We start from the raw sequence: 70,498 nt of genomic DNA, 5'->3' as shown, positions 1-70,498 counted from the left end.
GGGAAGGGACTGGATCACTCAAGGTCCCTTGGCCCTGTTTTCTCTGATGCTGCACCTACGCTCCATGTAGTATAGACTGAGCAGGCTTTAAAGAAGCTCAGAGATGGAGCAATGTAGCCACAGTGCCATATAGCTGTGCGTTGGGTAATTCACCCTGCTAGGCAGTACAGAGCACCCGGCTGGGGAGGGGGTTGTGCGTTTGGGACTAAAATAGACTGGCAAAATTACCACATCCAACAGGTAGCCCCTGTGGTTTGTTGATCGTGTGATGATGCCACTATATAACAGTGACTCTTCTACCAAAGCATACGTAAATGTGCTGAAACCTCAAGGAGACAGAAAGAAAGATGTTACAGTGTTATAGAAGGTCTGATAAATGGATCTTCATGGACAATTTGCTCTGCCCATCTTTAAAGAGTTGCATACGCAGACCGGAAAGTGTGCAAAATTCTGAACGAGGGACTTAATTTAAGGCAGATCAGGGAGGAGCTGGCTTCTGACCTGGCTGTTGGAGTCAAAAAAAGAATTCAGTGCAGCATTTCTTAATTTTGTATGTAAACAGTCTCACGCATCCAAAATGTCAGTAGGCAGCCTGGATGTGATCTATATCGTGACGGAGACTGTTATTGGGATATTTGCAGTGGTGGGCAATGCCTTGGTGATCTGGGCAGTGAAGCTGAACCCAGCTCTTCAGAAGACCGCCTTCTTTTACACCATTTCGCTGGCACTCATTGACGTTGCTGTGGGGATCCTTGTCATGCCACTGGCTGTCATGGTGAGCCCGGGAGTCGTCACCCATTTCTACTCCTGCCTGTTCATGTGCTGCCCGATGACGATCTGTTCTCATACCTCGATCCTGTCTCTCCTGGCCATCACAGTCAACAGGAACCCAGGAGTGAAGCTGCTTACTAGATGAGTCTGGGCGAAGGTTCCGTCTCATTATCTGTTCCCCATTTCTCTCCTCCCTTATGTTTTCCTTCTCCCTTGTTTGCAGCATCATAGGGCTTCCTGGGCATCATCGCTTCTCTGAGAGAAACTCACACAAAGGCAGAGGTTCCCAAAGTGTAGGCAACGGAGCATCAGCAGTCTGGGCACTCCTGGAAATTCAGCAATGCATGAAAATCTTAGGCTACAGAGAGTAGGGAAGGGTTGCTCATAAATGTGTATATGCTTGACGTCTGAATAAGGTGGTGGTCTTTAGGTTTTCCCCTGGGAGGCAACCATACTACTCTACCGATGCAGGTCAAAATGAACCGATATTTCTGAGGAAAGGATTTGACCCTGCAGCTGTGGGTTCTCATTTAAAAGGGATTGGTGACCATTTGGAGGTTGCCCTGTAGTTTCAAAATACATTTTAAATGTCAGAAGCTGCTAAGGACCAACTGCACAGAACTGTGCTTACCTCAAATGAGGCCAACCAGAAATGAGTGCATAAAAGCCCAAGTTGCTGAATATTGTAGTTCTTTTTTCTGAAGAATTGCATCTAACATGGCTGATGCTTCCTCCTCACCCAGCTACAGGGCAGCAATCACAAGGAAAAGGATTTCTGTGATTCTGGGACTGCTGGCTCATGTCCGTGCTGGTGGGGCTGCTCCCCGTGCTGGGGTGGAACCAGCACATGGGCAGCTCCAGCTACATCGAGTGTTGCTATTTGGCTGGGATGAGAATGGATTATGTGGTGTATTTCAGCTTCTTCGCCTGGATCCTCCTTCCCTTGCTCATCGTGTGTGCCCTCTACACCAAGATTTTCTACATCATGTGGATAAAACTAAGCCCGAGCTCAGCAAGTCCTCCAGGAGGAGGAACAGTTTGTGGGAAGGAATACAAAATGGCCAAATATCTGGCCCTCATCCTCTTCTTGTTTGCAGTGTTTCGGCTGCCTCTGGGCATCCTAAACTGCATTTCGTACTTCTGTCCCTCCTGCGCCATCCCGCAGCCTCTGATGTACCTGGGCATCCTGCTGTCTCATGCCAACTCAGCCATGAACCTCATCATCTATGGCTTCAAAACACAGAAGTTCAAAGAAACATACGCTTTCATTCTGAGGACTTACATCCTGCTCCAGAAGTCGGAGTTGGTTATTTCTAGCACAGAGCACGCAGCGGAGCAGCGGGAGTGAGCACCATCTGAGCTGTGCCCCGCTCGTCAGTCTGTCCGGGCTGGATACAACAACTGAAACACCGTGGGAGCAACAAGAGTGGGGTGAAAATGGCACAGATGCTGAGACACATTTCTCAGCTCATGCATTCTGGTGCGCCAGTTGTGTGTATATGTCTGTGCTCGGCTAATTAAGCTCTGGCCAGTGCAATGCTGAGTTCAGGTTCCTAGCTGACTCCCAAAACGAAGAAACGCCGTTGCATTGCCAAGGCAAAAGGTGTGAGATGTTTGGAACAGAGCGGTAGCTCGATGGGGAAGTGCTGGGTGCGGGGGAGAGATGAGCGTTGCCGTGCTCACGGGTGTTGGGCTCCGGTCACCGACAGCAGCGCTGGGCTCCGGTCACCGACAGCAGCGCTGGGCCGTGCCCCGCTGCCGGGCGGGGGCTTTGGCAGAGCCCCGGTGCCGGCCGGCAGCCGCCGGGAGGTGGCAGCGGTTCCCCGCGGGTCCGGGTCCCCGCGGGTGCCCTGACGCGAAGCGGGCTCTTCCCCACCCTCCCGGGGTACCCGTTTCCCAAGCCCCGGCCCTTTCTCTTGGGCTGGCCCAAATGTTTCTGCGGCTGCAGGGCGAGCTGGGGCAGGAGCCACCTCTGCAGAAGCTCGGGGTGACCGCGAAGGGCAGCGCACGGCTCTCGCACGCAGCCCACGAGCGTAGCTGGCTCTAGCAGGTTGACAGGAGAGCTGACGTTAGCCCTTGGCACTGCTTTCGCCCTGCTAACGGCCCTTCCTTTAAGAGCCTTGGTCTTTTCAGCTCTATTTAAGGAAACGGTTCCTCAAATTGATGGAGCTACGAAGAAATGCTCTGGCACGTTGCCACGGAACAAACCCCTCTAGAAATGCTAAGGTACTATAGGATGTAACAAGAAGCCGGACCCTGGCTGCCAGATTTCTGCTTGCACAAAGAGCAGCACAGCAAAAGGCAGTCAAGAGGACCCAGGCCTGGGCGAGGGGCTCAGAGGCCAGCTGCTGGCAGGAGGGTGCTTCACGGTCCGAAAATAGAGTATTTGGACTCTAAAAAGAGGACTCTGACCCGGGTCAATGGGGCAGCAGCACCCGCTTGTGGAAAGGTGCTTTGGAACGTAAGGAAAATGAGCAGCCTTTGCGCAAAGTTTTGTTTGCACCAGCCCATAAAATTTAATAGCATTAGATTGTCCCGTAGCTCTTTCTAAGAACGCAGACGCTTTCCCATGGAGACACTGTCTCTGTCTAAAAGATGCCCACAACGCTGCTGGTCTTACCAGGGCACAGGCCGTTGGGTTTCTTTTTGTCTGTCCTTTTTAGCAGCTGTGGACTGGAGATGTGTTCAGAAAAATGCCTGTCTTCAGTAAAGCCGTGGCCATGTGCCTGCGTAGGTGTGTGACCTGGGGCTGGAAACCTGCCGCTGAGCAGAGGGAAGGGGTCTCGCTTCGTACGCAGACTGCGCAGTGCACCCAGCCCACGTCTCCTGGGCTGTAGGTGAAGTGAGGAATGCTTCCTCAGCGCATTGCATGACCCTCAGGCCAGATCACGCAAGAGGCTCCTGCAGCCGTTACTGCGAGAGGAGGGGCCATCGCCTTCCCGACAGGTACCTAACTAATCTCTGCTTCCATTGCCCCAGCTCCCCGTGCTTCTGAGGAGAAATAAAAGACCCAAAGGAAAAAAGCCCTTTGGGCCTCCATCCCTGCTGATGCAGCTGAGGGTGATGCCATCGAACCCCGCTGAGCTGCACCTGCCCTGAGTGGGGCCAAATCGGGGCGTTTCTGCCCCGCACCCCCTGTTCCCACCGGGTTCCTGCCGGGGAGGGCACAAGGTGCACTTATTTTCTTCAGATGCTTCCTCCACCAGGCAGCATCTGTTTCCTGTCCTAAATATGAAAGAACCAGGTTGCCGGGCTGCTGCAACTCCTCTGTCACCAAATGAGGACAAGCCTGTGCCCTTCCGCCTGTGCCCTTCCGCCGTCTCTGCCCTGCGTGAGCACGGCTTCTCCCCCAGCCCAGGGACGCCCTGGGGGGCCATGGGTGCTGCATCCCTCCTCGCGGCCCCACATCCTCCTTCCCTGGGCACTCGGCTCCTCTCCCACTGCCCTCCTTCAGCCCCAGCATCAGGAAACACTGGGCTGGAAGTTTTTACGGCTTGCAAAGTGATTCAACGCTCCCAGCACAGAGGAGCCAAATGGGGCCAGAGCATGGGATCAGGGAGTGTTTTGGCATGGAAACCAGCTCTGCCTTCCCTTCTCGCTACTAACTTACAGGCATCCAACCCCAGATCCCGACTGAAGGGCTCCCTCCTTTACTTCTCTACCAAATTGCTCTCCTGTAAGCGTGTGTTGTGCTCCTGCCGAGAGGCTTAGGGAAACATATGGCTGAGCTCAGGCAGCAGAGCTCTCTACATCGGTGCTAACAATCCTCCGCTTTTCTCTGCTGATGGCTGTACTCTCTGTGTGTGCGCATGTGTGTATATATATGTATATAAAAATATATACTGCTGTAATATATAATCCTTCTGCTAGTTGTGTTGGTGCGGTTGGAGTATTTCGATGCCTTTGCTGCCATGTACAGTAATATTTTTTCATAAAAGCAGTTGCGATTTGAAGCAGGCTGCCTTGTGCAGGCCGATAAAGCTGGCAGCAGGAGGGACTGTGAGTAAGAAGGATTAGGCTTGGCTGCACGGGGGTCCAGGATTCATTTTTCCATTCCTCCGTGGTATCAGGTGGGCATCAGCCAGCAAGCAAAGGCAGAGAGTCTGTCAGACACCTCAGCAGTCTGCTCTGGACAAGTGGGAGGATGATGCTGAGGTGGGTGATACAGTCTTCATCAGCCCATGGGTTCATGGCCATCACTGGGAACTTCAGCACCCGCCTGACCTCTGGTCACCCAGGTCTCTCTGGTCACCCAGGGCAGGTCTGTCTGTCCCCACAGCCGCGTTGCTGTCGAGAGCTCCCGGCTGTAGCTCGGAGCAGCGGCCAGAAGTGCTGGTGTGACCCAGCCCGAGGGGGAGGAAAGGACCAGACCCCTCTTTGTTTCCCACTACCTTTTACTCCCAGTCCTGCTGCGTGGCACCCAGCCGGCTCTCCCATCCCCTGCTCCTGCCTGCCCAGGCTGCAGCCTGGGCTTTTGGAGCTGGGGCCACCCCTGGCGCGCTCGCAGCCCAAGAGAAACTCAGCCGTGGGTTTGCTGCCACACAAAACTACCTGCCTGTGAGCGGGTTGCAGCTGGAATAAGTTTGTGAGCCAGCAATTTAAGGCTTTGGTTTAGATTAGGATTCAAAGGTGTATTTTTAGATCATGTTATTTAGCTGACGCGGCGGTGCCCGCAGAGCTCTGTGGAGAAGGCGGCTCGAGGAGGAGCCCGTGCTCGGGGCAGGTCGGGCTGCAAGGGCGGCTCCCATGCGGCAGAGTCCAAGGATGTTGTAGTTCGATGGGGTTAAACTGCGTTTCGGATCCTGGTCCCCGAGCACTTGATGGATTTGCCGTTTAAAGGCTGTAGTCAGCTCGCTCGTTTCTTGGATGGCTCCAGCGAAAGGCTTCCAGCTACTCCCCAAGGATCCTCCTACATCCTGGTGAGATAAGGATCAGGAAGGGAACGGTCTATCTGCAATCTCAGCTGCAGCTTTGAGCACAGATTCCCTTTTCACATTGCGGGTGGAGGGGAGGAGAAGAGATTTTTCTAGAAAAAAAATTATTTCTAAGTGACACACAGATGCAGGAAAAAAAAATCCCACAAAAATGATCTTATCATGTGAGTCAACAACAGCAACAGCCGCCTTTAGTTCTGGCAGGGCTGTAAAATGCTTGCAGGGAGAAAAAGGCAGCCTCCTTGCAGGCAGCCCTGCCCGCACACCCTGCGCGGGGCTCCCGGCCGATCCCCCCGGAGCCTGTGCTCGCGTGGTGCCGGTGTGCCCCGGACGCAGCCGGGCCTCGTCGCTTTGAGGCATCAACGCTCTCATTCCTCTTCCCTTACTTTCTGGCAGCTTCTGCTCTTGTGCCAGGAGTTGTGGAGGAGGGTTTTTCTGGGACTTCAAAATTTAATGTTTACCTTAAAGAAAAAAAAAAGCAGCAGCTCATAAACCAAGAGGTGGTGAGTGGCGAGTGTTGTCCTGGCTCTTCCCTGCCTTGAAAGGAAGTGAAAGCAAAGCAGAGAGAGGATGTGAATGTGAAGCAGTGACATCTGGTTTAACAGAGGGTGATTGTGGTCTGGTGAATAACGAGCCAGAATGAGAGTCTGGAGCCTGGCGTTGGTGACCAATGTCATGTCACTGCTCTGTGCCTCAGTTTCCTGATCCATGGAAAGAGGAGGGTCAATCTGGTCTTGACAGAGCGCTCTGTCAGCTGGGAAGAGCTGGGCAGGAGCAGGGTCCTTTTGGTTTCCTTCTGAAACTTCCCATTTGGGCGTCGTTTCCCTTGCCCCCTTGGATATGGGGGCACGGTGATGTTAAAAAAACGCTGTCAGTATTTCTCACAGATGGGAAAACCTGAAGAAAACTCTCCCCCCAGTACGCATACAGCTTTGCTGAAAGGCAAAGTTCACTGTCCCTACAATCCAGATTTTGTTCCAAAGATGATTTCAGCCACTGTCAAAAGCAAATTGTCAGTGGAGAATCAGATCTGGAAAGCTCTTCTTCCCTTCCACATCCTGTTCCCTGAGCTTGAACTATGCTGGAAATGGGAGGATTTCTCCCGGTGGCTGACCCGCAGTGCTTTGAACAGCCAGAAAAGGGTGCAAATGTGTATCTGCTGCTGACTGCTCTCCAGTGCAACAGCAGTGCGGTCTCAGTCTTGGCTGGTCCTGAACGTTATTTAAAGCAGAGCAGTAAAGCTAGAGAGTGTGCAAAACGCCGGACTCAGCACAGCGGTGGCTGGAGCCGGCAGATGGTGCTGCGACATGTGCCGGTGCCCACGGCAGACGGTGTCCAGCCGTGGATGGCTGTGCGGCAGCGTGGGAGCCCCCCGGCCTCTGCTCCTGCTGACCCCCGGCCCTCTGCATTGCTGCTCTGCAGCCCAGCACCACCAGCACGCGTGAGCCCATAGCACGCGTACCCCACAGCACGCGTACCCCACAGCACGCGTAGCCCACAGCACGTGTACCCCACAGCACGCGTAGCCCACAGCACGTGCAGCTGCAGCCCTCCGGAGCAGCCTTAGCCCAGGGTCTGACAGTGGGAGAGATCAGGGCGGTAATGAACAGCGTTAATGCCACGAGGACCACGGCTGCGCTGGGATAACCTGCATCACTGGTGTTCACTCGGTATTTTAATTCCTGGGAGACAGCAATCTGTGGCTTTGCCTGATTTCTCAAGGAGCATGCGTGGCGACCTGGGCACCTCCTGCAGAGACAGCCCGTCCCTCCTCCCCGCTGTTCGACACTGCGAGTGGGAGTGGAGTGACCAGCATTGCTCCCGGGGCTTCACAGGGCACCGCAGTGGGGATGAGCGGCACGCCGACAACCTGCCGATCGCAGGAAACACGTCCCCAGACTCTCACTGGGTGAGCAGGGAGGCTGCCGTGAGATGTTTCCTGCCAAGTGGGTTTGCACGTCTCCTGAGCAGGCTGCCAGCCTTTGCCCCGCTGTCGGAAGAGCTTCGCTCCTTTTAAGTCCAGGGGGCTGGTAAAGCTCTTCCATGGCAGCCGTCTCCATGTATGGGGATGGCATCCCTTCCCCGGGAGGGTGCTCGCCGCAGCCGGCACGGGGCTGGGCTGGCCGGACACTCTCACTGCCCTGCACCTGGGCAGGGGAGATGCCGCTCCAGAAGTGAAACCTGTGCTCAGAAAACAGCAAGAACTGGTGCGATACTTACGCTCCCTGTGTGTGGTTTTGCTCAGCTGGGTTATGTGGCTTTGGATTTTAAACCTCCCGAAACCTGGGAGTGAGTGTATCTGTTTGCTCTTCTTGCTCAGCTTGTTCGGGAGCCCAGCGCCTGTGTAGGAGGGAGCCCGGGCTGTCAAACCAGTACGGCTCGGTGGCTTTGCCTGCCAGACACAGGGACACAGCGGCTGCAGCTTTGAAACGGCTCCTGGGTGTCAGCCCCTGGAACTCCCTAAAGTACAAACAGGGCAAGAGTGCAGGGATAGGGACTTGGATGAATGCTATTTTTGTGTGTTTCAAAATTAATTGCATTATAGTTGGAGCTTTTTAAGGTTTTCTTTGGGTGTGGCTATGGAGTGGGTGAAGCCGCAGTCGGGCAGAGCAACTGGCACAGGACCCCATTTGATGCCAAATCTGCTCACCCGCACAGCAATGATCCTTTGCAGCCCGTGGGAGCAGCGATTCCCCCTGGTTATCCAGCTCTCCCTGCCCAAGGCTGTTCCTTTCTCTCAAAGTTCCCAGGGCCGTGAGTGAACCGTATCACGCTGTGTTCTTCTCGCTGACCCATTAGTTACAGGCCAAAAGGATTTGGGGGCCACTGCGAACAGCTGACCTCCATTTGAGCAGTAGCCAGAACCCTTCCACAGTCTTGGCCCTCCTCTCCCTTCCCATTAACACCAGATGACTTTTGGCACTGCGACACATCGCACAGCAGCGGGTCCTTGTCCCACCGTGTCACGTCATGCCGGAGAAGCCGGGCAGGAAGCGCAGCGCTGCCTTTGCTGTTGTGTTGCGATGTTGTCCCAGCGGCCGAGGCCACGTCGTGGGAGCTGCCGCAGCGCACCTGCCCCTGGGTTGGACACCCCCAGCCTCCAGCTATGGCGCGGCAGGGTGCGCGTATGCACGTGTGCAATGCCGGTCCTGCGCTGCCGGAGAGGCTGCGGACACTCACCGCATCCTCCCGAACCTGCAGGGTTCTCTCCTTTCTCAGCCGGCACCTCTCCCAGGCCCGGCAAAGCCCGGGTAATGCCAGCACCAAAGCGTTCACCGCCGTGGCATGAGCTTCACCTTGCTCTGTGTGGGGCAGGTTTGCAGGAGAGCTGCTCCACCGGCACCCAGCACACCCCGACAAACCTGGCAGAAGGAGAGGAAAACTGCGACTGGGGTGAGATATCCTGATGCTTGTGGCCATCCCGGGTCCCCGTACCGACGCAGCAGAGAGCTGAACAAACCCCATCGTTGCCTCGTGCAGCAGTGACGATTCAGCAAAGCGAAGGACCAGGCTGGCCACCCCGTTCCCTGCGGATAGTGCCATCACAACGCTGCTGTCTCCCGCCTCCCAGCCAAGGGCCGTCCCTGCCCAGTCTCCTGTAAATCAGAATTTCTCCATATTCATCTGAGCCTACCTGGCAGGGTGACAGCCTGTTTATTTTGCAGAACAAACAGGACTGAAACAGTTTCTTCTGCTGTTTCAAGTGGCTTTGCAACACTTGGGAAATGCAGCTTTTTGGAATATTTCGTTCCCAGAGGTGCTTCTCTGATTTGTTGCACAGCAATATAGAGACATCACCCATCAAGTGATAGCAGTTTTGAGCATTCACCTCCCATGTAACGTGAGAGGAAATTACCTCTCCGTTTCTTTTTAAAAGCCTTCCTGCGTGGCTGTTATCAGGCACCTGGCAGGCGGCCGCAAACACAGGATCCCGACGGAGCTCGGTGCCTGCCGCACACCCGCCACTGCCGAGGACTCTTCTGCACAGCACAGAACTTTCCATCCTCACTCTTCATTAGAGATTGTTTTAAAATCCCATAAAAATAGCGTAAAATAAATCACAGGGAGATGAAAGGGAGGTCTGAGCTGGCAGGAGATTCTTTAAAGAGGCACTATTTATACAAATTGTCTAGCTGACGTGAGAGAAACTGTTTTGACAATTTATAAACTCTTCTGCTGATAATTTTGCATCTAAGTGTGGCAAGGCTAGGGGAAGCAGAACGGCGTGAAACGCCAGAGCCAAGTGCCTGAGCTCTCTTCCCAGCTCTTATTTTTGACCACCAGCAAATTATTTAACTGCAGCGGACTGCAACTTACGGTAGCCTCTTTCTCTTAAAAGAGAGGGAGGAAAGTGCCGCTCCTGTGCCGGTGAGCAGCCGCTGGAGGAGATGAGCTGCCCGGCGTGGGTGGCACTCAAGGACGTTATTGCCCTTCCCGGCCCCGGGCCAGGGGGTGGGTGAGGACTCGGGGTGGAAACGCCATTAGCAGCTTCTCCATATCGGTTTGTCTCCAACAAGGGCTGAACAGACCCTGCTCGAAATGTGTGGCTCTAACATCAATCACAAATATAGGTGCTAAAAATGAGGTCTTACTTTTGACTGTTTAGCTGCATCTCAGCCTGCAAATGTCCCAGGCCAGATGAATATTACCGAGGTGTACGCAGAGACTGCAGCTGGGCTCTAAAAAGCCCTCCGGAAACAGGCTGTATTTATGGTACTTAAACAGAGGTCTGTAAAGCATTTGCTCACTTTCAAACAACAGACGCCTGCCTTTCTTTTTCCCGAGTGAAAATCCAAAATTTAGACAAATGATTGAAGATGCAGCCTCTTCAATCCACCATGAAGCTGAAGGCATGGCCATTTGTTGTCATTTAAAAGCCCATTAACACGTTCTGAATAGCACTGCTGGCTCCTTTGCCCTGGCTACCTTTCAAGTTAGACAATTATTTTCAGCCTCTCCAAACTCTCTGCGTACTTGACCGGAGTTCACCCTCCCTTCCGCCCTCGCCTGCACCCGGCGGTGCCGTGGGCTGGATGGGGACGGTCGCCTTCATCCCGGGCGGCTGTGGAGCAAAACCATCACGCTGCAGCTTGTGAAGAAAAAGACGCTCATCATATGCAGAATGTTATTTTTATTATTACTAGTAATAAAGCCAATAATGCCTGGTTTCTGGAAAGACTTGTATAAGGCAGTGGGGCCTTATGGCTACGCAAGCGGGTACAGCAGCAGCAGCGTGAGAAGCGTGCAGAGCTCGGGCTCTCTCTGGGCAGGGACACAAGCTCCCGGGGGGCTCGTGCCGCACTTGCCACCTCTGCCTCCTCCGAGCCACATGGCATGTGGGTCCGGATGCTGCTGAAGACCCAAAGGGGCAGTGATGAGCGGCTGGGGGGTTTAATCAAGTCCCATTACCCCTTTCTGGGCTCTCTCCATCCCCTCTGTTGCCCCGGCCGTTCCCCTTCCCCGAGTCCCTGCCATGCAGCTGCAGGGAGCCCGGTGGCATGTTGCCCACCTCAGGAACTGGGGATTCCTGGGTCAGAACCAGCAGGAATTCGGTTGCCCCACAGGTGGAGGCTGTGGGCTCTGGGTGTGCCTGGCTCCATCCTTCGCCTTCCCCCGGGTCTGGCTTCTCACCTGTCGTGTTTTGTGGAAATCTGCCGGGGGCGAGTACTCCGGGATGGGGAATATCTTGTGTAATTGGTTGATGAAACATGACTCGCTCTCTGACTGGCATTCATGGGCTAATTCATCATCCTCAGTGTAACTACTCAGCGGGGGGGAGAGCTTATATTTCCCCTGGACATCTTTTAAGTGCTTTTTTCCTGCCTTTAGTTCTCTAATCAAACCAAGGTCTTATTTATAGTATGGCCATTTATGTCTGGGTAAGCCCAGAGTGGCCCCAATGGCTTAAAAGGATTTACTCTAGATTTACATGGGTGTAATGAACAGAGGGATTTGGTCCTGTGGCTGCGTAATCCTCTCGGAGGTGGAAGCAGAGGCTTTCCCCCGAGGAACAGTAATTCACATGAAAATGAACAAATGAAACCCCACAGGCCCTTTGTGAAGGCGTAAGGAGCCGATGGCTCCAAAACAAGAGGGACGCAGCGGCCCTGTTGCTCGGGGCATCCGCGGGGCCGGTGCTCCCCAGGCACCCCAAGCCCCCGCGCTGCCCCCACGCAGGCTCCGCAGCAGCAGCGCCCGCGCGCTGGTCCCTCCGGCTCGGGCTCTGCTGGGAAACGCGGTCTTATTCTGCACTACATCCCGTCAGCGCGGCTCGGGGCACAGGGGGCACGAGGCTGCAGTGCCCACCTCACGCAGCCGCGCAGCAGCAGCTTCCCGGGACAGACAACGACGGACAGTCACAAACGAAGGTGCCGGGGAGGAAGGAAAGCCTTTTGGTCTTTATTTGATCAGAGATGCTACTGAAAACAAACTGTTTTCCAGGGAAGTGGTCCTGGGAGGGTACAAAGTGCCCGGAGCTCCCCGGGAGCTCGGCTCCGTGCCGGACCAGCCTCCGCAAACAGGAAGATGAGCTGGAGGCAGCGGGGCTGGGGAGGCTGTCAGGGTCCAGGCTTACCAGGGAGGCTCTGTAGGAAGGAAGCATTGTTTATACCTTTTTATTTTTAATTTATGTATATTTGGATCCAGCCCTTTCCATGATGTATGGCAGAAATCAAGGCCTCTTTTGTTCTACAATTAACTCAAAGATGTTATTTGGTTCCTTAGGAAAAAAAATGGGATTTATTTTTCTTCACTATTTGCAGCGAAACACACACAGGTCTCTCACTGGAGTAGAAAACTCAGCTTTTCTAATGACACTCATTGCCAAGCTTGCTGCCCTGATTTTTGGGGAAATAAATTGTTCTTAAACACTTGCCCCAATACACAGTTTGGGAGTCTCCTAATCTCATATCTGGAGTTTGCCTGTAAGATAGGTTAGTGCTGGAGGAATCGCAACAAACCTACTCTACAGTGGAAGGGAATTTAAACTGAGCATATTGCTGGCTAAATAATAATGCATTTGTTACTGGCCTGAGAATAAGATTTAGTACCTATTTTGTGCAGCTTTACAGCACCTCAGAGCCCCGGAAGGAGTCGCGAGGTGATGGGATGGCTGTATTTATGGGAGATTGGATGGCCCAACCATTACAATTTTTTGCTGGAGAAGAAATATTGGAAATGCATGTCTGGAAGCACGGTGAGATACAGCATTAGCGTTTCCATCTGCTCAGCTCCTCGCTGTTTCTGCTCTGCTTCAAATGTGTGGGGCGGGGGGGATGAAACCGCTGAGCTGGATTTTGATCATTTGCCAGACAAGAAATGCAAATCGCGCTCGCTCAAGGTTTCCGTGCGGGGATGGAGCAGCGGCCCACGAGCCTGGCCGGGACCACGCCAGCAGGAGCGGGACCCGTGTGAGCAGGGCACCGGGAGGGCACCTGAGCTAAGAGCTGGGTTGGACGCAGACGTAGAGATAGATTGATATATATGTAAAACTGCTGCTATTAGGCAGCAGGATGGAGTCCAGGCAGCGTGGGGCTTGCACCGCCCCGGCCCCAGCTGCGAGCACCTGCCGCCTCCAGGAGGGACGGCTGCCGCATCGCTCGAGCTGCTCCTCGTCCCCAAAACTCAGTCCTCGGCTGAGCGGGGAGAAAAGCTGCGCCTGGAGCAGACAGACCCATTGCCAAGCGCTGCCCCTCTATGAAGCTGTTTGCTGCACACCGGTGAGTGTTTGATTTCCTTATCTTGTGGAAGTTTAATTTGCGGAGGAAATCCTGTTCCCCCTTGCCTGCCTGGCATCGGCGTGGCCTCATGCCGTGCTCCGCAGTCATTAAGGCAGGAAGGATCTTCAGGGCAGCCTCGTTACCGCCGGCCTGACGAGCACGCGGCCAAGGGTCCGCAGCAGATAACGCCGCACGAGGATAAATTGCAGCGTTTCAGGTCCCTTGGATACCCAAGGCAAACATTGTAATCAGCCCTCAAAATAGCAAGGCCACTGACAAATGGGCGATTTATGGCCACCTTGAGCTGCAGCCTGAAAGGCTCTTTGCCATCCCGGGAAGCAGAGGCTCAGAGATGTCATTCAGGGGCCTTTGCTGGAAAAGTACCCACTCTGGACCCAGCTTTGTAAGGCCGGGGAGCTCGCTGCCCTGGCCGGCACCCCGTGGGTCCTGCCCAGCCGTGCTGTGGCACATCTTTGAGGGAGCGGCTCAGTTCTGTGTTTTAAAGGGTGGAGGAGCCACAGCTCTCACTAGCATCACCCAAAAGCTGCTGGTCTGCCCTGTCAAAGGGCTGCATCTCGCTTTTGCTGGGACTCCTGGCTCCAGCTCCCATGTGCCGTGTGATGTTCTGCCATCCAAAACCGCCTTGTCCGCTCGGTGCCATTTTCCGGGGTGCATATTTCGAAGCTGCAATTATCTCATTTTTAACGCCCCTTAGAGCAGTTCTAGTCTTTTCGAGTCTCAACCCAAGAGAAGATTTTCAAGGCAGATGGAAGTCTGCTGGCTCTTCTCTCCCATGTTTTCACACCCAGTTTGAAGTGTGGACCAGGACCCAGCGTCGTGGTCAGTGCTGGGCTCCAGTGGCCCTTGCAGACCCGCAGCCAGCTCCTGATTCCTGCCCCCCAGGAAGGATAAAGCAGCACCGGCCGCATGCATTAGTGCACAAGGTGTATCAGTTAGCACCAGGCAAGCAGCCGAGGGCATCGCTAGGAGGAGGTGATGCCGGTGTCTGCAAGCAGAGCCCACCTCGGCCCCTCTGTTTCCTCAAGATGGGGGGCTGGAGGGTGCCCGCTGCCCCTCCACGCCACCCAGCCGGGATGGCACGGGAGCTCAGCTCGGAGCAGGCGAGGATGGTGATGAGCAGCCACTGCTCCGCGAGACGTGGGAGAGATGAGTCTGAGGGAGCGGCACTCGCCTTGCTTCGGGGTCATGAAGTTTGCTGCTGGCACCGCTTACTCGCTCACAGCCCAAGAAAAACATCCCTCCCAGCCCTCCGGGCAGAGCACGGATCCGCCAGCGCAGACGCAACGTGGCCACGGCTCTGCATCGCCATCCCGCCATGCTGCCTTTGGGAAGGAGTGCTGGACCTGCTCCATCCCCGTGTGCCAGCTCGCCAAGGCAGCTCTACGTGCCGTGGGCTTGCCCATGGCCAGGCGAGTGGGAAGCTCCTCTCCTCCTCCTCCTCGCTGGCACAGAGGCTGTGCTCACCAGCTTACCACAGGCTGTGTCACCAGTGCCGCGGGAGTATTGGCTCGGTTTGGAGGAGAAACAGCTCGGAATCAGAGGCTCCAGGCCCCAACCCGCCTGTTGTCCTCCATAACTGATGTCCTTGCCACCAACAGTGCTCAGCCAAAAGCATCACAGGTTTGACAGGGTGACGGCGGTGGGCAGGCAGCACGGAGACTTGCTCTGTAGGGATTTGCAGGTCACAGCATAAGTCACCGTGCACAAAGGAGATGTGGTGACACTGGAAGAACCACACCGAGAACATTTCTTAGCAATTGCAAGATATTAGTCATTCTCATTCTGCGTCAAACCTCAATGGAAAAACCCCGTGTGCGGGCTGCCAGGACACCTGCAGTTGGGAAGACTCCTGGTGAAGCAGCAGGAGTGACCAAGCCCCAGCAGAGCCAGCGTCGAAGAGCTGCTGCTGTCCTGCTGCCATCGAAGCGGTTGCAGTGGTGTGCCTGGGAGATCCCAGCTGGAGCGACAGGGAGGCCACGGAGGACGCGTCCCCAGCTCCCGGCCAGCCCAGCAGGCAGGCAGGCAGGCAGGCAGGCAGGCTCTATGCTCAGGGGCAGCGTGGAGGGGCTGGAGCCTGCACTGAGCCACCCCGCCGCTCGCTGCCGAGGGATGGAGGGCACAGAGCGGTGCAGACCAGCAAAGGAGCTGCTTGGGAGCCCTGGCTCCCTCCCAGGGACGTGCCCCGGCAGCAACGCGCAGCGGTGACAGGAGCCATCAGTGAGAACCCGTCAGTCTGGTATGCGGCACCTCACCGCAACATACAGCGCAGGCCGTAAAACAAGTGATTAAATGGTCTGATATCTTTGCGGTTTCTGTAACTCTGGAAACACAAGTGGAGTTTTCCGTTATTAAGGTAACTCTAAGAGCTGGCCCCAGTCACCATGAGCTCGGTACACATTCTGGTGTATCGAATGGGACAGCAGTTCTTGGGAGACTTCCTGGCTGTTTTGAGTAAATGTGAGATCTCCTGGCAGATAAATACCCTCATCCCCGGGATGCTTGTTCCTTGAAAAAACAGCCTTGGGAGCACAGCTTCGTTCCAGCCCTCCCCACCAAGCAGGTACAATGCTGGTGACTTGCTCCTCGCTGGCACTGCCTGCCAGCTGGAGCGGGGCTCAGTCCGATGCCCACCCGTCTGCTTCAGTGGGAAGCCAAGAAACCAGGTGACCCAAAACCCAGCTGTTTGCCCCCAGACTGCTCGGGTCATTGCTGGGCTGCATGCTGTGGGGTCAGTGGGTTCAGGTTTTTTTCCAATACCTGGCATTGCCTGGCATAAATGCCGATACAACTTCAGTCCATGAGACCTTCATCTTCACCACTGTCAGTCCTACACCTGTACCATCATCACATTCACGTGCAAGGGTTTGTCACATCCAAGTGGGCACGCCTTTGGAAAGCAAGAGGTTTTGGTGGCAAATAGAGAAGGAAACCAAAGCACTGTGTATGAGAACAAATGGCTGCCTTTGTTTTGAAGGCTTGTGAGTTGAAGGAAAAGATCTCGAAGCTTGTGCATGTTAATGCGGGGAGAGGAGCCGTCGCTTCGTGCAGTTGGTCACAAAGCAGTGCCAGCCGTAAGCTTGTCCCAAGGTAAAGCTTCTCTTCTCAGAGACAGCCGTTAAAAGTGCTGCTTCAGTGGGAGTTCAGAGTCATTACATGTTTCCTTGTAATATGGAAATTATTACCACACAGTGCTTTTAGGAAATGCTCCCTTTCCCACCTTCTGGGTTCAGTTATTAGTTTTGCAAACCCAAGCACGGGTGACCAGCGAAGGGAGCGGGGAAGGTTGCAGCTGCGCCCCTGGGCTGGCTGTGCTTTGCAAGGAGCGCTCGGGGCAGGGGGGACAGCACTTGCCACGCAGGGGGACAAAGGGGCCCCTGCAGCCGGTGCCCCCGAGGCTGCCCCCGCTTGCTGGGCTCTGCATGCATCCGCATCATAGCTCGCTGTATCGAGCCAGCACTTCATGCCCAGACACTCTCATTAACGCTGAAACCAGCAGGCAAAAAATCTGGAGCACTAAGAGCACGTTTCTGCTGGTGCTGCATCCTAGGAGGGAGCTGCTGCAGCCCCGTGCGCTGCAATCTGTGCAGGCAGATAGCGACGGAGTCCACTCGCGCTGACACAGACAGCGCGGGCTGGCCTGCTTCTCCGTGCAAACCCATCTGTTGTGTTTCTCACATCATATGCAACTGTTTTATCTTTGCTCATTTCTCTTGCTAAACACTGGCTGGGATATGAGCTATTTTAAAATGCATCTGCTGTTATTTATACAAACACTTTCTTTTCAAAGGGCAACAGAGGAAAGTGTTGAAAGCCAAAGCACCCCCAAATGTTTCTAGGATGTAATTGGGCTTCTTTTCTGCTGGCGATGCAGACGTGCATGCTGCTCGCTAGCGACAGACACGGTGGCTCATCTTTTGAAGAGTTTACCACTTTCCATGATCTTCAGCTGCAGAAAGGCAGGTCAGCGTGTGCTGCCGCAGGTGTCCGGGCACCACAGGGGGACCCTGCCAGCGCTCGCGAGCCGGCGGCAGCACTGGTTTGCCTGCCCAGGGGCTGCACGGGGAGAAACCTCATGAGGGTTAGAGAAACACGAACAAGACATCCAGCCCTTACTCAGGCAAAGTTTCCAGTCAACTGAGTCATAACTGGAATGGAAATGACTCATGATCTGGTGAGGAGGCAACAGCTGATTTCAGAGATGAATTCACGGTGGCGTCGCCGGTTGGATGGTGGCTGTGACGCGCTGCTTCTGCCCAAAAGGGCGAAGGACTACAGTACTTGGGAGGGGAACACTCTGTTCAGCACAGGCTGTGAGGAGACACAGGTGCCTCGTGCGCCCTCGTATTCCGCATTTGCTTTGCTGTTAACATAAAGTAACAGCCTTCCTGTAGGAAAATACCTCCTCTTTCCCGAGCAAGAAGCATAAAGCCAGTATTATTAGCTTGTGTTCAGGAAGCAATCAGAAAATGAAGAGTGCTATCATAAGGCTAAGTGTTATTGTAATCATAATTATAGTGGAACAACTAATAAAAAGAGCTGAGAAACAGCCTCTCCTGAAACAGCTGTTTTCAGACGAGCTCCCGCTAACACCTGAAAGCAGAAGGAGTAAGAGATTGCTGGAGCGTGCTGGAGGGTCTCCAAGGCTCTGGGATGATTAAGTCCACTTAGGACAGCAGAGCAGCACTAATGGGAAACACACAGCTCTTATCCAGGTACAGGTGAGTTCATTTTTCACTCACTGATGTCTTTATAAACCCCGTCCTGCAGCCCTGTGCCTGCCTTGGCTGGCTGTGCTGCTGGGTGAGGGTAACTGGTGAGGGTAACTGGTGAGGGTAACTGGTGAGGGTAACTGGTGAGGGTAACTGGTGAGGGTAACTGGTGAGGGTAACTGGTGAGGGTAACTGGTGAGGGTGGCAGAAGGACTGTCTGAGGGCTTGTGGTTCCTGCCATGTCTCATCCCTGGATGCTGGCAATCACCAGGACTGACCCTAGGAGGGACCAGCTAGCAACTGGGAGAAATCAGGAACAGGTAATGAAGAAATCTCATAGATCTCAAGGGGTTTCCAGCAGCTTGTAGACAAGTGGCTGGATTGCTACTTTTACCTACTAATCAAAAATTACCCCCTGGCTATAATACAATCATTGTGTGACCATATTTAAATGAAATAAGCATTTAAAACCCATGAAAGGAAACATGGGAGCAAGCACTTGTGAATTTGACTTTCTCCCATTTCAGTATATATGACATTTAATCTCAAGGCCTCATTGTGTGTGGTTACCAGCATACCAACAAAGTCAAAGGAATGTCTCTGACTTCCTCTAGTACTCAAAACATTAAAATTTAATTTTTACTTTATTTTTTCTTTTTCCCCATGCTTCCTGCCCCTTCCCTATACTGCCTGAATTTTACAAAATGCAAGGAGAAGAATGGAAGCTGCATCTGTCCTAGAAACGGGTGAAAGCAGCTGGTGGCTGCCTGCGGAGGATGAGGTTTGGTACCGGGGTGACACACCGAGGCACCCCTAGCCACGTGGGGAGAGCGAGTGCTTGGCTCTGAAGTGCTGCGCAGGAGGAAGTTGGGTGATAGCAGAAAATATGCGGTTGCAGCTGCCTTTGAGCAGTGAGCACAGTTTGTCAGCTGAAAGAATAATGCTTGTTATTGCTCAGTTTGAGCCCTGCTGTCCCAGCCTTTTGTGCTTGAGGCTGTGCCTCTCCTGGCTGTTGCTGTGAGGGGGTCTGGGAGCTTTGGTCTCTTCTCCTTTGGCTTTGTCTCATGCAAATCCAGCAGCTTTGATCAAGTCACTTTGCAAATTGTGCACGGGATAAGTAAGGGCAGAGTCAGGCTCCAGGCTGTGCTGTGTTACGTGGGTCTCTGCGTGGAGATGCTAGCCAGAGCTGCCAGGCATGCTGCTTGGAGGATTTGTCAAGTATCCTACAAATGCGTGTCATGATGTGCTCCGTTCTCATCAGCTACCGTTATGTGAGTGAACCCTGGAGCGTACTGCGTGGCCTCATGTGGCCCTTGTCTGGGGTAACTTTCCTTTTCATGGATGAGTAAAATATTTTGTTGTTGTTTTTCCCTTCCACTGGCCAGCACAAGCGAGAGGCAGGTGGCTTTCTGCTTGGCAGCAGGGTGGGACTGCTCTGGTGTTTCCCCTTTGCAGATAAAGCATGTTTACAAGTGGGCTGGGAGAAGGAATGAAACATCAGGAGCTGGAGAAAGTCCCAGGGTAAAGGCAATACATCCTCCAGTTTCCTTGACAGAGAAGAGCTGAGTTTGCAACTGAAAGCGGCATGTGTGTAGAGCTTGTGGGGAGGACTATTTCCTTCTGGGCCTCCAGGCTGCTGCCATAAAAATTATACAGACCTCCCCAGCACCCTCTGACTCACTCCTGTGTTTCTACTTGACCAGGCGCTTCGCGCAGGTATGAGCTGCTGCTGGGTTAGATCCCACCCCAAGCTGCAACCATCTCCCATTGCGTGTCCCAGCTTCTGGAAGAAAAAGTCACCTCTCCCATCCAAAAACAAATGCAGCAAACTGCTCAGTATCAGCTCTCTGCCATGAATAGACTGGCTATGTAGTGGGGAGATGCATGGATAACAGATTGCTTGGAAGACTAATTCAAATATAGCTCCACAACCAACATCTGTGATTAAAGACAAGGGAGAAGTACATAGGCTAGTGTCTCAGCTCCTGTTTTAGCTCTCTGAGGGTCATTTGCTTGCTAACAGTCTCCTCTGGTAGTAAATGCCAGGCTGCTACAGTTTTGGACAAGTAAATTCTTGCTTGCAGAAAGCAAATAGTAAAACCAGCCCATTATGTTGCCATTAGACTAAAAAATGGGAAACCCTGTGTACGATAATAAGCAGTTCCCTGCCATACCTGAGTAGTGGGAATTGTGATTTGTGCTTCCTTCCCCAGCGAGTTTCACAGCCGCCTATGATATTTAGTTATAAAACCCTTGAACCAGAAACCCATATCAGCTTCTGCCTTTCTCCCTGCCCTGCAGAATCGCAAAGAGCAGACACCAGACTGACACAGGCTGTTCTGGCGTGCTTGCAAGGTAGGATAATGCTTGGGAAGCTGCACAAGAAGCCTCCGTCCTATCTCCCTTTTGGAGAGGCCAGTGAAAGTCACAAAGGAGGAAAGCCCAGGCTTGCTGGCCCTCTTGATAAAAGGAGCCCTGTTTCTGCTGCCTCATCCTTTCTGCAGTCCCTGTGCTCACAGGCGGGGATATTGTCTTCAGGGCTCAAACCTGGAAAGTACTGTAGTGTGTGCAGCTACCAGGTGGGGTGCAGCCTTTCCTGCATTTTCAGGCAACTTTAATGCTACTGGCTGAATCGGGGGAGGCGAGCGGCAGCAGTGCTGCTGCTCCAGGTTTGTAGCTCACAGAAAAGCCAGCCCAGGCTTTCCCTTCGGAAACCTGCTAGACCTTCTGTGGAGCACTGCCTTGGGACCAGCCATCCCTCCCCAGCTTCCACACCGCCCAGCTCATCTGCCTAATTATCTGGTAGCTTCACCCAGCCAGACAGTGGGCATGGAAAAAAATAGGTCTGCTGCAGTCTGGGGAGGGACGGTGTTTTCAGCAGAGGAGTCTGTTTGGTCCTGTCTGTCCGCTCTGGTAACAGGCTCAAGGCTTTGGAGCTCGCCTGCCTCCACAGAACTTGTCAGATGCTGGCGTGTGTTAAAAGATCCTTTACGGTCTGATCCCTGGCAAGGACGCTGCACCCTCTGGAGCACTGCATCAGGGTGCTGCACGGCTGGCGGTGTGAGACGGAGTGCGTGCTCGGTGACCCCTGCAGCCACGTCACCAGCCGAAGGAGTCGCTGTCAGTACAGTCGGTGATGTGGGTATGCACTGTTAATAACGTAATTAAGTCATTATTCCTAATGATACACTGCAATCTCATCTGTAAAGAAAATATTATGTTTGCACTTCAAAAGCTCATGTTGAGCTCTTTGTAATGAGCATTTTTTTCTTGATTCTTTCATGATGATAGTTTAAAAAAACTATTATTGTAAGTTTAGAGAGGACCAGTTCCTTTTTTGTGTGGTTTAAGTTCAGACAATAAGGACATGTTCACCACGCAGTCAGCACCTTTACTTTTAACAACTAGAGCAATAATAATGCGTTATTAGCCTGTACAGTGTCAAATACTTTCATTTAAATGTGCTGGTGATGTGTGTTACTGAGCTGACTTCTCTCTAGTCCTGTGATTCTATCAGCCAGGAATCCAAGCTCATTATGCGATTACAAATTGTTTCTGGATTTTATTAAATCAGCAAATGGACATTAGCTAGATATTTATATCAGCTGAACTTGTGATAATTTATCCAATTGGGCAATTGTTATTTTGGAATAAAAAGTTGTGAGGGATTATGATTCATTTTCATTTGTCTGCATAAGTCTCAGTGCAACCCCTGCAACTCGGCTGCCAAACCAGGCAAAGAATTGCAATCCTGCTGCAGGTGCTGGGGATAACTGTTTTCCCTTCAGTCATTCACTGCTGCCACATACTGGGAAAAGGGGAGTGAGATGCTGGTATGATTTAACAATATCGATGGATTTAGATCGGAGAGTTCAGAAGAGACATTCTTGTGATAACTCATGTTTTATATAAATAGAAGGGCTGTGATAAATTACAGTATTTTTTTACAAAACTGCAATGTTAAGGGCCACTGGATATCTTGGGCCAGGTCCAGGACACAGCAGGTCGTATCCTATATGTGACAGGATGTAGAGACTCCGTTCTCTTTGCCTTATAACCTTGTGTTGTTGCGGAGGTGGTGTGCAGTAGAAATGCACTGTGTGGGGGTGTCAGCAGGCTTTACCCACTTCAGGCAGGTGTAAGCGATGATGTCAGTAACTCTGTAGATGTCCCCAAAATAACAGGATTTGTTATACATTGGAAAAGGCACTGAGGGAGAGACAAGGTGTGGACAGAGGATTTAGCACCCTGTTGACAGACTGAACTTGCTGATGAGCAGTCCCCCATTGCCCAAGAGAAGGGGCAGCAGCACAGCGGTGAGGGGCTCCAGCGGGGCAGCTGCCCCTAGGGCTGCGTCCCTCCTGCTGAAGGAGAAGGGCAGCGTGTGGGGCTGGGAGAAACCAAGCTCCAGATTTATTCCCTGTTGAACTCCGTAGGAGAAGTCCCTCTGATTGCAGCTGAACTTGGACCCCTTTCTCCTTCTCTTCTAATCATTTCATAACCAGGTTCACATTCATCCGGATCTAATTTCATGTACTTGCAAAGTCTGACTCAGCAATAAATGTTATCGGCTTCCATTCAAACCTGCAGAAAACTAAAAAATTTAACCTTCCCAGAACAGACATTAAAAAGGTGCTTCGTCTTGCTGAGTCAGGCCCTGAGCGTGCCTGGACCCTTGTTGTTTTGAAACTTAGAAGATGGTCCACAACCTATGAAACAGATAAGTGTTTGGTTCATTGGATACAATAAAATGCTTCGGTCAGTAGTGCTGAGTGGGAAGAGCTGCAGATGCCTTGATATCTGGGCCATTGTTTATTAAACCTTTAATTTTAAAGGAAACCTTGGGTAAAGCCTTGCGAAATGTTCATATACCTCCATGTATATTGAGCCTCTTAAAGGACATAGAAGCTGCACAAGGAGACTCTTATCTGCAGGAATGAATTGTTTTTACTGACTTAGCTGCTGTTATAAAAGCTGTAATTACTGATATTTTGTCTCTGCATGTTTTCCAGATACAGCCTCATGTTTTTAACATAGTGCTAGTAACTTCCTAAGTTCACAGATGTCACGATGACGCCTGTATTCAGAGGAAACAAGTAGCTGAACCACCAGTGTTAAGCATCCTTAAAGGCAGGTGATGCTGCCACGCTGCCTGCCATGCTGCCTGCCCCGCTGAGAGGAGTGACTGAGCCCTACTGCTGAGGCTGAGTCCTGTGCAGGAAGAAAATGTGGAAATCCCTCTGTTGAGATTACCCTGCCTCCAGCTATACAAATTAAGAAACATGGATTCACCTGCTTGCTCCCAGCAGGGTGGTCCCTGGGGAAGGAGATACCTTGCTAGGACATGAGCTGTAAAGAACAGGGATTTATAGATCAGTATCAGCAGCCATGAGCTGTACCTGGAAGCAGAATTCTGTGCTGTGTATTTCTACTGCATGCACAAAGACTGTGAGTGGGAGAACTAGAGCATGGGTGTTTTTGAGTGGAGGATGAGAGTGGGGATTCTGAGCTGTATTCCTCTCCTGGCCACTGACTTGCTAGGGATTTCAGATAAGTCATTTAATCTCTTTGTCTTAGTTTCCTCATCTGTAAAGCCAGATGAGTAATATTTAGCATTTTTTTATTGGAGCTTGGATGAAAGGCAGTGTGAATGCAAAAATATTATTGCTCTAGCCTCAGACTTCAACAAATCTCCTGCTTGTGTCCCTGAAGTTTTGCAAGTGGAGAGAGCAGAGTGCTGGGGAGGGCAGCCAGTACGCTGCCTGCTGCGGAGCGATGCTGCTACCTCGAGTCCTTTGTCTGCAGCCTCACCTTGAGCGTCCCCAGGGACGGTGGCTGCAGCCCTCGCCCTGTCCCCGGTTAGGTAATGAGGTGACGCTGTGCTTGCAAACACGAGATCCCCCTGCATTTTAAGTAATGCTTATGGAAAGCTATGTGTTCAAATCATGGAAGCAATTACAGCTCTTCATGGGGCATTTATACACTTTTAACCAGAAAAAAAGCCCTTAAATCTTACTGGAACTTATTAACTGTTGATGTTAGCTTTTCTTGAGTATATATTTTATAGCTGAATTATAGTTTATGTTGGGACTGAGGAAGCAATCTAACAGATCACCAGAGCCTGTGCAGTGACTATGGTGAACTTCTGACCTGATCCTTATGCATGGCTGCTGTCACTTGCAAACCCCAAGTGACATAAAAACAGCATCAGGATATACATGTGCTTCCTCTTTCTGCATTTCATCTGTTTCTCCTTGATTACAGAGATATTTTACTTCAATGTTACAGTTCTTTATTCTTTATGGTTTTTTAAAATAAAAACCCACCACACTAGTATTAAGTGCTGTTTCAGGAAATACTTTTAAAGTCGTGAAGGTGAGGAGATGACAGCGGCTCCGCGGAGGGGAGGCCCTGCGCCCCGCAGCAGTGATGTGCACGGTGCCCGGGCGGCCTCGAAGCTGCCCCTCGGGTCCTGCCCCCCGCGCGGGCATGGCAGCCCGCCCCGCCAGCACCTTCCCCTTGGTAAGGAAACGCTCTCGCCTCATCAGCGGCCGGGTCCTGCTCTCTTTGCTGTCACCCGCTGCTTGGCCCGTGTCCGGCTGCCCCCCGCAGCCTTTGCTGGCTCTCGCCGATGGCGGTGAGGAGCCGGTGCCCCGGGCAGGCCGGGAGGGTCGCCGGGGTCCCTGAAGCCGCTCGGGTGGCGGCTGACGGAGGGGCGGCGGGAGGCCCAGGCCCAGCTGCCGCCGCGGCCCCCGTGGCGGACGCGGGAGTCCCCTCGCGGGTGGCCTCCGGCCGGGGCAGACCGGGGGCCCAGCGGGGAGGGGTCCCTGGGGCGGCGGCCCCGGCACCTGCCCGGGCCCGCGGACACCGCCGCCGCCCGGAACTTTTCGCGGGCCTCCCCGGTCACGTCCCCTCCCGCCGCTCCGGCTCCGCGCCCCCGCCCGGCCCGGCCCGCCCCGCTGGCTCCTCCCCAGGCCGCGGCCGGTGAGGGCGGAGCGGACGCGGCGCCGCCGCCGCGCACAGCAGCCGAGCCCCGAGCCGAGCGGCGGCGGGAGGCCCGGAAGGCGGCGGGTGAGCGGGGCAGCGGCGCCGGTCCGCGGGGGAAGGGAGCGGGCGCGGTGCGCGGCGGGGCCCCGCGGGCGGCGGTGGCGGCGGGCGGGCTCCGGGTGCCCCCGCTGGGGCCTGGCCGCGGCGAGGCCGCGGGGCCGCGTCCCGGCGCCGGGGCGGGAGCGAGCGGGTCAGGGGGGCGGCCCGGGGGCGGCGGGGGTCCGGCGGCGGCGGGGGTCCGGGGAGCGAGGCGGTGTCAGCGCGGACGGGCTGAGCGCTCCCTCCCCGGGGGCGCGGCGAAGCCCAGCCGGCAGCGAGGGGGAGGCGGCTTCTCCCCGGCCCTGGCCGCGGCGGGGCGGGAGGGCTGCCCGCGGGAGGCGGGTGCCCGCGCTGGGCCCCGGCCGGGGCGGCGCGGGGCTCCCCGCTGCCGGGCCGCCCGTCCCGCGGCGGTGGGGCTGCCCCGTCCCCGGCGGGCGCCGGGCGCAGGCTGGACATCCATCTTGCGCGGCTGTGCCGGGGCCGGCGGCTCCCGGCCCGGGCAGCGAGGGCGGCCGGGCTCCGGGCTAGGGAAGGCGGCCAGGCGCCGGGAGGCTGCCGGGGCCGAGGCGGGGGCGGTTGGCCCTCGGCGCAGCGGAGGGTGCCGCCGTGCCTCGGGCAGTGACCGAAATCCTCCCGGTGTTCCGCGAAGCCAGGTGCGCGCCGGGCGTCCCGGGCTCGAGGGGAGCGCGCGCCGCCTGCCTGTCCCCGAGATGTGAGGGGCAGAGCGGGGGCGGCGGGGCCGGGGCCAGCGTCAGGGCCGGGGCCAGGGCCATGGCCGGGGCCAGCGCCGGCCTTCGCCCGCTGCTCTGCCCCGGCGGGCGGCAGGAGGTGTGGGCAGGCGGGAGGAGCCGGGCCCAGGGCACGGCTCGGTGTGGAAGCCCCCGGTGAGCCGTGCGGAGCAAGGCGCCGGTCAGCCCGCGCCCTCCGGGCCCGGGGCCCGGTTGTCTCCGGCCACCTCAGCTCTGAAATGGTTCCTTGCGCTTCCTTCAGTCGCTTTAAAGAGACAGTTTAAACAGTTCTCTGGGTAGGGAAACTTTTGTGTTTAGATACTTTTCGTTAATTAGTGTCTTTGCTTACGATACGGGTGGTTTTGGTGCAGGGATTTCTGCGAAGCTTTCTCAGGGGGAGGGCTGGGGTTTGGACACGCCGAGTTGATACCGACCGACACAGAACTGGAATTGGCTCTTGGGTTTTGCTTTGCGCACAACTTGGAAAGAGCTGCAAACAGGAAGGGCAAACCATGAAAACTCTGGGTTTTTTCCTTTTAGTAGCTTAACAAGGGAGATAATATTTCTTAAAATAGTCGTTTGACTTGAAAACGCCTGTCTGCCTTCGGAGTATTATATCAGGACTCTGTAATTTCTGTTGCTTTCATAATTCTGTCCGAGTAGTAGTAGTATTGCTCCACATAAAAAGAAACACCAGATTATTTGAAGAGTTAAACTGAGGAACCGGCTGTTTAGTCGAGAGTGGCTGTCTGCCGTGAAATGCTTCACTGTTGTGATTTTTGTTGTTGCTTTTTCTTACTGAAACAGTATGTCGTTAACTCTGGCTGGTGCTAGCAGATCCCTCGGATTCTGAAAGGGTTTTAATGGGGGAATTTGTGAGACTTTTAGGCAGTAAACGGATGAAGCTAGGGAGAAACAAAGTAGTGTGTTAGCAGCCAAAGGTCTGTGCCTTTAATGAGAAGTTATCCCAAATGAGGCAACTTAAAGGGAAGTTTTAGGTGGAGCTCCCTTGCCTTTGTGATATCTGCGACTTTTTTAATTTATAGAAGCAGTGTAGTTCACCATGTCCCAAGTATGAAATGCTGTCTGATTAATTCTGACATCATTATCACGTTGCTATAGGGACTTCATTACGCTGGGAATGCCATGTTCACATCCTGTTGCTATGGAAAAGATCAGTGTAATAAATAAAAACATGTAATGTTCTGTTCATCATTGTGGCAGAAAAAACGCCATCGATTTATTGACGCGATTCCCTGAAGACTGACAGCGTATTCCAACAGAAGTTTTTAATGCCAAGTTAGAAACCGGGAAACTGTCACTTGCAGTTCTCAGCAGCTTGTCCCTTCCTTCTCTCTGTTGTGCCGGGTGGCAGAAGTTGTGAAATCCTGGTTTTGGAAATGAGAATGAGAGTACATATGTCGTTCTTCAAGGTGGAGTCGACAGGAAGTGCTGTGCACACACACACTGCTTCTAAAAATAATCTGTTTTCATGCGCGGTATTTTCTATGCACCAGGAGGAGAGGAGTGTTTGTGTGCTGTCAGGCTGAGATCATCCACAGAAAAGTGAGTTATACTTCGTAAAAGCAGATATTTCTTAGGGCTTTTGTAAACGTAGGAGAGTATGTCCGGAAGGGTGCAGTTGGGCTGATGGAGGGACCCGTGCACGGTGCAAAAGAAGCCTTGATGGCATTTAGTAGGCCCAAGCGGTGCTGGCAGACCCAAGAGCTGTAATTCCGAAGACTGACAGGAAGCTAAGAGCGGTGTCTGTCATCATGTGTCTTGGCTCTGGTGTGGCTGTTTTTAGGGTAAGTAGCTTTGCTGAAGATTTTGAGAGGACTGCGTGCCAAACGGACCAAATTACTAGCACAGTATAATTCCAGTGACAGTTAATGCTTTTATTTGGAGACTAATGTTTACACCGTTTATCAAAATGGTTTATATTTGAAACCGTAAGCTGCAAATATACATAGACTATTTGTGATACATTTTGGGGCTGTTCATCCAGTCTGAGGATGGTTCTTAAAAAAATGAAACGTAACTAGATAGCAGTAGTGTAACGTGGACATACTCTAACATAAAAGTTGTAATTGTATATTGAATCATAGTCTTGGGCATAAACAACTCTAATCATTTGTTTGTACTATATATTGCAGTGTTTTTTCTTGTACCATGCGCGTGCGCAGTGTACTCCATGGCGCTTTGAACTTGTCCTTACAGAGTGCTTCTGTGCAACTTTACAGAGACTTTTTAAAAAAACATCTTCAAGAGGAATCCTAATATTCTGAGAACAGGAACATGGTATCTGTTTATACTAGAGAAAAGGAAGTGAATCTTTTGAATGTACCTAAAGTTCAGATCTTTATATTTGAAATGTTTTTTACTTGCCGCTGTTTGAAATTCAGAATTCCCCTTGGTCCGGCGTTACTTTCAACCGCGCTGAAATCAGTTCAGCAGAGCGCTGCTGGGCTCGGTCAGCTGGGGCTGGCTGTGGATCCTGATCAAACCCCCTTTTTTTAGGGTAATATGGGAGACTTCCTATGTTATTGCTTTCTTTTCATTTCTGATGAGCCAGATTGATGTTAAACATCAAGCACTTCTGGTAGCTTTGTTTAATTCTGCAGAAGCAGATTCAAGAGAGACCTAACTTTTAAAACTCAGTCAAGTCCTGGGGTTGTGTTTGGGGGTTTTTTTTGGCCTTGATTTGAGGTGGGTTTTGGTTTGGGTTGGTTTTTTTTGTTTGTTTGGGGTTTTTCTTTTTTTTAAGAGGAGATAGTGGGGATGGTGGTTAGAGTACAGCCTGAATTCATTTTATGCTGAGCTCTGCAGTAGTTATTGATTTGCTTTTACTCTTTTATTTAATAGGTAATAGGAAATTAAACAGAATTTGAATGAAAGCATCTACTTAAAGGGGTGCTCATAAATCCCAGGGTCAAATTTTTACTTAGGCATTTGTGTTCGCACTTTGCAAAAGCTTCTGATCCTGGAAACATGACACCTAATGGCCGAGATAAGTAAGGATGTTAGAAAGTTGGAAAGAAAAGTTCATCTTGCTGAGCTATCTTGTTTGATCCAGTCTGTCTTGTTCAGATGCTAAAACTTGTGTGAGGTGTTTTGTTTTATTTGCCGCAGTACTGAAGTCTGGTGGCAGCCAGGATCTGAGATTATTCGGGTTCCTAGACTGCTCTCTGGGTATAAATTAATGTCCTGAAAAGTTCACCTCTCAAACAGGTTTCTCCCTGGATTACATCTGAGCATCACAAGTACAGAGAGGATAAAGGAGGATCTGGGTTTTTGTTCATAAAGCACAGGTTGGAATGAGACTACAGCTCTATTAGCTCATGGCTGTTATTCAGCAGAGTGAAAATATAATATGCTTTCCACTGCTAGTGTTACACATATAATCAAGTTCAGCATATTCCAGTTAATGGGAATGGTTAAATAGAGCATAAAGTTGTGAAGATGAATTTATTTCAATCCTTCATATACAAGTGATAGATTGCATTAGTCAGCCCAAGAAGAGAGGCACAATTTTTATGGGTAAAACATTTCCCAGAATGCTTGACTACTTTTTTTTTTTTTTAAGCCGTACAGTTAGAAGTAGTAGTAGGTTATTCATCCTTGCAGTTGTACAATAAGATTAGAGCTCTTAGGCAAGTCATAGATTTAACTCCTTCACTTTCTCATTGTTGAATTTTTATTGTTGAGCATTCAGACACACTTGGAAGCAAGAACCGAGTAGGAGTCTAACTGATCCAGTTCTGTGTCTCCAACTAATATTAGAATGAAAAAAAAAAAAAATTCCATGTTGGTTAAATGAAGAACTGTTGAAATAATATACCAGCAGAGAAAGGATTAAAATAAGTGTGAAGAAGATATACTTTCATTAATAGCTTCTGAGTAAGAAGGATATTAAAAAAAATTACATAATGTAAAGTATCTGTGGGTACACTTTTTGTATAAGTATGTTGAAATAGAAATAACCTTTGATTAGCCTGCATATATACTTGCAAATTACGTGTTGAAAAAATAGTATCTAGCCATATGACGTTAATTCTGTATTTCGGTGTTGCTTTTAGCTTTCTTCCCTAAATGTCCTGTACCACTAGAAAAGTTATTGCAGGAATGATAACTTATTTAAATATTCTTTGATAGTCCAACCCAAATGTAGTTTAGATTTGTGTTTGAGACAAGTCTGTGTTCTAAGTGACTTGATGTGAGGTTGTCATGCCCTGGTCTGAGCTCAATGACCGGTTCTGCTCCAAAGCATCCCCAGTCTGTTGTTGGACTGCCTGCGTTTGTGTCCCTGCCTGTGGGCTTCCAGGGAGGTCCCAGCTGTCGGAGGACGGAGCTGCCCCTGTAGGCAGTTACCATCTTTAGGGCTGGATCACTCGGGGATCAGAAAACAAATTAAGGGTTTGAACTCCATAGTGTGATGTTACATAGACAGGGTGAAGTTTGGCCAGATGTTCCTCCTGACTGATTCTCTGGACAACAATCCTGTATCATAAGTAATACAGATTCCTTGGATGCATCTAGTTTTTTCCTTTCAGAATAGAATTGACTATTTCAGTTGGAAGGGATCTACAAGGATCACCTAGTCCAACTTTCTGCTTAAGATTTCTTGATTTATACGTAAACAAGCTCTCCAGAATGCATGGTTTCTTTTGATTTATAAAATAGATGAGATTTTAGAGTAAATGCTGGTTTTCCTAGCCATACCTTTGAGTTTTTTAAAAATGCAAATTATATGCTTTATAAGGTTGCTGTTTAGCTAGTGGACCTGGCATTCAACACAGCATTTGTTCCAATAATGTAAGACTTTTAGGAGAAACCTGGTTACAGTATATAAAAAATGTTTTAGTTGTATTTCACCGAGTATCACCAGGATTGAAAGCAACTACAAGATTAAATGGCTTTAATGTAAGCTCTGAGGCTCCAGCTGAGTGTGCTTTGAGTTGATTTGCTTTTGCTCAGGTGTCAGAGCAGGCCGTGAAAAAGCATCCTCCAAGGTCAGAGTGGATTTGCTGCGGGTGGCAGGCCTGAGAGGGCAGAGCAGGTACCTTAGGTTTCTGTAGGTAGTGTCTTCCATGTGCAAAAAAAAGATTTTTTTCAAATCGTATGTGGTATGATGTATAACGTAGACGTTTGATGCCTGGTAAGTTCAGTTCACCTTGTAGTGTTAGAAGCAAAGCAAATTGGGAATGTTTGACAAAAGCTGTTCGTGGATGAGCAAGGTAGGTTCTGAAACCTCATGGTGTGAGTGTGGTTTTACCTCAACATCCATAGATGTGTCACCAAGTGACTGACCCTGCCTATCTCCTGGAGCCTGCAATGGCACAGGAGAGGCAGCGCTGCATGCTGAAGGGACAAGAGGCCATGATGACAAGTGGCAGCAAGGGAAATTTCAGTGAAAGCAAGGCTTTCCCACAGGCTGTTCCTGTGGGAGCGGTTAAGCACTGGAAGGGGCTGCCCAGGACCTTTGGGAATCTCTGTCATTGGCGATACGCAGAACTTGACTGGGCAAGGTCTTGAGTGACCTGGTCTGACTTTGAAGCTAGCCCCGTTTGGAGCAGGGGGTTGTAGCAGAGACCTTTGGAGATCCATTGCAATCTGAATTACTCCCTGTTTCATTGCATTTACGTGGCATGGTTGTGTTACCTGGTAGAGTGGGCGAGATGCAGTGAGAGCTCCAGTGGCCAGAGCTTCAGGCTGTGGTTTCATGGTCACGACACGCAGTCACACGCTCCAGTGTCCCCCTTGCTCTGACACTTGTGCTCTTAGATGTTGAAGTAACTCAGGGAGCTTAGCTAGCTGAAAACTGAGCTAGTCCCAAAAATACATACGTAGTTTTCAACCAGATCCCTTCTTGCTCTGACTCATTGTGTGGTTGTGCAAGTACCACTGCTGGTAGAGGGAAGGGGTTGCGAAGAGAACAAGAAACTGCAGTTCCTGACTACATGTGACTTAGGGCAGTGTCCTTCTGTCGGTCTTGTGCTGGGACTGTAGTAGAGGTAACGTGGTGGCTATCTGCTTTGCCTGTTACATCTGGAAAGAACATGACCTGCGGCTTATTCTGGGTGGTGGATAAATAGGTGGATATGTGTCCTCTCTCCTCAGTGGTAATGGATTGTTATTTGCAAGGCACAGCCTGCATTTATGGGAGTTTATATTGAGCTGCCTTTCTGTTGCAACAAATTTAGGGTCTTCACTGCTTCTTTTTTGGTTGACTTTGCTTGTTGTGTTGGTGACTGTTAAGACATCATCTGTGAGTCGGTTTTACATGTCTGCTGGCTGACTAAAACCATTCAGAGCTAACTGGCTCATTAGAAGCTTCCTGTTCTTTCCTGTGATAGTGATAATTTTGTTAATTAATGCCTGTTTTCTGAGCTCCCTTCTGAAGAAAGAGGAGTGCAGGGGGAAGCTGCATAGACCCTAGTGATAGCGGAGCACGTCAGGACCCAGCACGTACCTGCTCAGCTGTTGGGACCTGGTATTTACGCTGAAGCACTTTGTTCTGGTGCTAGACCCTACTGATGCCATTTCACTTCCAGGTTTGGTATGAAACAAGTTTTGATCTCCAAAGCTCTGAATGGGACAGGAGCTGGTTACTGAGAGATCAATTCTCCCCTTGCAAATACCGCAATAATTAAGGCTGTCTAAAGTAGCCCATTTAATGATATTAAAATGAAGAGGCTGTGGGAGATGGCTGGTGTTCAAGAAGGCACTGAGTGTTACATTCCTAATCAGAAATGGTGTGTTTGAACTTAAACTGCATTCATCTGCTGTGGGAAGATCCTTTGAGGTGTGTGTGGGAAGAAATGGGACACTAGAAACCTTCCCTAATTTTGATCACCAATTGTTTTGGGTTTTATAACTTCTGTATTTGCAGATTGCACTCACAACATTGTAGTAGCCAGTACCTCTAGTTAAAGATGAGATTTAAAACTGTGTTGTTTCTGTTTCTGCTGTGATAGTAGTCCACAGGGCATAACAAAGAGCTCTTTTCTCACCGTGTCAGCTGGCTGGAGCAGGTAGGGTAGCTCTGCGTGAATCTGAATGTGGCCACATGAAGACGGTGTTTTGATGTGTGTTACTGCTCCGTGCTGCGAGTGGTCCAGCAGGTATTGGGTGCTGGGTGTTGGGAAATACCTGCTATACCTGAACAGGCACTTCCTCAGTGCAGCTGTAGTGGCTTGACGTGAACCTAGGTGAAAGCGCATATTTAATTTTTTCTATTGAGAAATCCAGATGCTGATAAAAGCAGACGGTAGTATGTTTTGAAAACTGCTGTTTGTTTTCTTTTGAGGAACAAAATACTTTATTTGGGGGAAAGTCTCGACCCTCCACAGGGCTCTTATAACGGGGAAGAAGCAGGTAACATAGGACAAACAGCAAAAATGAAGCTCCAGGGCTGCTTAGAGCTTACGGCTGCAGGTGGGTTGGCTTGGCTTTCTCACTCTTTTTGCTTTGACTGAAAATATGGGGAGCTAGGCAATAACAGTCCTGTTGAGCAGGTGGCCTGAGTCACTATGGTTTGTTATTTATTTTGAATACTGATAAGACGGAAAGTATTTAAATTCATCTGGGGCACTGAAACAAGAGGTCTGGGTATGTCCAAGCAGTGCCTGTGTTATGGCTGAAACAGATCTTTATTAATCGCTTAAATGAGACAGTCAAAAATACATGTAGCCCTGGTGCTTCATACACTCAGGTAAGGACTAGGATGAGCATTTCTGGAATAGGAAGTTGTCGCCCTGTCAAAAGTTACTGGAGAAGATTGCTTTTTGGAAATGCACTGCAACTAGTAGCACCCAGTGTGTTTGTCAATCAGTTGCATTGCATAACTGCTGCTTGCTGGAGCATTACAGAAAAACAGACAGTTGCATTTCACTTGTGAGTGGCTAGAACTGCAAATTCAAGGCTGGCTGGAATGTTTGGGGGTTTTGTTGAAATATTTGTTAGATCCAATGATGTTGTGTTCTGGAGTGTTCTAATACTGAAAAAATTTGAATTTGTCATATTTAAATTAGGGTATTGCATGTGAACTCATAGCTATGAAATCTGCTCTTTAAAAGATCTGAGCATCTATGGCTCTAGCTGGCTGCGGCTGTAGTTGTGAGCGCTCCGTGCTTCTGGAAGTAAGGCTGCTATTAGTTTTTGTCCAAGTGAATAATCTGTATGGAATCGGGCATCTCTCACATTTTTAACACCTTAGTTGGAAACAGACCCTTACTCCGGAAAGCACCGAGTATGTGGGAGGAGCAGTTCGGCTGGATGTATTGGTTGCAGTGCTTTTTATGCTGCTTTTATGTAATATTCTTTTCTCTAATGCAAATAAACTTGAAGTGGTAGGGAGAGGCTGCTGAGAAGAGGAAGACTTTGATTACAGACAGCTGACATGCAGAATAATATCTTTTTATATGCCACCTACCACGTGATAGTTTAAAGTAAATCATAGTTCACTGGGTAAGGTTATTTCTGGTGCAATTCTCGTTTTGCGAAAGTAGTCCCATTCCAGCACATCTTGCTTTACCCTGAGATTTGCTGTGTTAGTACTGTGCTGGGTAACCGTTACTGGCTATCGGGCCTGAAGAACAGAAATCTTGATGGATTTATGAAATAAATGCAGGTGAAGATAAAATAAATTTAGCCAATTGTTGCTTTCTGCTTTGGATTATAACACTAATTGTGCTTGAAAATAACATTAAGATTAAAGATACAGACTGAAACGGTTCCAGACAGCCTTTCTCATGAAATATTTATGCATTTAGGGCTTTTAACTCATCAGATCACTTATAAAGTCATAGGGATTACAATGTTATTACGGCTTTGTCTTGTTTCACGAATACACTATATTGGCATATTGATCACTAGACTGCACTCAAATTTACAATAAAGCTTTTTGAGGAATCTCATTTAAAGTGATCAAACAGATGTTATAATGCTCCATGGCACTTTCTCGGAATCACACCATTGAGAAAAGTGGGTCTTTTCCTTTGTTCTGTAATTTCAGTACTTTGTAGCCTTTGTCAGTTAGATGAACTGTTTGCTCTAAACCCTCATCATAAAGGCAATGCCAAGTACAAGTCAATTTAGCACTAAAGCAAGCTTGAGCGGGGCGTAGGGTAGCTGAGCATGCCATTAGCAGGTGTCAGAAAAACTAAGTCATGTCTACAGAGCTGAGAGGCTGAAACTTCTTTTATTGTCCTTTTCATGCCAAGTTCATATTAAATACATCTGGATGGGCAAAAGTTTAAGAAAGTTCCTAAATCTATTTTAAAACCAGTGGCGGTAGTGCCCATGGATTTGTACGGCTGATGTTGTATTTGTAGAGTTACTCTAGAAAAAACAGTTGAATGGAAGTTTTAACTTCGGTGGAAGGGTGTCCTAACCAAAACGGAGAGCACCGAAATTGCAGATAACAGCAATTAACATTCAGATTAAGTGTGGTATGTTCTAAAGTCTCTCTCAGAGTGCAGAACTGACTGTCTCCAGGCCATATGTTGAACAAATTTGCATACTAATATGGGTGAGATTTTTTTTCCTATTGCCTTACGTCTTATCATTTCAAAGACACATAGAAGATGACTCTTCTCGTTCCTGTTTGAATGCTGTTCATGAGGTGGTGGGGAAGAGCCAGCTGATGCCAGTGGTACTCATCTTGTTAGCTGCTGTAGGACGTGTCCTCCCTTCCTTGTGAGTTAAACATAGTGTCTCTTCTTCTGGGAGCAGGAGTCCGACTGCCCATGGGGGTTTTTTTGTTGTTGTTGTTTAAAGACAGCTGTATAATATTCTGTTTTGGTTGTAATCAAGCTTGACCTATAAATACTGAAATGGCTCATTTAAACTGATTTAAACTATCAGAGCTATTTCCTTTAGGGGTTAGTGTCACCTTGTATTTTCCGTAAAGGAAATTCCAGGATGAATTGTCGAGGTAGTTTTGCCCTTTTAAGCCCGGCAGATTCAGGAGGATTTAAAAACTTCAGAGAACCCCCAGTGCAGAGGTCAGATCTGCCAGCGGTTTGATTCTCGACCCTCCTGGCCTGAAAGTTCTCGCTCTGATGCCCTTTGGGCTCCAGCACTGAAGTGTTAATAACATTTTTGAATATTCCTTCAGTTAAAATCTTCACGTAGAAGAAAATTTCATTTTTGTTGTAAAAGAAAATTCAGTTTCCACCTCCCTCTGCCCCGAGGTTCCAGGAAGCAGCATTAAGGGACTGAGCTAAATACTGAAGGATTAAGTACCATATTAAATAACTTAATTTCATTCTAATAAGTAATGAAACTGTTACTTTTTCTCTGTTTAAAGTCAATTCTGTACATTAACTTACTGCTATTCAGGTTCCTATTAAGCCTTAAGATTTGCCATGGAAACGTTTCAAAGAGGTACAGGTCTACTTTACGGTATCATTAACTGTATTTAGGTACTCGTTACATGGCTACTCATTGCTGTAGGGGTTTTAAACTGATAAACAATGTAGTATTAAGTGGCCATATGGTCAGTGGGGCTTTTCATTCAAAAAATCATTGTTAAAACAGGCGTTTAATTAGCCGCAGTTGCGTGGGAACGGTAGGTGTTTTGGTTGCTTGTGGCTGATGCACACGAAACAGTAAAGTGTTTTTAAGGCAGTGAAAATCTCTAGACTGTATATGCAAACCTGACCTTTAGATTGGTCTACATGGTCAAATGCAGTGTATACGCACAAATTGATTATTGCAGCTTTGCTGGGAAGATTTAAAGGATCTTAATATTTTCTGGAATTTGTAAGTTATCCCAGTCTCCTGAAAAGCTGGGCAGTGGTCCATGCGACCAGATGACGCTTTGTTAGAGGCTTAATATTATTCTTAGAATTTATCACTGGTGGGTAGAAATACATTTGAAGAGCAGTTTAAACCTCTACAGTTTTTTCAAGAAGTTTCAAAGAAACCTGAATCGGGAGGAAGCGGTATTGGTTTCTCCACCCAAGGTTCAATGCTGGAGACCACATAAGGACAAACTGGATTCCAGCCCCCGGCAGTGACCAGTGCCTGGGCTTTGTGACCGGTGTCTGGTCACTATTACTGCAGAAATAAAACAATTAAAGTGCAAGCTAAAACAGCAGTGACAATCTACCTACCTCATGTCACTTATTTACTCTAATTATATAAACCAGGAAGAACATAGTTAAGAATGTTGCCAAGCTACTATCAGCACAACAAATTATTCTTACCAAGTATAATGTAGTTGGTGTTTTGCTATGATTGAGCCTCCTAGAGTCTGTCTGGAATTTAATCTGCATTTAAAAAAGGTCAGAACATTTTTTCCACTAGAAAATGGTGAAAATTGGAAAAATTTCCATTTTTCCAATAAAGAAAATAGAGAAAAAAAATTTATAGGCCTTAAAAATCAGTGGCAAGTTGTGCATGTGGTAGACAACAGATGGAGGAAGTCCCATGATTGGCTTCTACGTCTCATGTTTATGCCCTTTAACTTTTACATGTTTTGCTGATGAGGAAGGGGGAAAGGAAAAGCTGTTGAGAACTCCTCTGAATTGTGGAGACCCCTCTGCTGAAGATACTCAAGTAGCTCTAGATGAGAAAAGGAGAAGCAGCTGAGGGTGACCGTGGTGTCACTTGGGAGGACCTCTGTTCCGCCGGCTGTCGCTACACAGGCATTAGCTGTGTGGTGCATCGCCATGCTGTTTCCATAAAGTGGCCACACAATACTTCCTATTAAACTCTTTTTTTATATATATATAATTGAGGAAAAGTCTATTTTCTCCCAAATCTGCACAGCTTAGGTGGGTGTCTTTCCTCCCGTTTGCAGATCAGTGCTCGTTAGTATTGAATGTGCAGCAGTGCTGCAGTCCGTTCGGAGGGGAGGCTGCCAATTGCAGCGAGTGACGTAGCGTTTTGTTCTAATTTGGGGATGCAGTGTGTGTTGGTCTTTGAGTTTTGCTTCTGGCTTCCTTTCCCCTGTCTTTGTCTGTCTGGCACATGTCCCTAGCAACTTTCTGCAAATGCAGACCAATAGGACAAAAAATAAATTAGCCGTTTCAGCATGGCAAGCTTTAGCTGCCCAGAGTACTTGTTCCTTGCCTGGAGTGCTTCTATAGCAAAGCAATTGAAAATGAGTAAGTAGGCAGTCACTTCCATAGAAGTTAACATGATGATATTTAAAATTGCAAGCTCAGCATGAAGCTGGTTGCAGAAAAGATTACAGCCTGAGGAAGGTCAGTCTCAGTATGTTTGTGCATGGAATCACTTTCTCAAATTCCAGAACTATTGCTATTTTCAGAGAAGTTTGTTCTCTGACTTGTTTGTGGGTGCTGTAGTTAATTTGCTCAAAGCTCCAGTTCAGCACAACACTGAAGTCAGAAAGGACAGCTCTGTTGCTAGAGGACTTTGCTCTTAGCCCAGGCTTTTATGGCTTTGGCCCTGCATCAGTAACCTTCACAATACACCGCGGAAGATGTGAAATTATGCAGAAACTGGTGCTTTGATTGTGGTTCAGAGGAGCACACGGTCGGGACCTGAGTTCTTGAGAATGGATATGTGCAAGATTTGAAGGCTGGTCTCTTGCCTTTTCCGGTCGAACACTTCAAATAACATCTCAGAACAATGTCGTTTTTCTCTTGTGTTCTCAAATATCTGTTTGCTTATTTGGCTTGTCACCAGCTTATTTTTTGCATGTGCTTCTCGCTGTGATTTTTTGTTTTTACCTAGTACTTCAAAAAGAAAAAAAAGAATGTATTTAGATTTAAGTTACTGAATTGTGATTGCCTCACTTGGACAAGGTGTATATTATTAAAATGTTGCTGCCTTCTTGTTTGTAAATTTATGAATTATTGGTGAAAGTTCTCTTTTAGAAACATTAGAATGTTACTATTGAGATATTGTTACACTTCTCAGTAATCACAATGAATTCAGTTTATAGTTACTTTATTAAAGTAACTATAACTTTTCAGCACAGTAGTGGTTCAGGATTAGATTTAATTCCGAAGTCTTATTGTCGGGAATTGGAACTCACTTATGAGTTGCTTCAGCTCTTTGGCATACTTAGGCTTCCCCTGAGGAGTACGTGTGTTTCTGAATGTCCAAAATACCTGTTTTCTGATGCTGAAGTTACTGAAGTATAAAATAGGTTGATTAGGCAATGTAAATTCTTGCCTGGAACCAAAATGTTTTCCTTGTTTTTACAAGAAATAACTCAGGTTTTGGCCTGCGTTGAATTTAGGAGAAGAGAAGCTTATAAACCTAGGGGGACAGGATGTATACTGCAGAATCAGTAATGCTCCGCGGTTGGGTAGTGACTCATCCCACAACACGGTTATGCAGACAGTTAGCTATATGCTTGTTGCCTTGATTTGTATCTGATTTGATGCTGACAGCAGTCAGTGGAAATAGTAATGTTTTTACTGTTAAAATTGTAAAATTGAGGATGAGATTCCTGCCATAATGTATAAAAGATGTATGCTATTATATAATGTTGACATATAAAATACATTTACTTGGGTGTCAGATACCGCAGCGATAATGAGTAATAAAATGGAGGCAGACTGAAAATCGTGTGAATGGAGGCTTGTCAAATTGTACTTTAAAGTCACATTGAAGTCCTGCTTTCTGCTTAGTCTTGTCTTTTTTTTCTCTTCCCCCCTCCCCCCCCCCATTTTTCTGATGTTGATGGCCTCAGGCAAGGTGGAGGAGGTTTTCTGTGTACCCTAAAGACAGGGAGATTGACTGCCTTGGGGAAGGGACTTGGCAAGTGAGTCCATGGCAGTGATTTTTATTATTTAAGTAAATTCTGTGCAAACTAAGAGGGTAAGTCTATGGCAATATTAGTCTTGCTGCTTTTTAGGGGAGGTGTCTGTTAATTAATTGTGCGATTTGCAGACAAACACCCTTTCATTTGTGATCCGCCATCCCTCTTCCCGCCATGTTTCCGTAGGTCGCATGTAACAATTGCGTGATTGTTCACAGCTCTGATTAATATTAGGGAAGTATTTAATGCACTTTCGACTTCATTGAGTAATTTAATATCTAAGAACATGGGTATAACAAATAACTAATTAGGGAGCAGATGGTGAGCTGAGCTGTCGTTCGGCAGCGCCGGGGCTGGGCGGCCAAACCAGCGCGGTGCCGCTGGCAGTTTGCAGCCTACGGTTTGGCAAGGGCCGGTCCTCGGTGAAGCCAAGGGTAGAGCCCAGGTCTCGTGTTTCCAGCCTTCACTGCTGTATCACTCTTTCTATTTGTTTGGGGCTTTTTCTTGTGGAGGGGATCTGTCAGTTTTAGTGTGATTTTGATCGTCGTAAATCTTTCCTTTGCAGAAGTGCTGGATTTGAGTTTGTTTTGCAAACACGGCTATGAGTAATGAAGGGATTTTGGTGGAGTATTGAGCAATGTTTAGTAGACACTTTAAAAAAAAAAATCCACCCCTTTTCATGGCCTAGTTTATAGTAACTTAAAACTGGCATGAAGAACATTTACAAGTTCAAAATTAAACAGGTTTGTTTATAGTAGCCTTGATTCAGTATTTAACTGCCAGGGTAAAAATAACCGAGAGATGTGGCTGTAACGTCCCAAGAATCTGCCCCTCTTTCGGGGAAATGGGAACGCGATGGCTGCTGGGGCAGTGCAGCCAGCCCGGGACGGGAGGTGCTGGAGTTCACGCAGCCATCTGCGTGTTTCTCTCCCAAATCTGTAAAATGCTGACAGCACATTTCCCCTTGGAAATGTTGAATATTTTGATTTCCGCATGTGAAAATCAGACCACTAGAAAAAGGGAGGTGTGGGTGATGAGCAAGCCAGCGCTCAGAAGGAGGTTATTCGGTTATTCTCTTTTTTTCTTCCCTAAAGCTGGGTGTGTGGTGTTTGCTCCCTGCCCCTCTGTCTCAGGGACACCACGGTGCATCTTTCCGGGGAACAGCAAGAGAGCAAAACACGTGTCAGGTTATCAGTGCACGTGGCTGTAGAAGCTGCACCTTGAGAGGCCATTTCATGTTGTCTCTAGGAACTGGTGCTTGTGGTTTGGTGTGTGCTCGTTTGGTGCCTCGCTTTTTTCTGTTCCTTTTCTCTCACCCTTTTTTAAACTAGGGCTGTGCGTTGTGCTTCTTGAGTGAAAATGCGGTCTGCATTGCTGAGTTGTCATCTGTCTTCAGTCCTATAGCTGAGACTGTGTCAGCACTTTCACTAAAAATCCCTGTTTTGAGGTGTGTATAAATTGGATCCAAGCAAATGCTTGCAGCAATAGCTGCCTGAATGAACTCTGCTTTGCTGTAGACTCACTTGCTATTACATTTGGAAAAATATTTGACAAGGATTATGACAACTTCTTTATCTGTTTCTGCAACACTTTGATTTCTGTGGTTCCAAGGTGGCACATGCCCATGGCTCTGGAGTGTTGGATGCAGAGCTGCTAAAAAAAACCAAAAAAAACCAAAAAACCAAAACTTTGAAAAAACAAATTACTAGTTTTTCATTTAAACTTCCTATGACTCTAGTGTTAAAAGGGGAACAATTGCTTCTTTTATCCCTCGGAAGCTTTCAGAAATGCTCTTGGGAAGAGCAGGTAGCCACGTCAAGCCAGACAGTCTCATCTGGGGCTTGAAGGACCAGGGATGCTTTCCAAGAGCTTCTCTTGCTGTGCCCCCAGAGCACTGGCAGCACAGGGCGAGCGAGTGTCCTGCCCCGCCCGTGGATCGGGAAGTACCACCTCATCTTCGGCCTCTTCGCTTACGCGGTCAAAGCCTGTGGGCAGGACGGGACCCTGCTGCCTGGGCTCTTAGTGAAAGACAGTGGCTGCCCGTCGATGTCGGGATAAGTCTGCGCTTCCCAGGCTGCAGGCTCTGGAGTCGGCAGGGCTGGGGGAGCCAGGACCGGGGTTGGCAGGGAAAAGCAAAATACAAGGCTTCCTGCAATACAGCACTTGCTTGGCAGACTTATCTATGGATGTTGATCTGCTACTCCAAAAACAGAGAGAAACACAGAGCTGTAGGCTTTTAGTAGTGAACAGAGACTTTGGTGTAGCTGGTGCTGAACCTGTAAAAGGCTGAAGGCAGAGGACTCTGCCTGTCGTAGCAGCAGGGTGTAGCCACGGGTATAATTACTGTCTGAAGCATTACTGCTGCTGGAGTTCACTCTTACTGAACAAAGGATTGTGATACCGCAAGTATTACGATCTTTTAAAACAGGTGGACAAGGAGCCAGCAGGGTTACTGGGGCAGGGGGACGGTGGCACTGGGACTTGCCCTGCTCTTGAGCACTGTCGAGAAGCCACATCCTCTGTCTGGATGCACCTCCATACTCTCCCCTCCGCCCTTTTCCTTTTTCACGGCTTGTAGATGCTCTTCAAGTAGTGTCACACACGTGAGGTCTGTGCTGGCAGGGCTGGGAGGACGGCCTGTCCCCCTCTGTCCCACTGCGGTGTGGGGGCCACCCAGGTGGCTGGAGGGGAAGCGGGGAGAGAGGCACGGCAGGGCTCGTGCACGGGCTGGAAAGGTATGGGACAGGATGCCAGATTCGTTTCGGAGGGACCTTGATAGCATCAGTGCCTGACGCTTCTGTTTCCTGTGTGCAGTGTTACTGCGCCTGGCACTGGCGTGTGGTGCAGCCTCCCTGCAGAGGTACCACACGGTTGCACAGTATGTTTCTTACAAGAAAGAAAGAAACCTAATGGATTCCGTCAAATAATTTTACTTTGTAGGTGATGCAACAGTCATTGGATTATACCATGGCAATGCCAATTGAGAGCGGTGAAGTGATGGTTTCTCCCCTTTGTGGTCACTCAGGGTCACTGGGCAGCTTTAAATGTAGCCAGCTTTCTCCTGCGTTCTTGATAGCAGAAAATACTACATTTTCATCTCTTAAAATGTATTGCAAACTTGATACAACCTCAAGCGGGGTTAGGCTGACCTCAGTTTGTCTTTTGTAAGTGAAGTTTTGTGTAGACTATATTAGGGAGAAGAAGTCCAACAGGAAATGGTGATTTGACTTAGCAGTGTCCATCTCTCCTGCAGGAGAAAGTTGTCTTTTTGTTGTGGGAAAAGCAAACTGGGGGAGAGGAGTAAAGAGCCTGGAGAGCACAGGAAGCTCCAGAGCGCTTGGAGATCCGTAGCAGCCGGTGTTCGGGTGAGGGTTTGATTAATCCAGTTTGGCAGAATGGATGGAGTCTGTTAATCTGTTAAAAAGTGTCTGTGCCTGTTTATACCTACCTGTTGGACGTGTGCTCAGAGCGCAGTGGAAGCCCAGCCAGTGCCCTCGGTGGCATTTCCAGCCCTGCTTCAGCTGCCGTGTAACGCCAGCGCCTGCCTGAGCGGCTTCGCTGCAGCAAGTGGGAGCTGCAGAGGAGCAGATGCCTCCCTCTCGCCTCTCCGTCCAGCCGTGGCCTTCTGACTCATTTAGTGCTGACGCAGTTTTAAAATATCTTGGCTGATCTGTTATTTGCAGCTTGTTCTTCAGAAACACGTTTCCCCAGGTTTCTGGGGTAATGCTTTCCCATGCTGGTGCAGGCACAGCGTGCTGCAGGTGTGAAGGAGTTTCAAGTAAGTTGGAAGAAGGGATGTGGGAGCCCAGATCCTGTTGACTTTCAGTAGGAGTTGGTCATTGAACTGTTCTTTAAAATTCCCACCCCTGGGTTAGCTGAACAATGAATGGTCAGAAATCGAGAGAGGATAGCCGTCAGCGTGTATTTGGGGGTGAAATCCATGGTATTGAGGTAGAAGGTGTTGCCAGAGGAAAGGGAAAAAGTGAGACTTCGGAAATGCATGTGAACTTCTTGCAAATGCAGTCATCAACTAACAGGTACAGGGGATTGTGGACAGAAGGGATAACTTCACATAAATCCAGTAAAAATTGATATAAAGGGAACAACAGACAAGCTATTTAGATAACAATTTGAAAACAGTGCATAAGAAGAGAGAAGTACTTCTCCCTGTGATGGCAATCTTTTCCTACCATGTCTGCAGACTGTATTTTATTGCTGTCAAATCTGGTAGACAAAAATCGGGAACTTGAAATTGTCATTAAAATAAAAAAAGGGGGAGGGGGGGAAACCCCCCAAACCTCAAGTGACCTGTGCTCCTAAATGAAATCTGAAGCCAAGGAGGCGGCAGGGTGAGCAGCCCTTGCCAGAGCCCGTGGGAGGTGAGGCCCACGCAGCGGGAGCGCAGTCCTGCCCTCTTGCCGCTCTTCGGCCGCCGGGCCGGGGCCGGAGGCGCAGGAGCGTTTTGGCTCTGTAGCCCGGCTGCATCTGGCCCAGCCCGTGCCGAGCAGGGCGGTGGATGTGCTGCGGCTCTTGGGAAACGAGACTCCTCGGCCAAGGTTACTCTGTTTTCAGACCGAAGCTTCGTCACTGGACGTGAAAGATTGGATGGCTGAGCTGATGCTGCTCCAGGAGCTGCATAGCACAGGGATAAGTTTTACTTCTCGCTTCCAAAAGCAATGCTGTCCTGTATTAAACAGAAATGTGAACTTTATGGTTGTGAGCTTGATATTTATTTTTTTTTTACTTTTTAACCTAAGAAATTTCAATTTTGTGTCTTCTTCCTATGGTTTACCTTAACTGCAAGTCCAGTTTGTAAAGCGTTTTTTTAATGATGTAATCAAGTAGAAACCGTGTTTTGCCACTGGTTTCCACCTGAGCCCCCCCAGTCTTTCACTGTCCCAGCGGCGAGGTTAAATTGTGCTGGAGTTCTTGTCTTTAGGGTAATTTGATTCAAGTATTCAGAAATTGCGTAGAGCTCCGTTGATAAAGTAAAGAGCAAATTTTGTAACAGGCGTATTTTGGTTTGAAACTGTTTGATGCTTACATATACTATCATTTGAAAAATGATAAATTCTTTTTTTTTTTTTTTTAGTCCCTTGTAGGGAGCCTGGAAAAACCTTCAGTAGGGCTGCTAACACTGATGAGAGATCTTTTATGCCAAGGTATGAGTTTTTTAATGTTCTCAATATATTTCAAATTAAATTGCTAACTGTGAAAACATTGGCAGTTGGGGAAATTTGAGAATTGTTAAGTGTATAATATGTTGTTTAAAATAAAAAGTTGCCTGAACTCTGTTTCATGTAGTGGGGAAAAGAAACCCTGAAGTTCTGCGTTCTGTCTTTCCTGATGTCCTCTGCTGTGGTACAAAATACAAATCTATGATTACAGTCCACTTTTTTTGAGGCTGAATCAAGAATGTGTCTGCTTTGATTGGGGTTTTTTTTTGTTTTTTTGTTTTTTTTTTAGTCTTTTGTTATCCTCTTACTTAACGGGGATTGTGTCATCAGTTATGGCCAATGTTTCATAAAGTTATGTGAAACTGCCAGACCACGTGCTCTTACTGCTGTCTTCCTCACACTGAGCAGCATATCTGCACCTCCTGTTACTCGTAGCTCCATCAGTGTTTGGAGAAGGAAGGAGAAACTAATGAATACAAACCGCCTTCCTCAGATGTATAAATTTGTACTCGGGCATTTGCATTTCACAGGGTGCACGACACATTTCAGGTTATCGTGAAGTTCTTGCACCCACTCTCTTTCAGTGCTGTGTTTGCTTATCTTCTTTGTTTAGGCTTCTCTCTCCCCACCACCCAAATTACAAACTTCTTGATAAGCTGGTAAAACTTTTGTAACAGGAGCAGCTAATTTTTGTGTCAGGTTTATCTCCTGAAAGGCCTCGGCCATTCTCCCCACACCACCCTGCCCACAGCCTCTGCCTGGCTTCTTCCGCTGGTTGGGAAATACCTTGCAAGTTTTGCTGCTTTGTACCCGATTCAGCCACTTGGTTGCAACAGGGCGAAAGATGATTTGTGCAGTTAAGAGAGTGCGTGAGTGCTTGGCTGAATAAAGATGCAGGTGAGCGGGCGCTTGGAGCCGCGTTTCAGGTTACAGCTTCATCTGCGTTTGCATCTATCTGCTGGTCCTTCTCAGAGATCCTTCTGCCATCCTGCCTGCACTGCCTTGCATTTTTGTATGTTAAAACAAATATCCTGCATCTTTTCTTCACCTCTCCATCTGTTCACAGGGTAGGGCCCTTCACTCTTCCTTCAGGAAGGAGCTGGGCAGTTGGGGGCTGATGCTGTGAATAGCTGAGCATGCATTTCTGTCGCTTCTCAGGCAGCGTTGGTGACAGTAGCAGCAGAAAAGAGATGCTCCTGTTAAATAATAAAGAAAAGAAGAGATTAATCCCGAGGTGTCAGGTGTTTCGCAGTGTAGAAGCAAAGTTTGTTCATTATTATAGATGAAATCTGAACCCTACTAATTTATTACTCTGTATTTAAAGTGGCTGTACAGGTGCTGGGTAGGTTGGAGAGTCTGTTACGGCGGGGAGGAGGGAGCCTGCTGCTGAGGGCAGTGGTGGGTGGGGTAGTGTGAAATGTGCTCTGTGCCCCACGGCTGTCCTGCTGGGTGTGTGTGGGGAAAGGGAGCACGAGCAAGGAGACCTGCTCAGCTTTTGCTTTATTTTTGCACCACAGCATTCAGAACTAATGAGACCAGTTTCACAACATTTATGACAACACTAAAAGTGATTTTTCACACTCCTTAGCGATCATATTCTTTTCTTGAATCGAAAGAAACACTTACTCGTAATTCCATTCCATTTTGAAACGTAGCCGTTGCTTTACAGCATGCAACTCCACTACGCAGAGCTCTGGATGGAAATGAATGCTACTGTGTCTAACTGTATTTAGGTGGGCATAAACAGTTGCCAAATGAAAAGTTGGCTAGGATGCAGCATAGTAATTTCTCGAGCACTCTATTCATGTTGTATAAACAGATAACATTAACATATTTGTGAAAGAGCTACAAGATAATTAAGGCGTGTGGGGTTTACAGTAATAAGGCTCGTGCGTTTCAGGATCTTGGTTTCCTGTTGCACCTGAAAAAAAAAATCAGCAAATACTGTAGAGAAGAAATGAGAAGTTAGTCTTGTACTGCTCCCAGCTGAAACTTTCCCACAAGTATTTTTACTATAAATAAGAAGTGAAAGAGTTCACAGCTAAATTTAACCCTTAGCTTGATTGCTTTCTGGGTTTTCTTGGGTGGAACAGGCTGTGGAACTGTAGGAAGATGAAGATAAACTGGATCAATAAGTTGCATTTATACTTTATAAAAAATGCATCGCCTTTGAATTTGTTAGGATTATCAAGGGGAAAATAATTTCTAATTGGAATTCCCCTCTCCTTCCCATCCAAAATCATGATTTTTGAGAGAAAGGAAGTGAATGTTACTTCTCGGGGAAGTTTTCAAGCAGAAGAACTTACAGCTGACAGAGTCTTAACCAAAATTGTCAATGTACTAGAGTTCATAGACATTGCTTGCTCTGCTTTTGGATGTTCAAAGTTACCATTCTGGAAAATCCGTTTCAGTTTGACTTGGTTTCAGAATTTCTATGAAGTTAAGCAACTGCAGCTCATAGAGGTTTCAAGAGTTGAAGAAAAACCACCCCAAGGTGCTTAAAACTATGGGCTGCTGCTGATAGCTTCAGCTTTATTCCCCCTCTAAGGCTTGGGTGAGGGAAGTGCGGCTTGGCTATGTGGCTGCAGAGAGCCTCAGCGCGGGCAGGCGAGCCCTGTATTTCTGTTTTTCTGACTTTAAAAAGAGCTTAAAGTTGCGCTAAACCGGCTGCAGAATTTGTATACCTCTCTCCAGCTGCACGTGGGATTTTTTTTATTTTTGTTTAAACCTGTACTTGGGTCACATTTAGACCATGAAACATACTGTGGTTGAGGGGTGAGGGTTAAAAGTAGGATGGTTGGGCAAGGTCTCCAGTAACCTGTTCAGCGGCCAGTCCTGGTGCAGCTCTGGCAGGGACTGGCTGTGGCTGTGCAGCAGCAGCACATGCGTTTCCTCTTGACTCTGTGTTTTATAGCTCTCCCTGGGGAATTTAAATGATAGAAAAAAAACCTGTCCCGATTTAATGATTATATAAACTTGAGACACAGATTGTCAGGGACTTGTCCACAGTTGCAAAGCTAAAAATACGATCCCTGTTCTTCGCAGACCGCTGTTAACGGTAGTCGACAAGGTGATACATTTCTCTATCGAACTACTTGGAATATGTTTTTATTTTTAAAGCAATCCTCAAACTGTAGCCAGTGAACCCATAAATCCTGGGGCAACGTTAGTTTGAAATGCCTTTGAGAAATGCAGCTTGCCCAGCCTCATAGCACTCGTGTTTCTGAAGCCTTACTTGGGAAGAAAGTGCTATCTTGCTGGGGAAGAGGGGGAAGATAATTAGCTGCTGAGGTCATTGTTTGCCTGAGCTCTGTTGATAGGGACAGCCCAGCCTGGCTTGTAATGTAAACATAGTGTAAAATGTTTATCACCAGCTTTGTCATTTGCCTTATTTGTCAGGGAATCTCGGTGAGAATGAGCAGTTTTCTGGTGCTGCGTAGCGAGTTGAGGGAGTTGCAAGATTTCCATAAAAAGGCAGAGTCCTTGCTTGGGTGAGCAGAGAGGTTCTGCCTTGGCAGCCCTAAGTTAGGCCTGACCTTTTCCAGAGAGAAAATACTGACCTAAATCCTTCCCTGCTGGGGGTGGGTGGGAGAAGTAAAGCTCTCTACTTGCATCTTTCTAATCTAATTTTCTTGCCCGGTACTCATTGTTTTAAGCTATAAAATGCTGAGAACGCAGAGGACGGGCAGCAAGAGCTTGTGCTACCCAGTGCAGCTGGGAGTGGGCACGTGTGGCTGCGCTGTGTTTGTACCATGGTGTATCCATCCTCTTCCTCTCCGAGCACCGGCAGGCTCACAGGTCTGGCTTTGGGCGTCGCATCTAAACTGGGGCTGTCAGAGCGGCCATCTAAATTTGAGTGCCCAGGTGGAAAAATAAAAACTGTAGCTGTTACTGAGGAGATTTTTGTTCTCGGGAGTATTTGGAGAAGGGAAGCGTGTTGCTACTTTCAGAAGACAGTGTCATAAACTTGTATGTGCAGGTACGATTTTAACAGTTGGCTTTTTTCCTGCTTTCCAGATCGTCGCTATTTGAACAGACCACACCATGCGTGAGTACAAGCTAGTGGTCCTTGGTTCAGGAGGTGTGGGGAAGTCTGCTTTGGTGAGTTTTGGGAAGCAGTTCTGCAACCGATACACAAGCTTCAAAATTGGCCTATCTTATTGCAGACAATGCTCATTAAACGCATTGGGATATTTGTATTACTTTTAACATGCAGAGTGACTTCCATGTAGCCACTGTTACACTGCTGAAATATCAGTGAATTTGTGTCACGTTTTTGGAGAAGCAGCAGGCGATTAATCGCCGCTACAATAGTTAGCATTTCATTTCTGCTTCCCGTGTGGGTATAATACTGTAATACAGACTGAATGTCTGTATCTAAGTATGAAAAGCCTAACCTACAGTGGAACAGGGAATGAAATCTTGCTGTGCATGGCAGTGAATTGGCAATGGTTGCAGCCTTGCATACCTTGAAGGCTGTGTGTTTTCCATCCTGGATAGAACCCGAATGAGCAGCCTGGACTGAAAACACGAGGCAGAATGAGAAGTCACCTCCGACGTGTGCAGTGCAGAGGGATAAGCAGACTGATGACACTTTGCACTCCTGAAGTACTTGTGTTGTTTCTAATAAGAGGTTTACATAGCAGAGTTGATAGTAAAGCATTGTAAGAGAGATTTCTGTCACCTGTTTATCACAAATCAGTCAAGCAGCTCGCTCCAACAAGAAAGGCAAAGAACTGGTCAAGTGTAAAGTTATCTAAAACAAGGAACTACACCGTGTTCCTTTTCACAGAAGATGATAATAGCTGACCAGCCGTTCATGTCGTAGACGCTGCTTCTTGCACCGTTGTTTATTCTGCTGAAACGGGCTGCTAATGGTCTTGGTAAATCACCTGCAGAATCCAGATGAATAAGAGGAAAGATTATTCAATTATGTATCAAATTTGATGTACTCTTTCAGGGATCCCATCCTAACCTTCATGAGACGTAGGTGTAAACTTTTTTTGATACACTCTCTTCTTCCACAGCAACTTAAGCAAATCTGTATTACTTTTTCCACCCGCATGCCCTTGATTGAGTATCTTGCTTTTGTTATGTAATGTTGAAAGGCTCACTAGGTAAAATAGGGCACTTATTAATATGCTGTACATAAAAATTATTCAGCATCTGACATACTTGAATTTCCTTATTTGTGATGTAAAGTCTGATTCAGCATCCGTCACTGGCCTTTTTAAAGGCTGAAATGCGAATATTTAGTCTGGTAAACAAAAGTTAAATTCTTTTTGACGGTCTAGGTGCTAAGTAAGCATATATTGTAGTTCATATGCAACATTGATCCATTATGTTTATAACAGGACACAATAAGTGCCAATTAGCAGCTAAGAGTGAATAATATTTAGCTTTCAGGATGGCTGTCTACTTATTTCAAGCATTAGCAAGGAGAGGTTACAAGGTGGGATTTAAAATAATATGGAGGTCACTTTAAAATCTATTTCTTCGAACTGTATAAACTAAAATGTCTAACAAAGAGGCTGGTGTTCCTTTTCAGTTCTGTGTTTTCATTACAATATGGCGTTGTTTCACTGCAAATCCTTCTTATCGTTTTAACTCTTCTGTGCCAATATGATGCTGATTGTGCCTTTTGGTAATGATGACAGGATAGCAGAAAACCCTTCATAGTTATTAAGGCATGGTTATTTTGCAACTTCTTTATAAGTGTTCCCTGTACAGTAGTTTACTCCCCATTTCTAATGAGAGTAAAAGATCTTCTGGAGTGTCAGTGGGTAGACAGTATTTCCAAGAGTACCCAGTTGTGCATAGTCCTATATAATACTGGAAACCAAAGCTGGACACACAACCCCCAAACTAATAGGAGGTTATAAAAGTCTTGGATCCATGCATAACCTGAAAACAACCCCAGATTTGTATCTTCTCCCTTGGCCTCTCTTTCCTCCTATAATCAATAAAAGTAAAGTACATCGGACATTAAGAATATTACATAGTAAGATAGGTTATGAATGAAGTTGAATATAATCGTAATTATGATTGTATGTAATTGGTGTCTGTGTGAACACACAAGCACCAGTTGAGACAACAAAAGTTAGAACAGTGATTTATTAGAAATAAAACAATTTGAGAAGAGAATACATGGGTCCATTTAATTTTCTTTCAGACCAGTACTGTATTTGCAGACATAAAATAAGACTCTGAGTGTTACAGTGGAAAGATGAAATGTTGTGTGTGGTTCGTGAGATTCTCACGTTGAAGGCTGGTTCACAAACACAGTTCCCAGAACAGGGTGGTACAGATGTGACTGACTTCAGCGCTCAAATGTTAGTCTCCTAGCAAATAGCAACCTTCTTTGGACTCTCTTTGGTTAGTAGCTGTGCTAAGAATCCTAAAATATAATCTGTAATCTACAGTTCTTATTGTTGGTTTCCATTGCTGGTATAACAGTGTAATCCCTGTTAATAGTGGTATCTTATTATAATGATTTTAGTGAGATCCATTAGCTGAAAGGCAGACTGGGTCAACCGTTCAGTGTGGCAAGAAAATATTGGAGAAGCAAGGCTTTGATCATTAGAGTGTAGAATAGGTTTATTTAGTGATATAAGATGATTTTTAAATGAGGTAGTACTAGAAATCTTTTATTCTTGTACAAAAAGAAAGCCAAGCATGAGGAACTGCTTGGTTTCCAGCATACGTGCAGAACATCTCGCTGTATCTGGCATATGCCACTCCCGGAAAGTTTGCAAGTACTTGTGTGACAAATGTGAACCCTCTTGCAGTAAAATCTCAGCCTTCTGTCCAAACAAAATACGGCTTCTCAAACAGGTAGTGACTTCGCAGAATTTGTATTAAAAACTTGTGGAAAGTTCAGATGGCAAAAGATAGTTGGTGTGTTTGTTGATTTTTTTTTTTTTTTTTTAAAAGAGACAAAATTAAGTGCTGGGATCTTGGTGCTTAGTTTTACAAACAAACACCACCTTGTTTTACAACCATCAGCCACACCTCTGGACGCTCCTGTGCTGCATTACTATGCTATTGCAGATTACTGTAGGTAAGAGCAGGGGGACGCAGGGCGGAAAGGAAAAGCAGCTTTGTCTTGCAGAGGACAAGTAGAGCTGCAGACCGGCAGGAGCCAAAGCACGCCACGTACAGAGCTTGGATGTCCAGAGATGGGCCACATCCGAATGACAACTTGATGGGAAAGGTTTAGAGTAGATTTGCTTTAATAATTATATAGGGGAAGAAAGGCTTCCTCTTTGAAATGAATGATGTCTCCTTCTTTAATGGTTTAATACAAATTGAGTACCTGGAGATGCTCCAGATGTAGCTTGCTGCTCTGAAATACGTCTGTGCTCTGGGCATGTAATCCAGAGTAGCTCCACTGTGACTCTAATATGATTTGAATTGAAATGTGGATTTTCCACAGTATGCTTTTCCACAGTGTACAGATTGCCAGTTCTTCTGATTAAATTTCAAGTCTTCCATATTTGGTGATTTTTATTCTTCTAAAGTCGCAGGCACTGAAGTAAAGGCATTTTTGAGGATATCATATTTTATGAAAAAGCAAGTGACCAAACAGTTTACATTTCAAAAAAGTTTTGAAAACATGCTTGAATAAAGTGATTCTTAAAACACCAGAAACTATGCAAATTTTATTTTAGAAAATTGAAAATTTGATGTCTCTTTCTCTGCTCCCCACTATTGAATTTTAACAGCAGTGTTGAGTAGTTTTTGTGTTACTTTTTCATAAAGTGCTTCTTGGTAAATGTTACTGGTCGTGTTCAGTTCATTTAATTTTTTTTCTTCTTTTCTTTCTCCCCAGACTGTACAGTTTGTTCAGGGAATTTTTGTTGAAAAATATGACCCAACAATAGAAGATTCATACAGAAAGGTAAAAGAACATAATTTTTATTTCTTTCAAGTCTCATAGAGCTTGCTTCTTTTTAATAATGCAACACAAGCTTATCAGAATGAGAAAGGGTCTTTTCTGAGAAGATGTCATGGCTGCATGAAACTGCAGCAGGAAGGCGGTGCGTAGAAGAGCATCAGTCTTGGAAACGGTTTCATGCAGATAGTTTCCTTTGGCTTTACAGAGTACTTTACTAGTTTAGGGCAATCAGACAAATGCAATCAGACAAATTGTATCAGCTACTATAAAACTGAATTATCAGGGAATGACAAATTTTGCTGTTAATTGGACCACTCCCTAACTTAGTTCTGTTTAACAGGAGGATTAAATCTCTGTTATTCCATACCACCAAGAACTTTCACTTTAAATCTCCAATGACTCAAGTAGAGGCAGTTTGAGGCTGCAGCTCTCCACTGTTTGGCTGTTTCTTCGTTAGAGGTTATTACACCTGCCCAGAGATCAGTCTGGTGTATTTTCCTGAACCATCACCAATTTCCACTTGTTCATTTACTGGGGTGTGAGCTGTGGTGGTTGGCAGACCAGTGTACCGCCCATCCTCCTGCCAGTGCTTCTCCTTGATGCATGGGGATAGGAACAGCTCAGCCTAGGGTCAGGCTGTTACTCAGATCTGTTTGCTGCAATTTGACATATAATTATTACTTCAAAACATAACGATACCAATATTTGCTATGTGCATGCTATCTGTAGAAGTTATTATAGAGGATATATACACCATGCGTCACAGTAGGTTATATTTCTGTAGCATAGCAATTGCATTTTGTTGTTTCTTTTAGGAACGGCTGTTTTGCCATTTAGTTCAAATGTGTTCTGCTTGGTTTGAAGGCATATAAAATTCTTTACAGCCGTTTTGGATGCAGGCTTGTAATTGCTGAGCAAAAGTCCTTGTCAGGATCCCTGACGCTGTTGTGTTACGTAATTCTGTCAACAGAGCTGCTTTCTTCACTTGATTGATGTCAAGTAACCCATTGTTTTACAGATTAGCATAAATGTTACCATAATTAAAGGCACCAAAACAGAAAACAAAAACTTTTCACATTTGTGCCTGTGATAATTAAATGTAAATTGTGGCATGAGTTCTGCTGTTAAATTTATTTGACTTTTCTGGAATTAGCCTCGTTGGATCTGAGACATTTCTCAGTGAGTGGAAGACTTGCTAAGCCTAACTGTGAGGATCACAGTTTTAAAGCAAAATAAATATTTTGCTTTTTCTTTTCTTCCTTACTCCCTTCTCTCCCAGCAGCAAAGAAAAATTGAAGTTTAAGGTCCTTTGATTTGTAAGAGGGGATTTTATCTCACTTAAGTTGAGATGTTTACAATGAGCTGCTCATTTAGGCCTTTATAATCAACAGAGTCCTGGAGCATAAGTGAGCTGACCCAAATGCCTGGCTTGGGGCGTAATTAATCCTCTAATAGCAGTGCCTCTCTTAGCGCTGGGGACGTGCACGTGGCTGGCTCTCTTACAGAGGTCTTTGTGGCAGAAGTGAAAATTAAGCTGATATTCCTCTTGCCTGTCCCATTTCAGACTTTGTAGCTTTAACTGCATTTGTCTCTTCCTTTTTTTCCCCAGCAAGTGGAAGTAGACTGTCAACAGTGTATGCTTGAAATCCTCGATACAGCAGGGACAGTAAGTATAAAGTCCAATTGGTATGGAGTTTCTTTGTTAAGAGTGAGGTGAGATGTTAAGAGTAGAACTTAATACTGGTATAATAATCCTGCCCAAGCAAAAACAATAAATCAGCTGCAATAATTTAAATTGAATGGTTTTGTTAAATAACCCAAAACCCTGTGTGGTGAATGAGCCTACTGCAGCCGTGCCAGCAGCATTGTGAACCCGTTCCCCAGCTGGTGCCCCAGTGCTGGGACGCAAAGGTTGGTGCACCCTGTGCCACTCGCCTCTTCCCTGCCACCCACCGTTGTCTCGCTATCGACATGCTGATCTGGGATAATTTTACATGTTAATTTTGCAAGTGGCCAGAATACACAGACACAGATGGAAGCCACTTCCAGGCAATGCATAGGGATTGCCTCCCAGCATGTCACATCAGCGTGCGTGGAGAGGATTTTATCAGTAAAGATTCTGTACCTGTCAAGGAATACTCCTCTACGCAGGTGGCACCTCCCTGGCGCTGCCTTGTGCTGCTTCGGGAGGCCCGTGTCGTCCTTCCAGCCTGAGAGCAGCCGGGGCCACGCAGCGGCTCCCTTTGCCATGCCAGTGTCACTTACCGTCATGCAAAGTCCTGTCACTAAGTAAATAGACCTTGTAATAGTTGAGTGTACAGCACAGGGGGAGGACATGCTTCCTAAAAGCTAGTTTTATTTAGAAAGCTTTGAAAATTATCAACAGCAACGCGAAGGCGTGGAAGCAGAAATAATTGTTACGTGGTTCTGGTAAAGCTTCCTTTCACAGACGTGGACAAAGGCAGCTCTGATCTGGTACAGATTTTCCAGCCTGCTCTTGCATTTCATTGCATTGAACCTTTATGCCATTTTCATGCTAGGGATGACTACTATGTAATTGCGTATGTTCAGAGGTGATCAGGCAGTGCCTTCCCACGCAGTCGTGCTCACAATAAATCGTGACTGTGTGACACCTAGGCCTGTTTCAATACCGTGTTAGAGGAGAAATTGAATTTCCAGTCCATATCTGTTGTCTGGGGAATTGGTCTGATGGCAGACTCGTACTTAACACCATATCAGAAAATAAATGACAGATCACTACAAAATATGTCAGCCAAATCCTAGCACCTTGTATTATGGTTTGGGGCATACAACAGTCTGTCTGCGGGTATATTTTTATTGCTGCTCTTGATCTTTTTCCGTTTTTTTTCAGGAAGCCTTTTTCTCTATAAGGGGGGGAAAAAAACAAAGGGAAAGAGATGTGTTAATGCTTTTATTAAATTTGCATGTTTCAGTGGATTTCTGTAAGGGGTAAAAATGTAAATGCATGCTGTACGGTACTATAGTCTTGTCTCCATTACAATAAAAGTATTCCTTTGTAAATGTTCATTAGCTGCATTCACTAGCTAATAACTTTTTAAAATATTTCATTACAGGAGCAATTTACAGCAATGAGGGATCTCTATATGAAGAATGGTCAGGGGTTTGCACTAGTATATTCTATAACAGCACAGTCCACGTTTAACGACTTACAGGACCTGCGGGAACAGATTTTACGGGTTAAGGACACTGAAGATGTAAGTAGAATATTTTTTCTTCTGCAAATGGTTAAAATGTGTTTGTAAGTAAACATACAGGGATTTGTGAGCAAAAATTCTTTCTAAGAATATTCTTTGCTGTATAGCAAAGTTTTGTGTTGAAGTAAGTTTCCTTAGCATTGTTTGTTATTTTCAGTGTTGTTATTTGAGATCCAACACCTGCTAAGGTGCATAATGAAGCCAGATTTTCACAGGTACTGGAAGTCTAACAGTCTTCGGAAATGGTGGGAGTTGATTGAAAACAACTTCTCTTCCCCCCCCGCCCCCTCCATTTAACTCCTTTCCAGTATTTGCATTTTCTTCTTTCACCGTGCTTTAGCGGTACTTTATTTCCCTCAAAGTTAGGGAAAAATAATAGTCAAACTTACTGGTAATGATGTTCTTAATAGAGCCACAGCTGTCTTACAATGGAGACTAACGTTGCCTTTCCCAAATGGAGACTAACATTGCTTTTCCCAAATGTATGAAGCGGAAATTGAAGTACAAAGCCGTGACGTTTCCTGCAGGTCGGCTGTGAAGTCTCTCGAGTCCTGCAGCAGGGCGGTGTTGTACGCCGTGCCCTCTGTGCCGTTCACGTGTGTACGGGTCATGATCCAAGTTGATGAACTTGAACTGCAAATAGGACGTATTCAGCTTATTGACCAAACTGTGCTTTGTAATTTAAGTGTCATTAGTATTAATAGCATTTTTTTGGGGAAATCGCTGAATGTTCCTTTATTTTCATTTCTCTGTGTGCGAGGGCAGCGTCAGTAGGGGCTGGGGAGGCGGGGTGGGAGCCTGTTGAGTTGCTGCCGGAGCTGTTCATTAGGTTAAGTAGTCCTGCATCTTGTTGCACGAAGCAGAGATTCCCTTACTGTAGCTGTGCAGCGTCTCTTGGTTTGTGAGCTCTGCTTCCCTCAAATCCATCAGAACCAAAACTTTTACAGGGTTTTAGGTTATCGTATGAAAATGTGCTTATCCCTTTCTGAAGGAAAGGAGGATGTTTGAGGGTCTGTGGCTGTGGTCTGTCGCGCCCGTGACGCGCGTGTGTGAGCAGGAGGGTTCAGCTTTGCGCTGCGGGTGTGCCTGTCCCTGTGAATGGCAGTGGCACTCTGCGGACCACCCTCACAGTCCGAGGCTTTTAAACTCTCGACAGTTTTCTTTGTTCCTTCTGTCATTTGACAAAATCCGCAACCCAAAGGAGATCACGCAGTTGTATGAATTAAATCACTAAAAGACTCTGAAAGAGTCTTAGCTAGTGACGCAAGGTTGTAATTTTGGTTGTTCAAATCCCTTTTTAAGATAAGGAAAAATTACATTAAGATAGTTTGCATTCAGTCCTGTTTGACAGAAGAAAACCATTTACTGTATTTCCAGTTTGGGCCCCAACTCCTCTAACTGGAACTCCTTGGCGGGCTTTTAATTTCTAAACGTATGATGTAGGTGAGGTTGCCGGTGGCTTTTGCCATGGTAGCCATGTGGGAACTCTCTCTCTGTGTAGGCTTCCTCCAGAAGAAGCTGAAATAAATTTTTTTTTGCCTAACAGTTGGTAATTTATTTGAGGGCCTGCCCTGAGGAGTGTGAAAAAGATTGCATGTTTTTTTTCCACTGACAGCTTGAAAGTAGCCGCTGCCTTTGATGTCGATTTGCTTTTGGGTTGTCAGCCGCTTTTGGCTCGCCAGCGGAGCTGTGGAAGCAGCAGCAGCCTCCCGCTCGCAGCCCTTATCTCCTTACGCCGCTCCTGCGGCTGGGGGAGCGGTGGTGATCGGTAAACAGGGCTGGGACACGTATTTAGGCCAAATCCTAGGTAAGCTCTGTGTGTTGTATTTAAATAGCCATTCCGGGACATGCAGTTTGAGCAGTGAGCAGAGTGTGGCGGGGTGGGATGAGCACAGCCCGCAGCTCCGCTGTTGCGGACCGGGGGCAACCTCTCAGGGCTGTTTCTTTCTCTTGGATCTTCATTGTCCCGTATCCTGATTACCTTGTTTTGAATGGCTTTGGTTCCCTCCTTGGTTTAACAAGCTGAATGTCTATTTATGCAAAACTGATTTTCATTTAGGTAGGGATTATGCTTGCATAAATCCCTGCTAACACGAGTCCTTTATTAGCCTCTCGGTCAGAGCCCAGTGCTTCGCTCAGCTGCACTTGCTGGAGGGGAATTTGCACCGTAAGCTGGTCAAGTTCGTTGGACAATAGAGACCGTTGCTTTCGTTTTTACTTCAGTGATTTGATTTAATTATTAAAATGCATTTATTTATTTTGTGTTAGGGGGATGTTACTTGTTGAATCCAAGCCTGAGAATCTTTTGAACATTTAAGCCATGTTCTGCTGAGTTAGGAAAATGCACTCCTTCCTGTATTTAGTTTCAGAATGTGTGTTTTAGAGTCCCAAAACTTAAACCATTAAATTATGTATGTTTAACAAAGTTTAAATTCCAGTCTTCTACATGAAATAGTAAATTATCAAAACCTAGTTGTTCATCAAACTCCGTTTTTGGCTCGATGATCAACAGTTGCTACCTTTTGAAATAACCTTATACAGAGTTTCATGTCTTTCAAACCTATTCTGTTTACCCATTCAAGTATCACTTTTTTCCCTATTATTTCACATCTTAATATACTTGATTTTTTTGCTGAACATGTTCAAAACACATTTTCTTGCTTTGGTATGAGAAAATTTCTCTTAACTATCTAGAAAACTGTGAAGAATGGGATTAAGCTGATATAGTTGTAAATACACTGTTGGTCTCTGATGTGAAATAAACTTTTTTGGATTTGCCTCACCTGTATTGTGACTTCAGGTTTCTGATGTAATAAGTAAAACTTATTTCTCAAAAATAAAAATGTGATAATTTTCTAATCACTGTGGCTGTGAGTTTTAAATACAAAAATTAATCTTGAGCGTAGTTGAATCGGGAAGAGACTACACGTATTAACACTGAAGTAGATAAAAAATGTACAGTGTGGTGTAAATTACCACAGGAAGTGGATAATGATTTATTTTCCAGCTGGAAAGTACTCATTTTCTGTTCAAAGAATTAAATGCTTCAGGAAATGGAGTGGGGTGCACACCCATTATCAGCAGTTCTTTAGTTTTTTTTTCTACTTTTACATAGCGTAAGGGAAACAGGATGCTGTCGCTGGTGTGTGCATGCAGAGCACTGCAGTGTGTCCTGCAGATCTTGCTGCGGTCTCGCGTTTCAAAATCCACCTTGGCTCTGGCTGTATCATCCCCTAAGATCTATGAGATGCAGGTTGTAAAAGCAAACTTCAAAATTATACGTAACCCACAATTCTGAGGCGTAGAAAGTCCTGAACTGCGTATCTGTCTGCAGACTGGCTGGGGGAATGTGTGGGCTGGAGCAGGGCAGCTGTGCAGCGTTGGGCTGGGTGCCCCAGCTCTGCGGCCCCTGGGGAAGGTCCTGCAGGAGGGGCAGGCAGCAACTGGGCCTGCGCTGTAATCTCATCGTCTTGTACGTATGGAAATGGCACCTGAGGGTAGGTAGTTTTGGTTACGGAGTGGTTTTGGGTGCTTTGGATGTTTCTTGTTTGCTTGTTTAAGGTCTTTTCTACCTATTGTGACATCTTGGTGGGCTACAGCCGTGGTAGAGACTACCTGAGAACCGGAGAAAGCCTTCTGAAATTATATAGCAGGACGTTATTTCTAAGATGTCTTAGTACTTTAAACTAGTACTTAGTTTTTAATCTATCTTTTTGCCTGATTTCTTTCTCCCGAAAGAGTTTTAACTCGGTATCTAAACGTAACTGACAAGAGCAGGTCTCCTGCTGCTTACACTCACCAACACTTACTCCGCTACTTTCTGAGACAAACGGATTTATAACTTAATAAGCACGGATTACACTTGGCTCTCCACGCTGCACCAAGCAAATACAGTGGCAGCCCCTGCGAGAAACCGGCGAGCTACGGCTGAGCAAGAGACCCCGTCCCTTCTGTTGCCCCTTGTGCCGTTTGTGGGAGGGCTGGGCCAGCCGAGGGACCCCTCCTTTCGGTGCAGCCTGACGCAAACACATTGGTAATGAGCATTTACTACAGCCAAGGTCGTTTTCCTACAGTATTAAATTTCTCTGTTTTTCTGTAGGAAATGTCACAAGGAATATGGTTTCCCCAAGGCACTTTTTTCCTCATGAAGGAGCGAGAAGGTGACTCACCCAGACACTTTAGAAAGCCAGCAGCTTAAGGAGAGGGGCAGGTGCCCTTTCATCATGGGCTTGAACAAATGATTTGCCTGTATTTGCGTCATGGGTGTAAGATGAATCTTTTGAACATGTATCGAATGTTTGTTTTAATATTGCATGAGATTATTTATTGGAAGTGGTGTCCTTTCAGGAGCTCAGCTGCTAGGTGGTCACTAGCTGGAAATTTTAATTATTCTAAACCAGTAAATATCGAGCACAGTGCTTGTGCCTTTTGTGCAGTGAACATCCTCTTTTTTGTGTGTATGCAAAACATGTCAGTAAGCTTGATACTGTGTTGAGATGAGAAAGGCAGATGGTCTTGTGTGGGAATACTTAGCTGCACAGGACTATTCCTTTTTATTCCGTGTCCAGGGCAGTGCTTTTCAAAGGTGCTTCCATTTGTTGTTGTGTGGCTTGACAACAGGTTGACAAGGCAGGTCAAAGGGGCTGAAACATATAATGTATGTCTTAAAACACATGCTGTACGTTCTGTTGCCTAAAATAGGCTAAGTTGGCAGGCAGTTTCAGCCTACTGTCACATGAAAGTCCTGAAATGCATTTCAGTAGTAAATTAAGTTTTTGACTAGAATGGTGTTGGATGTAGAGACCAGAAAATAAATCTTTACTAATTTAAGATTGTGCTGAAATATTACCGTTTGGTTTTACGGTGTCCTCCATGTGTTTAATTCTTAGTGAACCAGGGTGTCTGTAGTATCGACTTTCTTCAACCCTTTCCCAGCAGGCGTCTAAATTCCAGTCTCGTTTGTGAGCTCTGCTGAACTTCTGATTTTTATTGTTTTTCATACTGTCCATATTGTCTTTTCCACCCCCCTCCTCACGTGCCTTTGTAAGCCATAGCATTACAGTCCACGTTGTACGTTAACTTGCTGATGCATCTCTTGTTCTCGCTTGTCTCCTCTCTAGGTTCCAATGATTCTGGTTGGCAATAAATGTGACCTGGAGGAAGAGCGTGTAGTCGGCAAAGAACAGGGTCAAAACTTAGCAAGACAGTGGTGTAACTGTGCCTTTCTAGAATCGTCTGCAAAGTCTAAAATCAACGTTAATGAGGTAACTATCAGCTGTTCCCTTGTCTTTCCTCCTTCAGCATGAATGCCACATTAAACCAGCATGCAGTCCTTCATATATTTCTTAATTGGGAAGATTCAGGATGATTCTGAAATCTCAGCCGAAGAAAGGCTTGTGATGCAGTCTATTTAGCTACTGCTTTCTGTTTGTTTTAAGGAGATCTGCTCCTTTTCTCTGTAAAGGGTGGGTGACTTTTCCAGCTAAGTGCTTTCTGTAGCCTCTCAGAGGACACGAATAGCAGAGGGTCCTGGATAAGCCCAGTTAACTGGATGACTCTTAGCTTAGATAAACTTTATTTGGAAAGTATACTTTTTTCAAGATAACTGCTGCTGCTATTCAGAACGTGGATTATGCCTCATTGTATTACATGTTATGTTGCATAGTGTTGGCTGTTGTTTTTGAAAGTATTTGCTTTTCACATTCCTGCTACGTCTGGCTGCTCAAGCAGACATCCCATCACAGTCCTCCTCTGGTAAGGCACTAGCTTACTGAGACCGTGTCCAAACATGTATCTGTCCAAGCAGTTCCCTACGTCTAAATGAGAAACACCTTTGCGATCAGTGTGCCTTTTGCTGCTGCCTGAGGTAGCGTGGTTCTGCTGAGGGAGCTCTGCTTGACATCAGGCACCAAGTTTTTATTCTCTGCTGTGAATTATCTGACTGTGACAGAGGCCAGGTTCCCAGCCATAAAATCTAAGGTGACCCCATTGAGCATAGCTGGTTTGGTGCCAGGAGATAACTGGGACCGTTTAGGAGGCTGTGTGATAAGCAGCAGCAGTAGGATCTTGGACTGGACCCAGCGTTAATTTGGCAGCTAGTGGGATGTGCGTGGCACTGCATCTGCCCGGTTGAAAGGGAAGGGAGCTGCAGGTTGAATGAATTGCAGCTTCTGTGGCTGGGATTAGCCTAGCTGTAGCACGCACTAATCTAGCCCGGTAAATATAGCTCGCTGAGCTAGACTCCTGCCAGAAGGGATTTTTGTGTGTGTGTCTGAGCTGTAGTAAAACTATGACTGTTAACGAAGAAACTAGTGGCTCAGTCATCGAACAGATGACCATGGAGTGTAACAAATTCTGTTTAATTTGTATTTCCACGGTTTGTGGCAGAGACTGACCTCTCGTTAGCCAAAGGTGCCTTTAAAGTTCTCCTGGGAGCTGTGCAGGAAAGGGGATTCTCTAGTAGGCAGAACACTGAACTGTCCTGGGGCGAATGCACGCCCATAGTTTACATACAGTCATCCTTAACGTGTGAATCCTGTGTCTCCGTATTTCCCTGTCCTGTCTACTGCCTCCAGTGAGACTCAGATCACAGAGAAGAAAATTATTAACTGGAAGATTAGTTTTGGCTTTTATTGTGATCTTAATTTTCTGGTTTTCTGCCAGTTTATGCTGTCTGGTTATGAAAAGCATAAAAGCTGAGGAAATCAAAGAGAAAAAACACCGTGAATCAAGCAACTTACTGTACTGGTTATTTGTTGGTTCTGCTGGCTCAGGGACTGGGGAAGTGTTTGCATTATTCTGGGTTTTGTTTTTTGTTTTTAGCTACTTTTGGACTTTCTAACTTCATTAAAATCTGGGCTAAAGGGTGATAAATTTCTATGTGCCTTCAGAAATTCAGACTCCTCTTGCCCATCATAATCACATTCAGATCATCTTGGCTCTTGCTTATAAAAGCTTAAATACTGAAAGCTGTTTTGCATCAGTATAGAAGATGCCACTTATTAATTGGTTTCTCCTACAGAAACTTTTTCTTTGTATCTCATCTGTACACTTGTGAACATCTTGGCTGTGTCCATTGGAGATTATGAACTGCTACTTTTGCCTGAGGCTGACAGTAGAAAACTGTAGCAATAAGCTTAGTAAAGGAGTAGCATGAGCAAATCAAATGGTATTTTAAAATATTTTACATGAGATCTTGATAAAGCCACCATCACGTTCATTTCATTTGAAGCTATTTAACTGCGCACTAGTGCTTTTTCATGTCAGTAATAGCTAGAAAATCTTAAATTTCTAGTTGTTGCAATTTGTTATAAACTGTTTCTTCTGAATTTCCTTGGAATCAACAAGAATTTGTGAGCTGTCAGCCACTCCAGGAAGGAAAAAAGTAAACAAGGACAAGGGTGGAGCTTTTTGAAGATTTAAATATTTCTCCTCAATACTGTGACCCAGCTCCAAGCATTTTTGCAAAGCTCATTTTGCTATAAATGGGTTGAGTATTGCTGGGAAAACAACTCACAGCAAAAGCGTTCACAAGAAACTCGTCTCTGAAGCTGAAAGAGGCCCCTGTAATCGTCCCCTTCTGGAAATGTCTGAGTTCAGGGCAGATGTTTTGCTTCTCCTTGCTAATTTTATTAATAAACTCAAAAGATTAGACCAGGCAAAAAGGTGAAGTGATTAACAGGTCGGATCTGTTTGGCAAAGAGGAAAGTTAACAGTGCATCCCTGTGCAGCGGCTGAATGAAGACCACTTTTGAAGGTGAAAGCTAAGGAAAAGGGATGCCTTTCCCTGCAGCGAGAATACGCTGCTGGTGGTGCAGCAGTGCTCTGCAGAGACACCCATCAGCCCAGGGAGCACCAGCGAGAAGATGATCCTTAAGGATATTATGCCTGTCTTTTAAAAAACCTTTGGTCATTTCCCAGTTTTCTCCCACTTTTCCAAAGCAAGGGATTTGTGGCCATTTCATTGCCATGCTCTTCTGAAGCCTTTGGTCATATGCAACCTGAAGGAGAAAGCTGTGTGCTGCAGGGTGTGAGTTTACAGCTCCCTTATGCTCTGCACGCTGATGTGAGCTCCGTGCTCTCTTGTTCCATAAGCAGTTGCTTGAGAAACATGTTTAAGTAAATGTGAGCAGTTTAATTGAATTTATAAGACTGCAGCCACCAGGAAAGAGCATCAGCTTGCCAACCTGCCTAATTTTTGACACTTGCATAGTGTTTTATCACTTTGATTTTTCAGTTTGTGTTTTTCATTTTCAGATCTTTTATGACCTGGTCAGACAGATAAATAGAAAAACACCAGTGGAAAAGAAGAAGCCTAAAAAGAAATCATGTCTGCTGCTTTAGACTCCCATTGTGCAGCAGCTCTGAGCCAGGTAAGAGGTGTCTGAATTACACCCACAGCTCAGGCAATCGGACCATGAGCTGCTCCCAACAGAGAGAGGACTTGCTCCCCTTCCCTCCACTCCTCTTCCTTCTGTCTGCTCCCAAATACAAAATTCCTTGCCTTTCTGCTGCATTGGTTGGACTTTGTACTGACTGACCTGGCAGAGGAATACCTGCTTCTCTCCCTTTCTCCTTTTGCTTGGGTTGATGAGGGCAGCAGAGCAGGAACTTCCTTTGACTCTTGAGGTTCTCTCTCTGTCTTGTGACACCGTGCTCTGAGCCACCATGGCTCAGTTTTGCTTCCTTTTTATCCTCTGCTGAAATTTGGTAGCATCTGTGTAACTTGTTATTGCTGCAGCTGCTGTCTCAGTCCTAGGTGCTTTGGGGACAATTGCAAATTGGTTTGGGTGGGACATGGATTTCAATGGCACAGAAATGAAAAAAAAAAAAACAAAACCCCACAGGAAAAAAAAACCACCCTGAAAAAAACCCCCACCCCAAGGTTGGGCATAGCTATAATAATCTTCCTGTGTATCTTGGCAGGGCACTCTGTGTGCTTACAGCTGTTCTATCGCACTCCTGAAAGAAACCAGCATTTCTGTAGCTTCAGGTTTTGGACAGCAATGTCACCTAGGCTGCCCGGTGAGCTGTTAGCCTGTTAGCACACGAGTGTGCTGCATGGCACCCTTCGGAGGCAGAGAAGGTGCGGGGTAACTGGCCCATCTCAGCACTAGACGTAAGCAATGGTCGGAAAGCAAGCGGATCGTCCCCAACGGTTGCTGTAGCGCAAGCGCGTTCAGCCTGCGAGCGCAGCGGGGCAGAGGGGCAGCCCGGCCCTGCAGGGACGAGTCCGGGAGGAACAAACTCACCGCAGCGTTCTGGCTGTGCCGCCTCTGCCTTCGTGACCTTAGGCTGCACAGTCTGTCAACTTCTGACGATTTCTGTGACCCATCAGAAGCTCTGTATTCCGTTCTTTAGTTTCATAAATAGGTGCAGTGTAACTGGCAAAGCAGCTTGAGTGCCCTTGTCCTACAGCGTTTAAGACAAACTCCTGGTCATGGAAGGATTTCAGGGATGAATTCCTGAAAATAGGTGGCTCTCTGCCTTCTGCCAGATCTGAAGTTCATTCTGTAGATGGCCATTTACGTAGCCTAGGTGTGATTGAGTAGGATAAATGGAACTATGCAGTTAACCTGGCTTCTAACGACTTGTGCTTTATTGATTGATGAGTCTCTTATCCTGAGCTTTGAACGCCAGAAAATAATAGCTTAGGGTTGTGGGGAAACAATGGCTTTAGGAAAAGAAATTGAAGAGTACGTCCCAAGTGGCTTTTCCTGTTCCTCAGGTGATATATCTGAATTTAGCTAGTATGGCGTCAGCCAGGATGACTTCTTGGAGACGGGCTTCCCCAGCCCCGGGGAGGACGTACTCGCTGCTGGCTCTGCCCTCGCCCTCCAGCCCGGGATCCTGCGCTGCAAAGCCCAGCGTTGGCAGCAGTGTTGCACTGAAGCATCAGCAACTGCTAACGCTGTTCCTGCATTCAGTCAATTACTGATGAGACTTCTCATAATGTTGACTTCTACCCATGCCCCCAAATCTGCTCTAGGTAGTTGAAATACTTAAATGTGTCCCCCGTTCTTTATAAATCTCTTCCCAATGCATTGCCTGTTTGTTACAGCTGCAGCAGGGCTCGGGAAGGTCTCCAACTCATTAGACTTTAAAAGCATCTCAGAAATACAAAAGATTAAATCCTTCTCCCATAAATTGTTCATCTATTGCTGAATTCAAAATCCACTTGAAGGCTGCCTGTCTCGGACAGCGGATGAGTTGGAAGGACACTGTCGTTATCACAGCAGGAAGACAGGGCAGCGGCTCCTCTGTCACTGCTCTGCTGCAGGCGTGATAAAACAAGAACCTGTTTCTTAGAGTTAGTTTCCAAAGTCTTTTTTCTTTCTGTACCTCCGAACTGGGAGGATGGTAGGAACAAACCCCAGTGCTGGAGGAAGATAAGCTCTTCCTGCTGAAATGCTGCCTGTTTTTGCAAGCCAGGGTGCAGGCAGTTGTCTGGGGAAGCTTTCAGACCTTTGCTCGAGACCATTCATCTCGTCGGTAGGATGAGAAACATCCCTCCATCATCTTTTTTTACTCTTTCTAGATTGCAGGAATGAAGAACTGTTGCCTAAATGGAAAGTGCCAGCATTCCCGACTTCAAAACCTTCTGGAAATTAATGACATATCTGAAGAAGCTTCTCCTGTTTTTATATACTATGAGAAGAATTTAGATCTTAAAATGGTTTGCACACAGTCCCTGGAAAAAGAAATTGCTCTGTGTATATCTCTTGGAAATTTAAGACAATAGTACTCCTCCTTTGCAATAGCAGTTAACAGATGTGAAAATAAATATAATTGACTCTAGTGTATGATTATACAAAGGAGCATGGATGCATTTCAAATGTTAGATATTGCTACTATAATTAAAATTTCATATTGACCCTTTTATCATAATTTCTCCCCATCAAGCACTAAAAATGTCCCACCATTATATTTTATATCTATAACTATAGATATATATTATCTGAAATTTCCCTTTGAACTCACTGCAACAAATAACTTTTTGAGTCATTGACTTCATTTTATATTTAAAAGTTACGGAGTATCATTATTTTCATTCTGCCATTATATTCTAATTAAAGAAGTTTGTGCATAATGCTTTGGAAAAATGGGTCTTTTATAGGAAAAAACTGGGATAACTGATTTCTAGGGCTTTAAAGGCAAAAATATATAATATACTAAACCAACTCTAATATTGCTTCTTGTGTTTTACTGTCACAGATTAAATTACAGCTTTTATGAATGATTAAATTTTAGTACATTTTCATTTTGTTTCTGTGTTTTTGTTACGGTTTCCAGGCTTTGGTCTTTATCCATTTTTTGTGAATTCCTCTTCCATTCTGGTAGATGAAGTATTTTGTTAGAACAAATACCACCAGTATGTCGTTAACGCTGATGCGATGTCTTCACGCACCCTCCTTGTTGGATGTATTTAATCATATCGCACACTAAAGTACAGAAGGCTACTTTTAATTAGTTTTGTATATTCTTTTGAATGTTTAAAGACTGTACTCTGCTGAAAATACTTCCTCTGTACAATTATTTTTATATGTACAAATTTGGTTTAATACTGTATCAAGGTCTGACTTTTACTATGATCTTCGGTTTCACACGATCGTGTACTTCGAGGGTCGAATCCCTGTTTAGACAATGCCACCCGCCGGGCAGGAGCCCGTGACGATCTCTCACGGTCAGCATCTCGACACGAAGCTGTGGAGTTGCAAGTCGGTTCTGTCTAAATACAATTTCAACAAAGCAAACAGCCGCTTTACGTTTTTAGACAAAATCTGGCTAACGTTACCTGATCTGCACAGTCAGCTGAAGGGGCTTTTTGTTTCATTTTTGGTTTGTTTCTTTTTTTTTTTTTAAATACCTGTTGGTTTCATAAAGTTGAAAAGAGCAGGATATGAAGAGACCCATGGTGCTCGGCCTCGATCCTCCTGTGTATATGCAAGTAGAAGAACCGCCTTTGGGACCTGTGGGGCCCAAATCCCATCCTCGGTGTGATGCTGCCGGAATTCCTGCAGTGCTGGAGGACTTGCTCCGCTTCGCTTCTGAGTAAGTGAGAAGAGAAATGTACCTTCACAGTGGAGAAAACTCAGGACAGACTTTGTCCTGGTTGTTTAAATGGGAAATCTAAATGTAATAGCTGGTGAACAGTTGTTCCTGGACCCGTTGTATAGTTCTATTGGAAACCGGGGGGAGAAATTTCTATAAATAGGTTTTTCTAAAACTGTGTTACTGATGCAGCTGTTGAATTAGACGGAGATCCCAGGTTCTAAATGCAGCCCAAACAAGACTGGATGGAAATCTTTGGATGACGATAATGTGAACACATCTGCCTACTTACAAGCTACTAGGACAAATGTAGTTACTTAGCTGGTTGTCTTCAACCTACTGATGCGCTTCCTTTTTCAGGAGGAGCAGAAGCATGGTGTTTGCAGGTTGGTTATCTTTACTAAATGTAAAAATATTTTAGTAATAAAGTAATTTTAATGTACATGCTGATTGCTAGATGTCTCTTCTATAAAAGCAGAAACTTAACCTTCATTTTCTAGATACAGTGCGATATGTAAGTTCATCAAACCTCATTTCTTAAATGCCAAGTGTGTTTTAGGCAGAAGAGCCGGCTACGTTATCTACTGCCAGCAAAGCTGGGGGTGCGCGGTGACGGGGGGTGCTCAACCTGCCGGTGCTTTTCCACGTCACTTCTGAACTTCGCGTCTCTGCAGCGTCTCCCAGTCCGGCTGTTCCCGCAGTGTAACTGGTTGCTCTGGTGAAGGCAAGTCCAGCCTCTTCAGTGGCATTTTTTGTCTGTAGCGGGATCTTGGAGCACGTCGGGGCCTGCTCCCAGAGCGCCGAGCAGCAGCGTGGGTGCCCGGTGGTGGCTGGACCAGGTGCTCCCTGGGGAGATGCGTCTGCTCCGCTCACCCCGTCTCCTGCCAAAGCTGGAGTGCGAGAGAGGGCTGTAGTCGATGGTGCTTCCCAGGAGAGGCAGGAATGGCAGGCTGAGCCTGGGGTGCTCTCTGGGTTGCAAAATGAATATAAATTTGGTGTAAGAGATGGAGGAAGAGGTCGAAGCGGGGTGGAAATGCTTCCCAAGCCTGTTGGCTTTGCCACTAGATGGTGGTGTCGGAAAACATCAGGGGCCGAGAGGGGCTGGGCGGTGAAGGCGCTGAAGGACATTACACCAGAGCAAAAATAATTTGCAGGGTGAACCCCGGTTCCCGTCAGGGGCGTACTGGCCCCGACGGCTGCGGGCGAGGCGGCAGCCTGGGCTGCGCAGAGCCGGTGGCAGGAGGACGGTCCCGCTCCAGGACGCCTCGGTGCGCTTCCCTTTGTACCTTACACAAGGAATTAGTTTTCTCACTGGATAAGATTTTTTTTTTTTTTAAATCTAATGGATTTTAGCACAATAGCCCGAATTCTGCCCTTGGATATGCTGCAGCGGATGCTACATAGTTTTATGTCCAAACAGAACGTGTCCTGAAGCACTTGGTGTTTAATGTTTCACTAGGTTAAAAATGAGTTTACTGAAGAATGTCCTAAAGAAAGGTTAAAATAAAAACCTTCCAGAAGTAGTTGCATGCTTCTGCTTTTGACCAGCATCCAATCAAGCAAAGTGCTCTGGGGAAAGGAGCACATTTAAAATTTCAATGAAGCCCCGCAGCCCCCAAAGTCATCCAGCTCCTATTTATGTTGATTCGAGCTGTGCACAAATTCAGCCACAGTGACTCACTGCTGTCTGTGCAAATCTGCTGTTCTTAAACTTCTCAGCCTGTATTTATCTATCTATTTTCTGTGTTATCTAAAGGTTATTTTAAATCACATTTTCCCATCTAATGTGGGTTGGATCTGACAGTAACCGCCTGGTAACACCCTGCCTCACTGGAGAGTTGTAATTGCAGGTTTTGATTTGGTTCAAACACACGAGCGAAGCAGGAGCTGTGGAAGGCAAAGTCACGTCTTCAGAGAGAGCGGTGATGCTGGTGCACGTGTGATTTGCTCCACGGCCCCTGAGCTGCAGAGACGTTCTCAGCGTTGCCGTGTGCTGATGTGTGAGGTCTCGCATCCAGCAGCCACACGAGAAAATTAATTCGCGTTAAGTTCAGAGTCAACTTTTGCAAAGTCACCAAAACTAATGAATGTTTTCTTTATTTTGCCAGGACTAGGCACTGAAGAAGTGAAATTGAATTTACAGCGGACCAGGCACCGTCCAGTGAATAGCCAGGCACGTGCTGGGCCGTCTTCCCCGCTGGGTCTGGGAGCCGGCGCTGGTTTCCTCTGCAGCGACTGTTCAGCGCCCTGGCTTTCAGCTGCAGCGCAGTCGTCTGCCCGGCGTGGTGCAGCGGCTGTCCCTGGTCCTCCTGGAAAGAAAACCCCCAAATTCAGACGAGCCCTGTGCAGGAGGAGGGAGAGGAGCTGCTCTGGAAGATCCCCAGCAGCATCACAAAGCTCTGGCACAAAAAATAAAATGCCCAGCG

At 47.1% G+C, this 70,498-nt stretch overlaps 1 protein-coding gene and 1 pseudogene across 2 annotated transcripts; both read left to right on the top strand.

The window, feature by feature from the left end:
* The first annotated feature begins 577 nt into the window (after positions 1-577).
* Positions 578-2,349, top strand: LOC140643361 (adenosine receptor A3 pseudogene; annotated as a pseudogene).
* Positions 2,350-25,073: 22,724 nt separating this feature from the next.
* On the top strand, positions 25,074-67,281 carry RAP1A (RAP1A, member of RAS oncogene family). 2 transcript variants are annotated; one of them, XM_072844604.1, is made up of 9 exons: positions 25,074-25,224; positions 44,804-44,873; positions 48,906-48,989; positions 52,720-52,788; positions 54,395-54,451; positions 55,881-56,021; positions 61,142-61,285; positions 64,278-64,393; positions 66,559-67,281. In XM_072844604.1, the coding sequence occupies exons 3-8, from the start codon at positions 48,933-48,935 to the stop codon at positions 64,362-64,364; spliced, it is 555 nt and encodes a 184-aa protein (XP_072700705.1). In that variant the 5' UTR covers positions 25,074-25,224; positions 44,804-44,873; positions 48,906-48,932; the 3' UTR covers positions 64,365-64,393; positions 66,559-67,281. The 2 variants fall into 2 exon arrangements, with proteins under 2 accessions (XP_072700705.1, XP_072700706.1); XM_072844605.1 differs by lacking the exon at positions 25,074-25,224 and adding an exon at positions 25,632-25,892.
* The last annotated feature ends 3,217 nt before the right edge of the window (positions 67,282-70,498 follow it).

This window comes from Ciconia boyciana, chromosome 23, assembly GCF_034638445.1.
Source record: "Ciconia boyciana chromosome 23, ASM3463844v1, whole genome shotgun sequence".
In the NCBI taxonomy this organism is placed as follows: Eukaryota; Metazoa; Chordata; class Aves; order Ciconiiformes; family Ciconiidae; genus Ciconia; species Ciconia boyciana.
Note: the sequence above shows the minus strand (reverse complement) of the source record. Positions and strands in the feature narration are given on the sequence as shown.

What these genes read in the sequence shown, in the direction of transcription:
- RAP1A (XM_072844604.1), top strand. Translation starts at nt 48,933, where the DNA reads ATGCGTGAGTACAAGCTAGTGGTCCTTGGTTCAGGAGGTGTGGGGAAG. An exon ending in GGGTTAAGGACACTGAAGAT is followed by an intron (nt 56,022 to 61,141) that starts GTAAGTAGAATA and finishes TCTCCTCTCTAG; the next exon opens with GTTCCAATGATTCTGGTTGG. An exon ending in CTAAAATCAACGTTAATGAG is followed by an intron (nt 61,286 to 64,277) that starts GTAACTATCAGC and finishes TTTCATTTTCAG; the next exon opens with ATCTTTTATGACCTGGTCAG.